Below are 65,676 nucleotides of genomic sequence, written 5' to 3'. Positions count from 1 at the left end.
TTTAGTCCTGGCGAAACCATTCCCTCCTCCTTTGCCCAAGACACATCCAAAATCCACCAAGGCCTGTCCTGACCAAGCAGCTGATGCTCCTCTGAAGAGGACATCAAACATTCACCCTGCGCTGGGCAAAGAGCAAATGACATCCCCTGAGATTGGCGTGGAACCTTTCTGCCAGTCGCCCCAGGGTGGACCTGACAAAGCCTCAACATCCTATCCTGTGAAAGCCAGTGGTCCCCCGAAAAGGACAGCCAACATGCATCTTGGATTGACCCCCCCACTCCAACTCTTTGCCCAAGTAGTCCCCAAAGACTCCTCCCAAAGGGCCCCAGGACAAGGTTCTGGGAAAGGTCGATTTTCTTTTTTTTTCCAAAAGATTCTCCTCTGGAGGAGTATAATGTCCAGGCTAACTCCCTACAGGGTCTCTGGATCAGTCAAGAGACAGGATGAGTCAAAGTGCTTGGCCTTTAGGGGGAGAAGTGAAGGAGGCAGTAAGCTGCCACGTGGCTGCTCAAAGATGGATCCTGGACTCTGGAGCCTGAAGTCTTCCCTCCCGAGAGCCCTGTGGCATAGAGACTCTGATTCTCCCCTAAGCCCTCTAATCCTTCCCTAGGATTCCCTCAGCACACCACATTCAGCAGGAGCCAGTCCTGAGGAGAGCCATCATATCACCATAAACTCTAAGTTTATAGAGCCATTCTCTCACATTGAGTAGGCATTTAGCCTTAGGTACTGTGCTGTCTTAGATTCAAGTGCACCCATTCAGAATTCCAGCCCTCTGCAATCCTTCCCGCTCTCTACAAAGGACTTGGGGCAAAACAGGATCCTTCAGAAACAACCCAAAAACATGTGAAGAAAGCCATTGGCTGAGGCTGAACCTGTCTGAAAAGGCAACGCCTCCAGTCTGAGTCCACAGAAGTAACATGTGGGGACCCCAGGCCTAGCTGGGAGGGGCTGGAGCCTCAGCAGGAGCCACAGAGATTCTCATCTCCTAGACTCTCTGTGAAGTTGAGGTCTGGGTCCTGGAGACCTGAGTAAAGCTGGGCAGATAAGGATGGCAGCCAGGTCCAGCTGTGCCTCTGAAAACCTGAGTGTGTGTGTCCCTGGAGAGAAGGAACCAGCCCCTGGTGGGTAGAGTCAGGGGGGCAGAGATGCTGCTGGCTCCTGGCACTTGCAGGATGAGGGAGCTCTTGGATCGGTGTAATGAGCCAGAACTCTGAACTTGAAATAAGGTGTGAAGTCAGTGGAATTGATAAAGACAATGGTAGTACAGTATAAGTCCTTATTATTTCATATAGTTCCACAAGACTCACACCTATGAGAAGAGAGCATATAAGCTCTGACACACTCAGCCAGAATCAGAAGTAGGGAAGACAGAGACTGTGGTGGTGATCCTCCTGCCTCCCCCACGGAAAGCAAGATACATTCAGGGGGACCTCAAGAAGCTAGCCCTGGGCCCCAGGCGAGGAGATACTAAAGGATTTGGGCTTTACCACCTGGCTACACTCGTCGGGTGATTATTGACCTGAAGTGAAGGCTGCTCCCAGAGACCCCAAGGAAACTGAAAAAGAGAACATTAGAGCTTGAGGACCCTGATCAGAGAGTTTGGGGTTCCTGGTCTGAGGGCAGAGCTGAAGGAATCCTTGAGGAACCATCTCTTACTCATAGAATTCAATTGCCTGAAAAATGTGAGCAAAAAAAGAGCCTCGATGCAATAAAAATGTCAATAACGTCGGAATATTGTCCTGGAAAGATGGAACATGAGGGAAAAAGTAGAAACACACACACACACATACACACACACAAACACAATACCACCTCGATGGAATCCTTTGTGGAGTATACATGGGAATATTAGTGCCAAATTTTGAAGCCCATAGATCAAAGAGAAAATTTTGCAAGAAAGAAAAAATACCTAATTCAGTTATGCCGGAGGTACAACTGGAATTGAACGGAGTCCCAGTAAAAGACTGGAAACACATCTTCTTAGTGCTGATTCTGAGAGAGGGCAAGCAGACAAGAGAAAAAGAGACAAACAGCATGGAGTGAGACCCCCTGAGAGAGCGAGTGAAGACAGAGAGAGGAACAAGATTTGAGATACAAAAGGAGGGATTAAAATGGCACAGAAAGGAACTGAGAGAGTTTACATTAGAAAGATTTCATGTATTTTAAAATTTATTTTTAATCTTGAAATTAATTTTCCAAATATATGAAAAGTGACTTTTCAAACTTCATTTTTTCCCACTTTGTCTTCCCAGTGTTTCCCCTTTGCTCCCTTAACTCCCATCTCCCCAAGACAGAAACCAGTCTAAGTGCAATCATTCCAGTTCTTTTCAGCAGTTAATGACATTTCTCAGGTTGCACAAGAAAAAAATCTGATTGAGGCAAAAGGCAACAAAAGGAAAAACCACGAGTTTGTGTGCCACCCCCTGACTCAAAGGGTCTACTGGGAGGAAAGTCCAGATGCAAACAGAAAGCATGGATTCTGGGCTTGCAAAGAGAAGTCCCTGCAGAGGGAGGGAGCAGCCCAGCATGGCCTGGGGCCCCAGGCTGGAAAGAGGGAATGGATCAAACAGTAAAAGACTGGAGAGTTCAATTGGATGGACTGACCAGGAAATAACCATTGACCAATGGCCAGCAATGTTTTGTATAGGTCCTTTGGGTCATGTTGTGAGGGATGGAGAAGACCCTTACCCAAAATGACTACCCAGAGATCACTCAGTAGAAGGCAGAAAAGTTGTTTATCGAAAACATCTGGAGCATGAGCTGTCCCATGAGATAAGAACGCTTGTGGTAGGAGGGCTAAAGAAGTAGTAAAGATGCATAGCTTTTATACAAGAAGTTACACCACAAGAGAATTGAGAAGGGGAGGGGGAGGCATCTGTAACGAGCTGTCGTCTCTAGAAGCTGCCGGATCACTCTCTGGGAAGAGATCTGCTGTGTCTACTCAAATCTCTCCGACAGATTCTTCTTCCTGTAACGAACCGTTGTCTCCAGGCAGTTGCTGTTAACTCTTGTCCTTAGAAGTGACTTCCCTTCCTGCAGAGAGCCCCGTCAGGCCTGATGTAATGCAGAGAGTCTTCTTCTTTCGCTGAGAGTCCTCTCTTTTATTCTCCCAGAGAATGGGTGTGGGATAATGCAAGGGCTTCTGGGAAGAACCACCCCAGCCAATGAGCTTGCCCCCTCTATCAAGTCAACCTGAGTTCTCACCTTGTAATTGTCCAGAAAACCTGAATTCTCACCTTGTCACTGTCCAGACAACCTCAGTTCTCACTTAGTAATCCTAACATCTCCCCCTTTCTTTTGATTTAGAACATAGGACAGTCATGACCTTGAAACATAAATCCATCAATATGGGAAGTATTACAGATAATTACATAAATTACATAAGCATATAGTAACATAGTAACATAACACATGCTAGAATTATATAACATAATCATAAATTGAAAATTTATAAATGTCCATAAGTCCATTGTCCATTAGTCTCATCTTGTGTGAGAAAGTCCAATGATTCCTGCTGGTTTTAAAGTTCTTTAACAGTCTTCTTATTATCCATGCTCTTTCAGTGTCAGATGTTTCTTAGATCTTCTCCTTTATTTTGAGGTCTTTCTCTTTTTCTGTCTCTCTCTGATGGACAAGGCGAATATGACTCGTTGGCACCCATCTGATTCCTTCTCCTGCTGAAGAAATACAAGCAAACCCTCTCTCCCAGGCAGTTAACCTATCTAATTACCTTCTATTTACCACTTTCTAAATATCTTCTCATCATTTGGCAATTACATTGGAATTGTTTGCACTGGACACAGCCCTGTTGGTTTAAAAGGCCTGTATTCTCCCCAAGTGTAATCCATTTTTGCAATCTGATTGCCTTTTGGCTCACTTATCAGGTAATCCCTTTCTACCATGTGATTACTTTTCTGCTGGTTGATCAAATCAGAGTCCTGACCTTCTAAAGGCTCTTTAGGTGTAACATCAGCTGCCATCATGCCCCAAGTCTTTTTTGCCTGGGGCCCTGGATCTGGGCCCCTCATCCTATTTCCCTGAATTGGTTTACACTCTGATGCCCAATGGAGTCCTCTGTTGCATTTTGGACATGGGGTTTTAGGTCTTCTCTCACCCTGTCTTCTCACTGTATCTCCATACCTACACTGAGCTCTTAGATGTCCAATTTTTCCACATTGAAAACATCGCCGAGTTTCTCTAGAAGGCCCTTGCCATGAGGGACCCTGTCTTTCCACATTCATCATTGTCCGGGTGTAAAAAGCATTTGTTCCCACTGTAGCACAGCGTCTTATGATCTCCTCTAAAGGAGCATCTTTGTCTAATCCCCATATAATTCTTTTGCAAATCTCATTGGCATTTTCCTTAGCCAGATGTCTGGTCATTATTTCTGTAGCTGAATTTTCTCCAATAGTTCTTTTGACAGCAGTTTGCAAACGTCCCACAAAATCTGCAAAAGGTTCATTGGGACCTTGCTGTATTTTAGTGAAAGCCTCTCCACGATCTTTCTGTCCAGGGAGGACACCCCAAGCTTTTATTGCAGCCTTAGCAATTTGTTCATATATTGTCATGGTATAATCAGTCTGTTCTGAATTCTCTCCATACCGACCTTCACCAGCCAAGTGCTCAAAAGTGAATTGTGTGTTAACTCCTATTTCCAAATTGCATCTGACTTGAATTTTACATAATTCATGAAATTCCGCAAGCCATAATAAATTTTCTCCAGGTTCCAGACATGTCCTTGCTATGGATTTCCAATCATTTGGGGTTAGGACTTCATAAGACAAACCATCTAGTAACATTTTGACATAAGCTGATGTAGCCCCATAAAGGGTACAACCTTTTTTCAAATCCTTAATTTTATTCAAATCTAAAGGTGCATATCTTCTCCTTTTTTTACCTACAGAGTCAGTATTTTCAATCACAGGATATGCATGTATAAAATCACTTATATCCTGTCCTTCTCTCTTAGCTTTAACCAATGCTTTTTCTAATCTTGTCATAGGCTTAGGCTTCTTCACAGGTGATTCTATTTGTGTTTCTGCCTCTTCCCCTCCTTCTTCCTCCATCTCTGAAGGTGGGGTTGATGTGGGCCTGTCAATAATCTCTTCTCTAGGCAGGGTTGAAGCTTCTTCAAGAGAATCATACCATAATTCCTCATTTAAATCCTCTTGCTCTAGGGAAAGATCTTGATCTTTCCTTTTTTCCTCACACTTCCTCCTCTGTTCATTTTTAGAACTTTTCCTTCTCCTACAACTTGCTTGATAGTTTAAGGCTAATTGAACTATGTTGTAGATATAAAATACTTCTGCAGAAATTGAACGAGGCCCATTTTTTGCTTGAAATTCTTTCATTTCATATCCCACTAACTTCCATTTATCTACATCTATCTTTTCTTCCTCTAAGAACCAAGGGGATGTGCATCTTAATGCAGCCAAGAGTTTAGCAATCTGTACCCAGGTTACAAGTAAACTCTGCTCCTCAATTATGTTGATTATACTCTCTATAGTACCACTCCTGAATGGGGGTGGAGCTGAGGTTGGGGATGAGTCGGCTGAGGTCCAGGGATTGAATATAGCTAACATCTGCCCCATTTCAGCTATAAGAGATTCCTGGTTTAGCCCTTAACAAGTTAAGTTCCTTATTTATCTATTAGCACGCTCACTTAATCTTTAACAAAGTTTCCTCGTTACTCACGGTTCTGGGTCAGAGAGACTGAGATCTAGATTGGAAGCTTTTCCACTGGAATCAGGACCGTGTCTGTCCCTGTTCGGGCGCCAAATTGCGAAGGTCTGGTCTAGCTCTTCTTGTCAGGATAAGCAAATGTCCTTGCCCCACGTTGGGCGCCAATTGTAGCGAGCTGTCGTCTCCAGAAGCTGCCGGATCACTCTCTGGGAAGAGATCTGCTGTGTCTACTCAAATCTCTCCGACAGATTCTTCTTCCTGTAACGAACCGTTGTCTCCAGGCAGTTGCTGTTAACTCTTGTCCTTAGAAGTGACTTCCCTTCCTGCAGAGAGCCCCGTCAGGCCTGATGTAATGCAGAGAGTCTTCTTCTTTCGCTGAGAGTCCTCTCTTTTATTCTCCCAGAGAATGGGCGTGGGATAATGCAAGGGCTTCTGGGAAGAACCACCCCAGCCAATGAGCTTGCCCCCTCTATCAAGTCAACCTGAGTTCTCACCTTGTAATTGTCCAGAAAACCTGAATTCTCACCTTGTCACTGTCCAGACAACCTCAGTTCTCACTTAGTAATCCTAACAGGCATCTAATTGGTTGTTGCTATCTGGACAGATTGGAATGGAAGGTTTCTGTTTGCCCAAAATCTCCTGATTTCTAGGAAACAGAAAATCAGGCCTTCAGGTTTAATCAAGCAGATTAAAGTGGTCCTGGTAGCAGACTCAATACCCATAAATGTCAAGTACTGATAAATGTCATCAGCTCAGGTTAAGTAAATGTGCTTATAGCTGGCCAAGGCTCAAGTGAATGTGGGCCTGCACGTATTATACAGGTCAGAGGAGAAACACAGAAAAAATGAAAATAAAATAAAATGCAAAAAGAATTCACATATTCTTGTAAGTTCTTCTCCTTATCTCACATTCCTCACAATTTGACTTCCTGAAACTTAGGCCTTGGGTCTCACATTTTCTACCCTACAGCCTTTTGAGTATAGAGATCACATGACATCCTGAAATGTAGAGCTAGGCACCTGTTGTGCCCTACGGTCCTCTGAGAACAGGGACAAATGATGTCCTGACACCTGGACCCCATGTCCTAACCCCTCCAAGAAGCCTTCCCCTGGTCCCATTCAGTCCCTTTATTTCATTCCTTCTCCCACCAGTGGGGACACATTTCTTCCAGTAGGACATCCCGGGTGTCCAGTCCTTCAGGCCTTCCCTCTCCTCAGGGTTAACTGTAACCCGCCATTTGCCATTCACAAAGAGCCAACAGCCTTGCATCAGAGAAAGCTCTCCAGAAGCACTGTAGCTAAGGAATCTCAGCCCATTCTAGTGCTTAAGTCCATAAGCAAGCTCGTGATAGGATGCTGTTGCTTAAAGCTATGAGACGAGCTGAGAGACCCCGCTCTCAGCAGCTCCCCCTGTCTGGCTGGGATCCCCGGTTTTTACAGAGCCGCAATTGGCATCTGGTGTAGCATGTTATCCATGGAACTCCGGCACTCTGCAGGCCCGAGGTCGCTGGGTCATTATCCTGTCCTCCCCTCCTCAAGCAGGCCAGACCCAAGGTCACAGGGCCATTATCCCATCCTTGCCACCCCAAGAAGTCCAGACCCAGATACATTTGAGACAAAGGGACAAAGGTCTCATGTTCTGGGGCTGCTTCAGGCTGTAAAGGGTAAAGCCCGGACCAGGCCTAGGGGAGTATGGACTAAGGAGGAGAAACGGGGGACTTGTAGGCCGCACCAGCAGGATGGGGTGCTGAGGGTCAGAATCGGGGATCTGGTGATTTCCGCTTGACCAAGCAGTTGGAACTTCATGGCTTACAATCTGGAAGAAACAGCTCTCACAAGAAGATGAAAGGTGCAAGGATCAAGGAGGAGAAGAATAGAATAAGCAAATTGGAGTTAGTATGGGGCTTCCTAAGGACAGTAACTAGGGACCCACCCAGAGGCAGATTGAGGGCAAAGATGAGGCTCTCATGAAGGTGCCTCATCCAGACAGCTTTTCCTAGAATAAGTACCAAAGAACATTTCCCCCCAGTTCCTCCTCTTGTGTCCTCAAAAGAAAGGGGCCAATAGGCCATTGCATTTTTTCCACACATGTATGATACCTAACTTTTCTAACATTCAGTTGACCTCATTAACTTCTTGTTTATCTCATTTGGGATTCTGAGAGAGCAAGGTTGGAATCCCCTACTAGTATAGTATAATTTTGCTGTCTATTTCTTCTTGCATTCCTCTTAACTTCTCCAGGAATTTGGATGCTATAGTACTTGGAGCATATATGTTTCGTATTGACATTGCTTCATTGTCTATGGTCCCCTTTTGCAAGATATAGTTCCCTTCCTTATCTCCTTTAAGTAGACCTCTCTTTGCTTGTACTTGATCTGAGATCAGGATGAAGGAGGTTGTGGTCCCTTTAGGAAACTATTGCTTTCAGATTGATTGATTCCTTTCTGATTCCCAAGCCCTCCTTGCTGATGCATTATCAATTCAGGAAGCTAGGACCTTTGAGTCACAAATCCTGGTCAAAAGCACCCCTTTGATTTTTCTATAGGAGATCAGGGCTTGTCCCAAGCCCCATGGGATCTGAGCCCACTTGGGCTGCCCTAGCCCCCATTCTAATGATCTGCTCCAGCTTCCCAATCCCCACCAAGACAAGCAATATACTGAGGTTCCATCAATCGAGGCTGTAAAGGGCTGGAAATCTGAGTTGCACTGAGTCCAACCAAGCACTTGAGGCTAATTACCAATTGGACAATACTCTATTGACATATGCTTGGAGGATAACCCTGCCCAATTATTCTGTGCTGGCTCAATCTCTGGGTGTAGACAAAGAAGTGTGAGGGTTGAGAGGGTGGAGTAGGACAAGAGGGATCCTTCTTTGGTGGTGGAGAGAGAGAAAGGAGGTGTGGAGATTCCTAGATCTAATCCTGTGATGGGGACCCAAAGGACCAAGAAGAAAGACCTATGTTTGTCCTGACTCCAGCTGATTCTAAGATATCCAGGGTACTAAAGGAGTCATTACAAAGGCTTTCACAAATGGACCTTGGCAGTGAGTGCCCTTCACAGCAGGAACTTTCTGCCCACTGGAATACTGTTTCCAGTGCTGTCTTCTCTTTACCCTCACCTATTTCCTTAACTAGACTTTAATTTTACCTCCAATCCCCATAATGAACCTCTTTTTATCAGTCTAGGTTTTCGGGTCTGTAAATTCCTTACATCAATTATCAAGGCTGAAATGACCCTCTTTCATAACAAGTCTACCAGTGCTTTGGCAAATTGGCTAATTCAAATTCACAAGATGATTTCAAGAGAGGCAGACTCTCTAAGTAGGGTGTGAGACTTACAAAGAAATTTGAGAACCATCAGGCTGATGTCAGAGAGGCTTGGAGACACTCACATGAACTGGTGCTAAGAGAAGTGAGCTTTAGTACAAAGCAACAAGATTACAGGAGATTAATTATGATGGATGTGGCTGACATGATTCAGGCCTGAGACAATGATCTGGGGAGGATGAGAGCTCTCTGCACTCAGACAGAGAGCTGTGAGACTGAGAATACATGACCACATGGCATTTTTACTCTTTTTGTTACGGTTTGCTTGAATTTCATTTTCTTCCTTTTTTTTTCCTTTTTTTACATTTTGGTCTCATTTTTCTTTTGCAGCAAGATAATTGTATGAATGTGTGTGCCTATTTTGGAATAAACAAATATTTTAACGATGTTTAGCATATATTGGATGGCATGCCATCCAGGTGAGGGGATGGAGGGAAGGTGGGAATATATGGAACACATGGTTTTTAAAGGGTCACTGTTGAAAAAATTATCTTTGCATATGTTTTGAAAATAAAGAAAAAACTTCACTAAAAATAAAAAGAAGTTTGTGAAAAAGGTATGAGGTCAAGAGTGTTAGGGAAGATATAGAAGAGGAGAAGGAAGATGCCCATTTTAGTGCCTTGTCAATGAAGGCAGATATCTGTACTGGACTTGAAGCAGAAAGAGAAAAGAAATGAAATCTGAATCACAGTATTTTTACGAAAAAGCTGTGTGGCTCAGAAACGGTGAGAGGTCACCACTTAAAAAGAATAAGGTGGAGAGATCTCTGGGAGTAAAACAAAAATGTTCTGTACCTTCTGGCCATCCTCATTGGTTGAGGGTCTTACAATCTAAATTCGGGAACTACCCAAGAAATTGAACTTGGCCAGTAAGAACACAGTGGCCCATATTTGATTGAAGTAGGGAGAAAATGATGTCATGGCATGTTAGGTTCTTACTAAGTGCTTTTGAGATAATAAGACATTAGGTTCTTACTACGTGCTAAGTCAGTACTTGATAATTCTCTAGTTCCGGCCTTTCCTGGGAGTTTGACTTGTGAATTCCTGGGGAAGGGCTTGTGTGCTTGGGAGGAGCAAGTTCATTGGTGGAAGTGGTTCTTCCCAGAAGCCCTTGCATTATCCCACGCCCATTCTCTGGGAGGATAAAGAGGGCAGCTCTGGAGGAAAAAAGTCAGTCTCTTCTTTAGACCAGGCTTGAGTTGGCTCTCTGCAGGAAGGGAAGTCACTTCTCTGGACGACAGTTAACGGCAACTGTCTGGAGACAACGGTTCTCTACAGGAAGCAGAATTGTCCGAGAGATTTGAGTTGACACAGCAGATCTCCTCCCAGAGAGTGATTGGCAGCTTCTGGAGACAACAGCACGTTACAAATTGGCTCCCAGTGTGGAGCAAGGACTTTTGCTTATCCTGACAAGGACTTATTCTGAGCCCTTCAGAGGAGCTAGCCCAGATCTCTCTACCTCTATCTCTCTGACCTGAGATCTCTCTGCCTCCATCTCCTTTTCTGTGACCTGAGATCTCTCAGCCTCCTGTCTCTGAGCTGAGATCTCTGTCTCCTCTCCTAATTGAGATCTCTCTGCCTACTGGCAGCTATCTCTGCATCTGCGGTCTGAGGTAGGATGGGGCCTTTGGAAATAAACCATGAGGCCCCATCTGTGGGTTCTCCTGAGGATGCTGAAGACCACCCAACATTCCTGAATGCCCCCACTGCCTACAGAGCTCCCTAGCCTAAAAGGCTAAGATTTGATAACAAAGAGCTAGAGATGGTAAGGATGCCATCAATTCAAGAATGACTAAAGAGGATTGTAATGCAACCTAAGATCAATGAATAGTAATGGTGACAGTGGGCAACCTTGTTTCACTCCTGATCTTACTGGGAAAGGTTCCAGTTTATCGCCATTACATATGATATTTACTGACAGTTTTAAATATATGCTCCTGATTATTTTAAAGAATAGTCCATTTATTCCTATACTCTCAAGTCTTTTTTAATAGGAACGGATGTTGGATTTTATCAAATGCTTTTTCTGCCTCTATTGAGATAACCATATGGTTTTTGTTCATTTGGTTATTGATAGAGTCAGTTATGCTAATAGTTTTCCTAATATTGAACCAGCCCTGCATTCCTAGTATAAATCCCCCTTGGTCATATTGTATTATCCTAGGGATGAGTTTCTGTAATCTTTTTGCTAATATTTTATTTACGATTTTAGCACCATATTCATTAGGGCAATTGGTCTATAACTTTCTTTCTCTGTTTTCAACCTTTCTGGTTTAGGTATCAGTACCATATCTGTGTCATAAAAGGAATTTGGTAGGACTCCTTCAATCCCTATTTTTTCAAATAGTTTCTATAGCATTGGAGTGAATTGTTCTTTAAATGTTTGGTAGAATTCACAAGTAAATCCATCTGGTCCTGGGGATTTTTTCTTAGGGAGTTGGCTAATAGCTTGCTCTGTTTCTTTTTCTGAAGTGGGACTATTTAGACTATTTACTTCTTCCTCTGTTAATCTGGGCAAGCTATATTTTTAAGGTATTCTTCCATTTCATTCAAGTTATCGAATTTATTGGCATAAAATTTATTGGGCAAAGTAACTCCTAATTATTTTTCTAATTTCCTCTTCATTAGTGGCGAGTTCTCCCTTTTCATTTTTGAGACTAACAATTTGCTTTTCCTCTTCCCTTCTTTTTTTTTTTTATCAGATTTACTAAGGATTTGTCTATTTTGTTGGTTTTTTCATAGAACCAACTCTCAAGTTTCTTAGTTGATTCAATAGTTATTTTTACTTTCAATTTTATTAATCTCTCCTTTTATTTTTAGAATTTCAAATTTCATGTTTGTCTGGGGGTTTTTAATTTGTTCCTTTTCTAGCATTTTTAGTTGCAAGCCCAATTCATTGACCTTCTCTTTCTCTATTTTATGCAAGTAGGCCTCTAGAGAGATAAAATTTCCCCTTATTACTGCTTTGGCTGGATCCCACACATTTTGGTCTGATGTCTCATTATTGTCATTTTCTTGGATAAAGTTATTAATTATGTCTATGATTTGCTGTTTCACCCAATCATTCTTTAGTATGAGATTATTTAATTTCCAATTCTTTTTTTGGTCTATTTTCCCCTGGCTTTTTATTGAATGCAATTTTGATTGCATTGTGGTCTGAAAAGGATGCATTTACTATTTTTGCCTTACTGCATTTGATTTTGAGGTTTTTATGTCCTAACATATGGTCAATTTTTGTATAGGTTCCATGAACTGCTGAGAAGAAAGTGTACTCCTTTCTGTCTCCATTTAGTTTTCTCCAAAGATCTATCATATCAGACTATACTAGTATTTTATTTACCTTTTTGCCTTCTTTCTTATTTATTTTGTAGTTTGATTTTTCTAATACTGAGAGTGCAAGGTAGAGATCTCCCACTATTATAGTTTTGCTGTCTATTTCTTCTTGCAGCTCTCTTAATTTCTCTTTGAAGAATTTATAGATATGGATCCACACTTAACAACATATACCAAGATAAGATCAAAATGGGTCCATGCTTTAGGCATAAAGAATGAGATCATAAATAGATTAGAGGAACAGGGAACAGTCTACCTCTCAGACCTGTGGAGAAGGAAGGAATTTATGACTAGAGAAGAACTAGAGATCATTATTGATCACAAAATAGAAGATTTTGATTACATCAAACTAAAAAGTTTCTGTTCAAACAATAATAATGCAAACAAGATTAGAAGGGAAGTAACAAATTGGGAAAATAGTTTTACAAGTAAAGGTTCTGATAAAGGTCTCATTTCCAAAATATATAGAGAATTGATCCTAATTTATAAGAAATCAAGCCATTCTCCAATTGATATATGGTCAAAGGATATGAACAGACAATTCTCAGATAATGAAATTGAAACTGTATACATACACTCATATGAAAGAGTGTTCCAAATCACTATTGATCAGAGAAATGCAAATTAAGACAACTCTGAGATGTCACTACACACCTTTCAGATTGGATAAGATGACAGGAAAAGATAATGATGAATGCTGGAGGGGATGTGGGAAAACTGGGACACTGATACACAGTTCTTCCTGGAGTTGTGAAAGAATCCCGCCCTTCTGGAGAGCAAATTGGAACTATGCCCAAAAAGTAATCAAAGGGTGCATACGCTTTGATCCAGCAGTGCTACTACTAGGCTTATATCCCAGAGAAATACGAAAGAGGGGAAAGGGACCTGTGTGTGCCAAAATGTTTGTAGCAGCTCTTTTCGTAGTGGCTAGGAATTGGAAGATGAATGGATGCCCATAAATTGGAGAATGGTTGGGTAAATTATGGTATATGAAGGTTATGGAATATTGTTGCTCTGTAAGAAATGACCAGCAGGATGAATTCAAAAAGGCTTGGAGAGATTTGCATGAACTGATGCTGAGTGAAATGAGCAGAACCAGAAGATCACTATACACTTCAACAACAACACTTTATGAGGACGAATTCTGATGGAAGTGGATATCTTCAACATAAAGAAGATCCAACTCACTTCCAGCTGATCAATGATGGATAGAAACAACTACACCAAGAAAAGGAACAGTGGGAATTGAATGTAAAATACTAGCACTACTGCCTATCTACCCAGGTTACTTATACCTCTGGAATCCAATACTTAATGTGCAACAAGAAAATTGGATTTAAACACATATATACTGTATCTAGGTCATACTGTAACACATGTAAAATGTATGGGATTGCCTGTCATCTAAGGGAGGGAGTGGAGGGAGGAAGGGGAAAATTTGGAAAAATGAATACAAGGGATAATGTTATTTAAAAAATTACTCGTGCATATATACTGTCAAAAAATATAAGTATAAAATTAATACAATTTAAAAAAAGAATTTAAAAAAAAATTTAGATGGTGAACCACTTGGTGCGTATATGTTTAATCCTGATAAAGCTTCATTATCTATGCTACACTTTAGCAAGATATAGTGCCCTTCCTTATTTCTTTTAATTAGATTAATTTTTGCTTATGCTTGATGTGAGATCAGGATGCCTACCCCTGCTTTTTTGGCTTCTCCTGAAGCATAGTAGATTCTGCTCCAACCTTTGACTTTTATTCTGTATGTGTCACCCTCTTTCAGCTGTGTTTCCTGTAAACAATATATTGTAGGATTCTGGCTTTTAATCCAGTCTGTTAACTGCTTCCTCTTTGTGAGGGAGTTTACCCCATTCACATTTATGGTTAAAATGACGAATTCTATATTGCTTGCCATCCTGTTAACCACTGCTTATGGTTTTCTCCTTTGCTTCCCCCTTCCTCCCCTCCCTAGTATTAAACTTGTGAGCACCACTTGCTTTTCACAGCACTCCCTTTTTAGTATCCCTCCCCCATTTTAAAGTTCCTCCCCTATTTTACCCCTTTTCCTCACAATTTCTGTATTCCCTTCCCCTTAGCTTACTCCTTCCCCTTTCACTTGTTCCTTCCCACTTTTCAATGAAGTGGAAGGATTTTCACCATAAATCAAATATGTCTATTGATACACACTATGTTCATCCCCCTCCTTTCTTTCTCTCAGATATAATAGGTTACCTTTGCTTCTTCTCGAGATGTAGTTTTTTTTCATCAAGAATAGATGGAATTCATTTATTTTGTTAAATGTCCATCTTCTTCCCTGGAAAAAAGATACTCATTTTTGCTGGGTAAGTTATTCTTGTCTGCATACCAAGTTCCTTAGCCTTTCGGAATATCATATTCCAGGCCCTTTGCTCCTTTAATGTGGCTGATGCTAGTTCCTGGGTTATCCTTATTGTGGCTCCTCCATATCTGAATGGATGTTTTCTAGCAGCTTCCAATATTTTTTTCCTTCATCTGATGGTTCTTGAACTTAGCCACTCTATTTCTTGGCAACTTGATTTTAGGGTCCCTTTCACTAGGTGATTGATGAATTTTTTCAATGACTCTTTTACCCTCTGTTTCTAAAACATCTGGGCAGTTCTCTTTGAGAATTTCCTGGAAAATAGTGTCCAGGCTCCTTTTTTCCTCATATTTTTTAGTGAGTCCAATTATTCTCAGATTGTCTCTCCTGGATCTATTTTCCAGGTCTGTTGTCTTCCCTGTAAGGTACTTGACATTCTTTTCCATTGTTTCGTTTTCCTGGTTTTGCTGGACTGCTTCCTGGTTTCTCCTTGAGTCATTCAATTCTACTTGTTCGATTCTGTTTTTCAATGATGTATTTTCTTCACTCACTTTTTTATATTTTTTGGTAATTGTCCAATTGAGTTTTTAAGTGAGTCTTTTTCTTCTATGGAATTTTTTTCCATTAAATCAATTTTATTTTTTAGAGTGTTATTTTCTTTGTTCCAACTCACTAATCCTGTTTTCCTTGGAGTTGCTTACCTTTTCCAATTCACTACTTTTATCTCTCAATGATTTGATCTCTTTATGCACTCTGGATGACTTCTCCGGACTCTCTTGCCAAGCTTCCCTTTCCTTTTCCAATTTCTCTTCTAGCTCTCTCGGGAAATCCTTTTGGATTTTCTCTATGAGAGTTTTGTGTATTGAAGAGCAGATCTTATCCCCCTTTTAGGATTCCTCTGGAGACAGTCTGTGTTTGTGTCCTCAGGGCTGGAAGTCTACTCTCTATCCATGTAGAAGCTGTCAGTGGTTAGAGTCCTTTCAATTTTTTTGTTCATTTTGTCAGAGCAGAATCAAAGAAAACAAACTGACAAGAAAAACAATTGGCCCGTTTTTGGCGTGGGGCTGGGGCTGGATGGTGTTACTGGGCTTCCTCTACAGATTTCGGGAGATACCACCATCAAGGCACTAAGTGGACAGTGATGGCTGTGCTGAGTCACTCCAGGTGGGGGTGGGGTAGCCAGGTCCCCAGAGATGCTAGCTCTTGGGGGGTTTATTCTTTACTGTATTTACAGCTTCTCTGCTGATCCTGACTTACTGCCAAGATGAAATATCCACCGTGGGGTGAAGGTCGTTCCACGGAAACAGCAGAGATCCCACCCCGCCCCCGTCCGCTTTGAGCAGTTTGAGCTGCCAGCCTCTCTCCAACTACTTGCCCTCAGCCTTTAACCTTTAACCTTTTACTGGCTTTCAGGGTTCCACCCTTAAGTGTGGTTCTCAGCATTCCAGGAGCCATTTTCTCTCTTTAGGGAAGTTCTCTTGAAGAGAAGTAAGAATGGCAGACAAAGTATATGGAAAGTGTTTACTGCAATATCTGGCATATTGTAGGCGCTTCATACATGATTATTCCCTTTGTTAGGAAGCCGAGATCCAGAAGGACCCGAGTCCAAATCTGACCTTCGTTATTTACTATCTGGGTAATGTTGGGCAAGCTATTTGACTCCTGTCTAGTTTTCTTAATTGTGAAATGGGAAGAATAATAGCAGTTACGTCACAGGATTATTGTGAGGTTCAAATGAGATAGCTCTAAAGTGCTTTGTATGATACCAGGTATACAGAGGATGTTTAATAATTTCTTGTTCCTCTCCATTTCCTTCTCTTCAAAGCGAGAAGCCAAAGTAAACTCAATTTCTCCTCTCCTGTTCTCGCCATCTTTGCCTCTTAGGCAAGTGCAGGGCACTGAATAATTAATTAATCTCTAACAATGAAGAAGAGACCCATGTAATTGCACTTGAGCCAAGAATTACCCTGTTAGGATTCTTACAAGGTGCTAAGTCAATGGAATGGATAGAATTATCTAATTTAGCACGGTTCAGTATGATGGATCTGACCCTACAAGGAGATGTTATGGGCCAGAACTTGAAAAAAGGTACTGAGTGGAATTGAGGAGACAGTGATTAAATCTAGTTTAGACTTGATTTAATCTACAAGAAATAACGGTTTCCTAGTGATGTAACGATTGGTCTCAGGGCCAGGGAGGACTTCCCGGGAGGACTTCAGGGGGACTTCGGGAGATTGAGTCAAGATTCATTCCAACTTCCACCCTTGTGCTGGCTGGAGACATTGGGAGGACAAGAGGTTGAAGCTGGCAGAGACAGAGGACTAGCGACAAGAGTTCTCGGGAAACCAAGGAGAGAGATAGGCCTCTAGGAAAGCCAACTGGGGCCAAGGAAGGAGATAAGACTTGGAAAGAGAAAATAAAAGAGCTGGACTTAACCTCCTGGATGCATTTGGGTTTATTGAACTGAACTGAAACTAAGGCTGCCTCCAGAAGCTCCCCAGAGATCTGCTCCTAGAGAACAATTATGTTTTTAGAGATGAGAGCACTACATTACCCAGAATATAAGGCTTGGGGAGATATAGTTTTCTCCAATTGGTGTCATACGCAAGAGGGATTAGATGGAATCTAGGTGTCTCCTAAGGGATGAATGAAGATAAGTGAATGAACAGTTTAGCTTGGTAGACCCTTCAAAGTTGCACAAAACCATGTGTCATGTGAGAAGATGCTAATGATACAAGGAGACAGAAAGGCAGTTGTATTCTCTGACTTCTTTTTTTAATGTTTAAAGCTTTTTACTTTCAAATCATATGCATGGATAATTTGAGAGTTATCCTGGTGTCAAAGGGAAGGAGAAACTTAAAAATCAGTGGTAAGGGCTGCCCCTGGAGAAACAGGAATAGCCTTAAATGAAGGTGCTCAAAGAGGGAAGGCTACTAGTTATGGGTGTTGTAAATGGTATTTCTGTTTTGATGTGCATTAGATTACATAGGTTTTAGGGCTTTGCCAATTTTTAAAATGTTTTTCTATTATACCTTTTTTTATTTACAAGCTATATACATGGGTAATTTTTCAGCATTGACAATTGCAAAACCTTTTGTTCCAACTTTCCCACTCCTTCCCCCCACCCCTTCCTCCACATGGCAGGTAGACCAATATATGTTAAATATGTTAAAGTATAAGTTAAATACAATATTTGTATACATGTCCATACAGTTATTTTGCTGTACAAATGAATCGGACGTTGAAATAGTGTAACATTAACCTGTGAAGGAAATGCAAAATGCAGGTGGAGGCTTTACCAATGTAATAATCTGGTTTTCCCAGGAGACTAGTGACAGGTGCCTTCCACTTGAATTCAAGCCCTGCCTCAATTTCTAGTGTGTTTCAGGGATCATATTTTGTCTTCTTTCTGTGAAATTGGAGCTAGTTCCACTAGCTACAGGAGGATTCTGGATCTCTTTTGACACTTCTGGATTAAGATCCTTTAGTGAGTTTTTCTCTTTGACCAAAGCCTGGGAAGAGATTAGGGACTGGATATTAATGTAGTCAGGTTCATTATGAGGACTTTTTATTCCATGGACAGCTCTGCAGTACTTCAGGATTTTTGAGTCACTGATGATCAGCACAAAGGGGCTAACCATTGGGAAAGAGGAAGCTAAGAAGGCAGAGCTATGCAGCAGCCAGGGTCTAAGTGTCCTTGGATGCATACATGCTGCCGAGATAGAATTGAGCAAGTAAAAAGTGACCAAGGTGCTCACCAGCAGGAGGATCATCTGGGTGGCTGTGGTCTCTGGGAAGGCTCTAGGGAGAAATGTGTCAGAATGAAGCTGCTGGACTCTCTTGTGGTACGTGTACAAGAGGTAAACCTTGTAGCCACTGGTAAAGCTGATGAAGGCCATACACACAGCATCAGGCAGGGAGAACACAACTGCACAGAGCGGGATACTAATAGGAGTCATAGTAACAGAACATAACCCATATTCTTTTATCTCTGAGATGGTGTTTCTTGTGCTTCTTGGTCCTTCAAGTTTCTCAAGTATAATAATATTTTGCAGCATGGGGAAAATCCAGCAAAAGAGTATCGAAGGGATTATGTATTTTAAGATTCTGGTTTTAAACTTTATGAACCTGGAGTTCTGGGGACTGATAATGATGGCCCGAAAACCACTCAGGAGGCAAGTTATGCTGAGGGAAAGCCCCCAATCTACTCTCTGGAGGGAGAATATAATTTTACAGCTAATATCATCCAAAAAAATCTTCACAGCCAAAGTTACCAATCCCTGAAGGAAGCCCTTGGAGAGAAGTACCAAGGAGTTGGCCAAAATCAGCTGGGTAATAATCAGATCTCTGGGCCTCAGCCTCTGACCAGTGAAAAACAAAAAGCCGAAGAGATAAAGCAGAAAGAGGTTTCCCTGAAGCCCGATTCCTGTCTGGGCCAAGAAGGCAACGCTCAGGAAAATATCCATAGGAATCATGTTCTTGATGTGCTGAGCAGAAGAATTTCACTCTGAGCCTGAGGTACTTGGAGAGAAACACAAGGACTTTATGCCATCTTATTCCCATCTGAGAAGAGCCCAATTCATGACTCCTTCCATGCTATAGACAAAGTCAGTGATTTCTCTGCAGGGACTCTGCTTGCGTGACTTAAGGATGCCTTGTGTCATTTACACATTATTGGACTGAAATATCATTTAGTTTTTAGCTAAAAAGAGTGGGCTCAGCTTTCATGGTCTGATTTGGACAACAAATCAAGAGAAAGTGGTTACTGTTTGGTTTTTGGCTTAGTTTTCTACTCTTCCTGACCTCACTTAAGGAAACTTACCCTGTAAATTGGTAGCTGTGCTGGCTCAAACTCCCTACCGGATGTTTTTCTCAGAACTGGTTTTGCTTGACTTAAGACCCTGCCAGTTTATTTTGAACTTACAGTCCATAATACCCCCCATGTTTTTTCTAGACACATTCCTTTCTTTCTGGACACAATTGTTTCATGCTTCCCTCCTAAATTCATGTGACATCATGCTAGGTTCCAGGTCTAAGACTTTATATTTCATTCTATGAGATGCAACCCAGTGAAGTTAGAAAGAGCTGGACAGGTTTGGATACGAGGCTGAATCAAATAAGTGAAATTTCCAGTGCAAGTGTAGGTTCTCTTTGGAGGAAAGGACATACTTTTAAAAATGATGATTAAGAGGGAGAGGACTAGCTTTTTTAAAAAATTTAATTTAATTTAATTTTTTATTTTAATAATTTTTATTTACCAGATGTATGCATGGGTAATTTTACAACACTGACAATTGCCAAACCTTTCGTTATAATTTTTCCCCTCCTTCCCCCCTCCCCCAGATGGCACATGCTTAATATGTTAAGAGAATAAATTAAATACAACATATGTATGCATGGAGGACTAGCTTTTAAGGGTATATAAAGAGGATTTCTTCCCTCAGGTGCATTCGCAAGATCAAAAATAAGATAAGAAGTCAAGATTGTGTTCCTATCACATTTTTCCCTTTTTTTATTTGTGTCTACCAGGAGGCAAGGTCTTTGCTTCTGTTTTTTTTTTTTTTGTTGTTGTTGTTGTTGTTTTTGTTTTTGTTTTTTTTTTAATTTTTTTTCTGGACAGTGCAAATCCTGTCTCCTCACTTGATAAGAGAAAAGATGTGACTGCTATAGCTACATGAGAGTTTTGTGAAAGAGATCTGAGTTTTTAATGTTCTGGCAATTCAATATGAATCATTAGTGTGTGTCAGACAAGAAAGCTAATGCAATCTTGGGCTACATTGAGATTAATAAACTCCAGACTTGTGTGGGGACAGTGATTTTTATGCTCTGGTCTCTGCAGTTTTCGAAGGAGGGTGAAAAATAGATAGAATATGGCAGTGGGAACTCTAAATGGTCTCCCATTCATGCCTTTATAAAGCGTAATTACAAGAAGTAGATGCTTCTGGAGAACACAGGCCATAAGTGAGGCAAGAATGCTGTTTTCAAAGGTTTCCTTGTTATATTTCTTTGTCTTTGACTTCTGATTGAGAAGCTGTAAGGGAGGGGATAGAAAAGTTGCCCTAAAAATGTCTGCTTATGCAACTCTAGCCTATTTACCATTACAGGTGGGGATCCCACCCTGGTGTCGAAATGCTAAAATTGTACAAAAACTTCTGCAAAGCTGATTCTGCTTATCATTGATACATGCAATATGCACACACTGAAAGCAGAATTGGATTAGCTTTTTAAAAAACCAAACTATGAGATGTGCAAAGTTAGGAAATTCACCCCAAATGAGCATAGGGATAAATACCCATCTGACCTGTGGTATACCATTCTGAGCTGGTATTGGTCTATTCAGTCATAGTATTGTAACTGCATATTGTAACTCCACTCTAACAGTCATACCATTTTGATCTTGGAGAAGTAAGGACAACAATAACCAACCCCAAAGAGATTAAAAAAGAAAAGGCCCCATTTTATAAAAACAGAATACTCTTTTTTTTTAATGGCAAAGAACTGGAAAATGAAGGGATGGCCATCATTGAAAAGGCTGATTGTTCTAGGATTAAACAACTTATCAAAATTTTGCGATGCGGTTAATTCAGCCATCAAGGAAAAAAATAATATCCTCATGATCATACATTAACCAAATAGAAAAAGAGAGGCCAATGAATATCCATTAAAATTAGAAGACCACAAATCTAAAGTAAGCAGAGGAGATATAAAAGTTTAGAAGGAAAATAAATTGGAACCCCCACCCCATAATTTGATAAATAAGACTAACATTTTTTTATTAATTTTTTTATAATATTATCCCTTGTATTCATTTTTCCAAATTATCCCCCCCCTCCACTTCCTCCCCCCAATGACAGGCAATCCAATACATTTTACATGTGTTACAGTATAACCTAGATACAATATATGTGTGTAAATACCATTTTCTTGTGGCACATTAAGTATTAGATTCCGAAGGTATAAGTACCCTGGGTAGATAGACAGTAGTGCTAACAATTTACATTCACTTCCCACTGTTACTTCTCTGGGTGTAGTTATTTCTGTCCATCACTGATCAACTGGAAGTGAGTTGGATCTTCTTTATGTTGAAGATATCCACTTCCATCAGAATACCTCTTCATACAGCATTGAATTGTACAGCGATCTTCTGGTTTTGTTCATTTCACTCAGCATCAGTTGATGTAAGTCTCTCCAAGCCTCTCTGTATTCGTCCTGCTGGTCATTTCTTACAGAGCAATAATAGTCCATAACCTTCATATTCCATAATGTAGCCAACCATTCTCCAATTGATGGACATCCATTCATCTTCCAGTTTCTAGCCACTACAAAAAGAGCGGCCACAAACATCTTGGCACCCACAGGTCCCTTTCCCCTCCTCAGTATTCCTTTGGGATATAAGCCCAGGAGTAGCACTGCTGGATCAAAGGGTATGCAAAGTTTGATCACTTTTGGGGCATAATTCCAAATTGTTCTCCAGAATGGCCGGATTCTTTCACAGTTCCACCAACAATGTATCAGTGTCCCAGTTTTCCCACATCCCCTCCAACATTCATCATTATTTGTTCCTGTCATCTTAGCCAATCTGGCAGGTGTGTAGTGGTATCTCAGAGTTGTCTTAATTTGCATTTCTCTTATCAGCAGTGATTAGGAACACTTTCATATGAGTGGATATAGTTTCAATTTCATCATCTGAGAATTGTCTGTTCATATCCTTTGACCATTTATCAATAGGAGAATGGTTTGATTTCTTATAAATTAGGGTCAGTTCTCTATATATTTTGGAAATGAGACTTTTGTCAGAACTTTTGACTTTAAAAATATTTTCCCAATTTCTTACTTCGCTTCTGATCTTGTTTGCATTAATATTATTTGTACAGAAATTTTTAGTTTGATGTAATCAAAATCTTCTTTTTTGTGATCACTAATGATCTCTAGTTCTCCTCTGGTCATAAATTCCTGGCCTCCTCCACAGGTCTGAGAGGTAGACTATTCTCTTTTTCTCTAATCTATTTATGATCTCATTCTTTATGCCTAAATCATGGACCCATTTTGATCTTATCTTGGTATATGATGTTAAGTGTGGATCTATATCTAATTTCTGCCATACTAATTTCCAGTTTTTCCAACAATTTTTTCCAAATAATGAATTTTTATCCCTAATGTTGGTATCTTTGGGTTTGTCAAAGATCAGATTGCTATAGATGTACCCTTTTTGTCCTTTGTATCCAATCTGTTCCACTGATCTACCGGTCTATTTTTTAGCCAATACCAAATGGTTTTGGTGACTGCTGCTATATAATATAACTTTAGATCAGGTACACTTAGACCACCTTCCTCTGAGTTTTTTTTTTTTCCATTAGTTCCCTTGCAATTCTCGACCTTTTATTCTTCCATATGAATTTTGTTGTTATTTTTTCTAGGTCATTGAAATAGTTTCTTGGGAGTCTGATTGGTATAGCACTAAATAAAGAGATTAGTTTGGGGAGTATTGTCATCTTTATTATATTCTCTCGGCCTATCCAAGAGCACTGAATGTCTTTACAAATATTTAAATCTGATTTTATTTTTGTGGCAAGTGTTTTGTAATTTTTCTCATATAATTCCTGACTATTCTTTGGTAGATGGATTCCCAAATACTTTATACTCTCAACCTTTGTTTGGAATGGAATTTCTCTTTGGATCTCTTGCTGTTGCATTTTGTTGGTGATATATAAAAATGCTGAGTATTTATGTGGATTTATTTTGTATCCTGCCACTTTGCTAAAATTCTGAATTATTTCTAATAGCTTTTTAGCAGAGTCTTTAGGGTTCTCTAAGTATACAATCTTGTCATCTGCAAAGAGTGATAGTTTGATTTCCTCATTTCCTACTCTAATTCCTTGAATCTCTTTCTCGGCTCTTATTGCCGAGACGAGCGTTTCTAGTACTCTATTGAATAGTAATGGTGATAGTGGGCAATGTTGTTTCACTCCTGATCTTACTGGGAAAGGTTGCAGTTTATTTCTATTGCATATTATGCTTACTGACGGTTGTAAATATATGCTCCTGATTATTCTAAGGAATAGTCCATTTATTCCTATACTCTCAAGAGTGTTTAGTAGGAATGGATGTTGGATTTTGTCAAATGCTTCTTCTGCATCTATTGAGATGATCATATGGTTCTTATTAATTTGATTATTAATATGGTCAATTATATTAATAGTTTTCCTAATATTAAACCAGCCCTGCATTCCTGGAATAAATCCTACTTGATCATAGTGTATTATCCTGGGGATGATTTTCGGAAGTCTTTTTGCTAATATCTTATTTAAGATTTTAGCATCGAGGGGGCGGAGCCAAGATGGCGGAGAAGAAACACACGTCTCTGTGAACGTCCTCACTCCCTCACAACCAATTAGATAAATTAAGTCTCAGAATTAGCTCAGGACTGATAGATACCACAAGGACTGGAAGCACGACTTACCAGCTGAAGAGAATCTGGAGTTTCAACAGGAAAGGTCAGTTCCCAGGGGAGGAAGAAGAGAGTCCAGCACAGACGGCTGGGTGCTCGCATACTGCGCCCATTGCGCTGGGAAAGGCTCTGGGATCAGAGAAGCCACTGAGGTAAAGGAATCTGGCACAGGCTGTTAGCTCTTCTCTGCTAATTATTTAGCAGTTCAGAAGAGAAAGCCAAAATATTTTAAAACTCAGATTAGATTTTCCCCGGACCCTAGAGGTGACTCAGCAGATCTCGGCACCAGGGGGTGTGGCCTCAGCTACCTCCTGAGAATAGTTAAGAGACTGACAAGTGAGTGGATACGGCCCAAGGCAACACACACTGCCTAGCTTAGCTGGAGGGAGTGGAACTCAGCTCCAGGAAGTCCCAGAGAAGCGGAACCTTTGAACTAGGGACTGCAGTTTCTGGCAGACAGTTCCAGTTTGAGCACAGGGGCTTTTCACGTCACCTGCTGCAGACATCCACTCCCCACCCGGACACATAGGCTGGGCTTTGTGCTGTCTTTACTATTCAACGCCCTCGAAGCACAGTAGTGCTAATCACCTCTGAGGCACTTCCAGGGAGGGGGTGGGGAACTCTCTCCCAGAGCTCTATCTTAGCTCAGGCGCAGGAGCCGCTGCATCCATCCAGTCTGGGAGGAAGCTGGTAAAGAAGTAAATAATTTCCTACCCCAGGGACAGACCCCAAAAGATTTTTTAAGTATGAGCAAAAAGCCAAGAAAAACCATAGATTCCTTCTATACAGAGAAAGAGCGGGTATCCAACCCCGAGGAAGTTAACAGCAGAGAGTCAGCAGATAACAACCTAAAGGGGAACGATTCCTGCCCCCCATCACATAACTCTCTCCTTGAAGAAACTCTTAAAAAATTAAGGGAGATTGAAGAAAAATGGGGAAAGGAAAGGGAAGCTATGATAGAGAATAACAACGTCCTGAAATTGGAGTTGGAAAAAATAAAGAATTAACAGGAGATGCAGGGAAACAAAATTTATGAATTAGAAAAGGTTAAAAAAACACAGGAAAGTAGGATTTATGAATTGGAAAAGATAAAAAAGTCTCAAGAAAATAGAATTTCTGAATTGGAAAAAGAAAATAATTCTCAAAAAAAAATTAGGGAAATGGAAAAAAATTCAATAGAGAAAAATAATTCATTTAAAAACGAAATTGGGCATTTACAAAAAGAACTAAAAACTGTGAAAGAAGAAAATAACTCCTTAAAAGTCAGGATGGAACAAATAGAAATGAATGATTCACAGAGAACCCAAGAATCAGTCAAACAAAACAAAAAAAAAATGAGAAGCTGGAGAACAATGTCAAATACTTACTGGGAAAATCTATAGACCTGGAAAATAGATCTAGGAGAGATAATCTGCGGATTATTGGACTTACAGAAAACTATGACCAAAAAAAGACCTAGATTCTATTTTACAGGAAATTATCAAAGAGAACTGTCCAGAGATAATAGAAACAGAAGGGAAAGTAGATGTGGAAAGAATTCATCGTACTCCTTCTGAAATAGATCCTAAAAAAAGAACACCACGGAATATAGTGGCTAAGCTGCAGAATTACCACACAAAGGAGAAAATCCTGCAAGCAGCTAGAAAGAAACAATTTAAATACCAAGGTGCCACAATAAGGGTCACCCAAGATCTGGCTGCCTCCACATTAAAAGGTAGAAGGGCCTGGAACCTGATATTCCGTAAGGCAAAAGATCAAGGACTGCAACTAAGAATGAACTACCCAGCTAAGTTTAGCATCTTTTTCCATGGAAGAAGATGGTCATTCAATGAAACAGAGGAATTCTATATGTTTCTAAAAAAAACAGACTTAAACAAAAAATTTGATCTACATCCACAAGACTGAAGAGAAACAGAAAAAGGTACACAGAACCCTTGAGAACTGTAACTCTGTTGTGGGTATATAAAAAATACTCAAGGATAATTTGATTTTACTGATATAAAAGAAAAAAAGGGGGGTGTAGTAAAGGGAAGGAGGTCGGTTCAGAAAAAGGGGAAGGAGTGATAAAAAGAGGGAAACTACATCCCAGGAAGAGGCATAGAAAATACACCATATCTGAGGGAACTTAGTGAGGGGGAGAATCATTGTGTGAATTTTACTCTCATCAGGAGAGGCTCAAAGAGTAAATAATTAACATATTTGTTTTTCAGAGAATTTTCTCTCACCTCATTAAAAGGGGGGAGAGGAAAAGGGAAAAGGAAAAAAAGAATAAGTGAAGGGATTTGGAGGGAAGGGGGAGGGATCCAAAAAAAAAAAAAAAAAAAAAAAGACGGAGGGTTGCGCATCACAAGGGGGGTCTGTAAATTAATATCGGGGAGGGGAATCAGGGGGGTCAAGGGAAAAAAGCATAATCTGGGGATAATACGATGGCAGGAAATACAGAATTAGTAATTTTAACTGTAAATGTAAATGGGATGAACGATCCCATCAAACGGAGACGGATAGCAGATTGGATCAAAAAGCAGAACCCTACAATATGTTGTCTACAGGAAACACACTTAAAGCAGGGAGATACATACAGAGTAAAGGTAAAAGGTTGGAACAGAGCTTATTATGCTTCAGGTAAAGCCAAAAAAGCAGGGGTAGCTATCCTTATCTCAGATCAAGCAAAAGCAGAAGTAGATCTCGTTAAAAAAGATAAGGAAGGAAACTATATCCTGCTGAAAGGTAGCATAAATAATGAAGCCATATCAATACTAAACATATATGCACCAAGTGGTATAGCATCTAACTTTCTAAAGGAAAAGTTAAGAGAACTGCAAGAAGGAATAGACAGTAAAACTATAATAGTGGGAGATCTCAACCTTGCACTCTCAGATTTAGACAAATCAAACCACAAAACAAACAAGAAAGAAATTAAAAAAGTAAATAGAACATTAGAAAAACTAGGTATGATAGACCTTTGGAGAAAACTGAATGGCAATAGGAAGGAATATACTTTCTTCTCAGCAGTTCATGGATCCTATACAAAAATTGACCATATATTAGGACATAAAGATCTCAAAATTAAATGTAGGAAGGCAGAAATAATAAATGCCTTCTTCTCAGATCACAATGCAATAAAAGCTACATTCAGTAAAAAGTTAGGGGTAAATAGACCAAAAAGTAATTGGAAACTGAATAATCTCATCTTAAAGAATGACTGGGTGAAAGAGCAAATTATAGAAACAATTAACAATTTCACCCAAGATAATGATAATGATGGAGACATCATACCAAAATCTGTAGGATACAGCTAAAGTGGTAATAAGGGGGAATTTTATATCTTTAGAGGCTTCTTTGAAGAAAATAGAGAATGAGAAGATTAACGAATTGGGCCTGCAACTTAAAAAGCTAGAAAAAGACCAAATTAAAAACCCCCAACCAAAAATTAAACTTGAAATACAAAAATTAAAAGGAGAAATCAATAAAATTGAAAGTAAAAAAACTATTGAATTAATAAATAAATCCAAGAGTTGGTTTTAGGAAAAAGCCAATAAAATAGATAAATCTTTGGTAAATTTGATCCAAAAAAAGAAAGAGGAAAATCAAATTGTTAGTCTTACAAATGAAAAGGGGGATCTTTCCACCAATGAAGAGGAAATTAGAGAAATAATAAGGAGTTACTTTGCCCAACTTTATGCCAATAAATTTGATAACTTAAGTGAAATGGATAACTTCCTCCAAAAATATAGGCTCCCTAGATTAACAGAGGAGGAGATAAATTGCTTAAATAGTCCCATTTCAGAAAAAGAAATAGAACAAGCTATTAATCAACTCCCCAGGAAAAAATCCCCAGGGCCAGATGGATTCACATGTGAATTCTACCAAACATTTAAAGAATAATTAGCCCCAATGTTATATAAATTATTTGAAAAAATAGGTGATGAAGGAGTCCTACCAAACTCCTTTTATGACACAGACATGGTACTGATACCTAAACCAGGTAGATCGAAAACTGAGAAAGAAAATTATAGACCAATCTCCTTAATGAATATTGATGCTAAAATCTTAAATAAGATATTAGCAAAAAGACTACAGAAAATCATCCCCAGGATAATACACTATGATCAAGTAGGATTTATTCCAAGAATGCAGGGCTGGTTTAATATTAGGAAAACTATTAATATAATTGACCATATTAATAATCAAATTAATAAGAACCATATGATCATCTCAATAGATGCAGAAAAAGCATTTGACAAAATCCAACATCCATTCCTACTAAAAACTCTTGAGAGTATAGGAATAAATGGACTATTCCTTAGAATAATCAGAAGCATATACTTAAGACCTTCAGTAAGCATAATATGCAATAGAAATAAACTGCAACCTTTCCCAGTAAGATCTTGAGTGAAACAAGGTTTCCCACTATCACCATTACTATTCAATATAGTACTAGAAACTCTAGCCTCGGCAATAAGAGCCGAGAAAGAGATTCAAGGAATTAGAGTAGGAAATGAGGAAATTAAACTATCACTTTTTGCAGATGACATGATGGTATACTTAAAGAACCCCAAAGACTCTGCTAAAAAGCTACTAGAAATAATTCAAAATTTCAGCAAAGTGGCAGGATACAAAATAAATCCACATAAATCCTCGGCATTTTTATATATCACTAACAAAATGCAACAGCAATAGATCCAAAGAGAAATTCCATTCCAAACAAAGGTTGAGAGTATAAAGTATTTGGGAATCCATCTACCAAAGAAAAGTCAGGAATTATATGAGAAAAATTAAAAAACACTTGCCACAAAAATAAAATCAGATTTAAATAATTGGAAAGACATTCAGTGCTCTTGGATAGGCCGAGCGAATATAACAAAGTTGACAATACTCCCCAAACTAATCTATTTATTTAGTGCTATACCAATCAGACTCCCAAGAAACTATTTCAATGACCTAGAAAAAATAACAACAAAATTCATATGGAAGAATAAAAGGTCGAGAATTGCAAGGGAACTAATGAAAAAAAAAAAAAAAAAACTCAGAGGAAGGTGGTCTAAGTGTACCTGATCTAAAGCTATACTATATAGCAGCAGTCACCAAAACCATTTGGTATTGGCTAAGAAATAGACCGGTAGATCAGTGGAACAGATTAGATACAAAGGACAAAAAAGGGTACATATATAGCAACCTAATCTTTGACAAACCCAAAGGTACCAACATTAGGGACAAAAATTCATTATTCGGAAAAAACTGTTGGGAAAACTGGAAATTAGTATGGCAGAAATTAGATATGGATCCACACTTAACACCATATACCAAGATAAGATCAAAATGGGTCCATGATTTAGGCATAAAGAGGGAGATAATAAATAGATTAGAGGAACAAAGGATAATCTACCTCTCAGACTTGTGGAGGAGGAAGGAATTTATGACCAGAGGAGAACTGGAGATCGTTATTGATCACAAAATAGAAGATTTGGATTACACCAAACTAAAAAGTTCCTGTACAAACAAAATTAATGCAAACAAGATCAGAAGGGAAGTAACAAATTGGGAAAATATTTTTAAAAACAAAGGTTCTGACAAAGGTCTCATTTCCAAAATATATAGAGAACTGACCCTAATTTATTAGAAACCGAACCATTCTCCAATTGATAAATGGTCAAAGGATATGAACAGACAATTCTCAGAGGAAGAAATTGAAACTATATCCACTCACATGAAAGAGTGTTCCAAATCACTACTGATCAGAGAAATGCAAATTAAGACCACTCTGAGATACCACTACACACCTGTCAGATTGGCTAAGATGACAGGAACAAATAATGATAAATGTTGGAGGGGATGTGGGGAAATTGGTACACTAATGGTACACATTGCTGGTGGAGTTGCGAAAGAATCCAGCCATTCTAGAGAGCAATCTGGATTTATGCCCAACAAGTTATCAAACTGTGCATACCCTTTGACCCAGCAGCGCTACTACTGGGCTTATATCCCAAAGAAATACGAAAGAGCGGAAAGAGACATATATGTGCCAAAATGTTTGTGGCAGCTCTTTTTGTAGTAGCTAGTAATTGGAAGATGAATGAATGTCCATCAGTTGGAGAATGGTTGGGTAAATTGTGGTATATGAAGGTTATGGAATATTATTGCTCTGTAAGAAATGACCAGCAGGAGGAATACAGAGAGGCCTGGAGAGACTTAAATCAACTGATGCTGAGTGAAATGAGCAGAACCAGAAGATCACTGTACACTTCAACAACAATACTGTATGAGGATGTATTCTGATGGAAGTGGAAATCTTCAACATAAAGAAGATCCAACTCACTTCCAGTTGATCAATGATGGACAGAGGTAGCTACACCCAGAGAAGAAACACTGGGAAGTCAATGTAAATTGTTAGCACTAATATCTGTCTGCCCAGGTTGCATGTACCTTCGGATTCTAATGTTTATTGTGCAACAAGAAAATGATATTCACACACATGTATTGTACCTAGACTATATTGTAAGACATGTAAAATGTATGGGATTGCCTGTCATCGGGGGGAGGGAATAGAGGGAGGGGGGTAATTTGGAAAAATGAATACAAGGGATAATATTATAAAAAAAATATATATATATATATATATATATATATATATATATAATAAAAAAATTTAAAAAAAGATTTTAGCATCAATATTCATTAAGGAGATTGGTCTATAATTTTCTTTCTCAGTTTTTGATCTACCTGGTTTAGGTATTAGTACCATGTCTGTGTCATAAAAGGAGTTTGGTAGGACTCCTTCATCCCCTATTTTTTCAAATAGTTTCTCTAGCATTGGGGCTAATTGCTCTTTAAATGTTTGGTAGAATTCACATGTGAATCCATCTGGCCCTGGGGATTTTTTCCTGGGGAGTTGAGTAATAGTTTGTTCTATTTCTTTTTCTGAAATGGGACTATTAAAGCAATTTATCTCCTCCTCTGTTAATCTAAGAAGCCTATATTTTTGGAGGAAGTCATCCATTTCACTTAAGTTATCAAATTTATTGGCATAAAGTTGGGCAAAGTAATTCCTTATTATTTCTCTAATTTCCTTTTCATTGGTGGAAAGATCCCCCTTTTCATTTGTAAGACAATTTAACTTTCCTCTTTCTTTTTTTCTGATCAGATTTACCAAAGGTTTATCTATTTTATTGGCATTTTCATAAAACCAACTCTTGGTTTTATTTATAAATTCAATAGTTTTTTTACTTTCAATATTATTGATTTCTCCTTTTAATTTTTGTATTTCAAGTTTAATTTTTGGTTGGGGGTTTTTAATTTGGTCTTTTTCTAGCTTTTTAAGTTGCAGGCCCAATTCGTTAATCTTCTCATTCTCTATTTTCTTCAAATAAGCCTCTAAAGATATAAAATTCCCCCTTATTACCACTTTAGCTGTATCCTACAGATTTTGGTATGATGTCTCCATCATTGCCATTATTTTGGGTGAAATTATTAATTGGTTCTGTAATTTGCAATTTCACCCAGTCATTCTTTAAGATGAGATTATTCAGTTTCCAATTACTTTTTGGTCTATTTACCCCTAACGTCTTACTGAATGTAGCTTTTATTGCATTGTGATCTGAGAAGAAGGCATTTATTATTTCTGCCTTCCTACATTTAATTTTGAGATCTTTATGCCCTACTATACGGTCAATTTTTGTATAGGATCCATGAACTGCTGAGAAGAAAGTATTCCTTTCTATTGCCATTCAGTTTTCTCCAAAGGTCTATCATACCTAGTTTTTCTACTGTTCTATTTACTTTTTAAGTTTCTTTCTTATTTGTTTTGTGGTTTGATTTGTCTAAATCTGAGAGTGAAAGATTGAGATCTCCCACTATTATAGTTTTACTGTCTATTTCTTCTTGAAATTCTCTTAACTTTTCCTTTAGAAAGTTAGATGCTCTACCACGTCGTGCATATATGTTTAGTATTGATTTGGCTTCATTATTTATGCTACCTTTCAGCAGGATATAGTTTCCTTCCTTATCTCTTTTAACTAGATCAACTTCTGCTTTTGCTTGATCTGAGATAAGGATAGCTACCCCTGCTTTTTTGGCTTTGCCTGAAGCATCATAGATTCTGCTCCAACCTTTTACCTTTACTCTGTATGTATCTCCCTGCTTTAAGTGTGTTTCCTGTAAACAACATATTGTAGGGTTCTGATTTTTGATGCAGTCTGCTATCTGTCTCCATTTGATGGGAGCGTTCATCCCATTCACATTTACAGTTAAAATTACTAATTCTGTATTTCCTGCCATCATATTATCCCCAGATTATGCTTTTTCCCTTGACCCCCCTGAACCCCTTCCCCAATATTCAATTTATAGACCCCCCCTTGTGACGCGCAGCCCTCCCTTTTTTTTTTTGTATCCCTCCCCCTTCCCTCCACGTCCCTTCCCTTATTTTCCTTTTCCTTTTCCCTTTTCCTCTCCCCCCTTTTAATGAGGTGAGAGAGAATTCTCTGAAAAACTAATATGTCAATTATTTACTCTTTGAGCCTCTTCTGATGAGAGTAAGATTCACACATTATTTCTCCCCCTTATTGTGGCACCTTGGTATTTAAATTGTTTTTTTTTCTAGCTGCTTGCAAGATTTTCTCCTTTGTGTGGTAATTCTGCATCTTAGCCACAATATTCTGTAGTGTTATTATTTTCAGGATCTATTTCAGAAGGAATTCGATGAATTCTTTCTACGTCTATTTTCCCTTCTGTTTCTATTATCTCTGGACAGTTCTCTTTGATGATTTCCTGTAAAATAGAATCTAAGCTCTTTTTTTGGTCATAGTTTTCTGGAAGTCCAATGATCCGCAGATTATCTCTCCTAGATCTATTTTCCAGGTCTATAGATTTTCCCAGTAAGTATTTGAAGTTATTCTCCAGCTTTTCATTTTTTGTTTGTTTTGTTTGACTGATTCTTGGGTTCTCAATGAATCATTCATTTCTATTTGTTCCATCCTGAATTTTAAGGAGTTATTTTCTTCATTCACAGTTTTTAGTTGTTTTTGTAAATGCCCAATTTCGTTTTTAAATAATTATTTTGCTCTATTGAATTTTTTTCCATTTCCCTAATTTTTTTTAGAGAATTATTTTCTTTTTCCAATTCAGAAATCCTATTTTCTTGAGACTTTGTTACCTTTTCCAATTCAGAAATCCTACTTTCCTGTGATTTTTTTGACGTTTTCTAATTCACAAATTTTGTTTCCCTGCATCTGCTGTGAATTCTTTATTTTTTCCAACTCCAATTTCATAGCTTCTCTTTCCTTTCCCCATTTTTCTTCAAACTCTCTTAATTTTTTAAGAGTTTCTTCTAGGAGAGAGTTATGTGATGGGGGGCAGGCATCATTCCCCTCTAGGCTGTTGTCTGCTGACTCTCTGCTGTTAACTTCCTTGGGGATGGATACCCTCTCTTTCTCTGTGTAGAATGAGTCAATGGTTCTTTTTGGCTTCTTACTTATGATTAAAAAATCTTTTGGGGTCTGTCCGTGGGGTAGGAAATTATTTATTTATTTCTTTACCAGATTCCTCCCAGACTGGATGGATGCAGCGGCCCCTGCACCTGAACTAAGAGAGAGCTCTGGGAGAGAGTTCCCCACCCCCTCCCTGGAAGTGCCTCAGAGGTGATTAGCATGGCAGTGCTGTGAGGGCACTGTGTGTCCTAGCGACTTCCCTGAGGTTTAAGAGTGAACAGTAAAGTGTGACACAAAGCCAGGGCTATGCATCCTGTGGGGCGTGGATGTCAGCAGCAGGTGACTTTGTGAAAAGCCCCTGCACTCAAACTGGAAGTGTCTGCCCTGAAACCCCAGTCCCTAGTTCAAAGGTTCCGCTTCCCTGGGACTTCTGGGGCTGAGCTCCACAGCCTCCAGCCGAGCCAGGCACTGTGTGTTACCTTGGGCCGTGTCCGCCCGCTTTTCAATCTCTTAACTACCCCCAGGTGAAAGACCGGACAGCCGAAGTCGGCTACACCCACAGAGCCCAGATCTATTGAGTCACTTTCAGATTGGGGTGGTTCTAGTATCTGGCTTCATATTTTAAAGTGGCTTGATTTCTCTTCTGAGCTGCTGTTTTATAAGCAGAGAAGAGCTAACAGCCTGTGCCAGATTCTTCTATCTCAGTGGCTTCTCTGATCCCAGAGCTCTCCCCAGCGCTATCGCCAGCACCCAACCGTCTGTGCTGACCATTCTTCTTCCTCCCCTGGGAACCGACCTTTTCTGTTGGAACTCCAGATTCTCTTTAGCTGGTAAGTCGAGCTTCCAGTCCTTGTGGTTTCTATCAGTCCAGCGCTATTTTTGAGGCTGATTTAACTAATTGGTAATGAGGGAAGAAGGGAGCTCACAGAATCGTGTGTATCTTCTCCACCATCTTGGCTTTGCCACCCCCCCCCCCCCGCCAAGACTAACATTTTTTTAAAAACACTAGTGACATTGGGGAACACTTAGCTAATCTGATTAAAAAGAAGAACAGAAATTGATAAGAAATCAAACCATTCTCCAATTGAGAAATGGTCAAAGGATATGAACAGACAATTCTCAGATGATGAAATTGAAACTATATCCACTCATATGAAAGGGTGATCACTACTGATCAGAGAAATGCAAATTAACACAACTCTGAGATACCACTATACCCCTGTCAGATTGGCTAAGATGACAGGAAAAGATAATGATGAATGTTGGAGGGGATGTGGGAAAACTGGGACACTGATGCATTGTTGGTGCAGTTGTGAAAGAATCCAGCCATAGTGGAGAGCAATCTGGAACTGTGTCCCCAAAGTCATCAAACTGGGCATACCCTTTGATCCAGAAGTGCTACTACTGGGCTGATTTCCCAAAGGAATACTGAAGAGGGGAAAGGGGCCTGTGGGTGCCAAAATGTTTGTGGCAGCCCTTTTTGGAGTGGCTAGAAACTGCAAAATGAATGGATGCCCATCGTTTGGAGAATGGTTGGCTAAATTGTGGTGTATGAAAGTTATGGAATATTATTGCTCTGTAAGAAATGACCAGCAGCATGATTTCAGAAAGGCCTGGAGACACTTCCCTCAACTGATGCTGAGTGAAATGAGTAGGACCAGGAGATCGTTGTGTACTTCAACAACAATACTGGATGATGATCAATTCTGATGGATGTGGCCATTTTCAACAATGAAATGAACCAAATCAGTTGCAGTAGATTAGTAATGAACTGAACCAGCCACACCCAGGCAAAGAACTCTGGGAGATGACTATGAACCAGTACAAAGAATTTCCAATCCCTCTATTTTTGTCCGCCTGCATTTTGGATTTCCTTCACAAGCCAAATGTACACTATTTCAAAGTCTGATTCTTTTTGTACAGCAAAACAACTGTTTGGACATGTATACATATATTGTATTTAATTTGTACTTTAATATGTTGGACATTGATTGGTCAACCTGCCATCTGGGGGGATGGAAGGAGAGGAAAAATTAGAACAAAAGGTTTGGCAATTGTCAATGTTGTAAAATTAGCCATGCATATATCTGGTAAATTAAATCTATTAATAATTTTTTTAAAAAGAATTTAATGAATAAAATTAAAGAAAACATTTTACCAATTAAAAAAAAATATTTGCTTGCCAAGAGATCATTAGTATACTACTTAGATTTCGTGATGGCATGCTTGCCCGGGTACTGGGTAATGGACACAGCTCCCAAGCTTTCCCAGTCACCAATCGAGGGAAAGACCATGTCCATGCTCCCATGTCTTTTAGCCAGATTTTAGCCATGTTGTCAAATAGCCTGTATGATGACAAACATTAAAATCAGCTTCCACACTGATGGCAAATTCTTCACCTTGAAAAGGCTACCAGCCAAAACTAAAGTGGAGGGAGTATTGGTGTCATATTCTTCTCTAAAATACAATTTTCTCTGGGAGCAGGTTTCCTGGGGGGGCTTCTGGGAGAAGCCTTAGTTTCAGTGGAGTATAATCCCCCCAAGTTCAGCCAGGGATTAATGTCCAAATCCTTTGTTTCCGTCAAAATCTTATTTCCTTCACTTGGGGCTTGGCTAGTTTTCTGGAGGCCTTCTGGATCTTGCATCTAGTCCTTTGCCTCTGCCAGCTTCTGCCTCTAGCTCCCTCCAACTGTCTCCGCATCCAAAGGTTTGTACCTCAGCTTCCAGCCAGCACAAAGGTGGAAAATGGAATAACTCTGTCTCTGCCTCCAAGAGTGGGCTTGTCCTTTACTGGGCTTGTCCTTCTGGTGCTGAAAGCTTCTGGCTTATATGCCCTACACTGAGTACAAACCCATCATTATATCACTAGGAAACCATTATTCGTTGTAGGATTAAATCAATGTTCAACTAGATTTAACCACAATCTCCTCAATTCCACTTAGCACCTTGTCTCTAGTTCTGGCCCATAACATCTCCTTGTAGGATCAGATCAATCATACTGAACCATGCTAAATTAGATCATTATAGTCTCTATCAATTGCACTGTCTTAGTACCTTGTAAGAATCCTAACATATTGATACAGGACTTTTTGTTTGCAGGCGATTGGGCGAAATGCAGTTTTGGAGCTGAGATGCAACAAAGTACGGATCGATTGTACTGATTTTGGCCTGACAATTAAGAAAACCAAGAAAACAGGTTCTCCATCACCAAGCACCATAAGTGGATTCCATCAGTTCCAGTGAATGGTGAGTTGTGAATGCTGTGGACAATTTCTCTTAGTTTGGCAGTCTCCTTTCCAGGGATGTCCACATTAATAATGAGTTTGACACACACATTGCCAAAGCTAGCTCAATGTTTGGGCGACGCTGAAGGGACGTATGGGAGAATGAGAGGTATCAGACTGACCACACACTGAACCTAAGGTTGTGTTGACCTTGTTGTTGTAGGCCTTTGAAACATGGATAGGCTTTCAGTTCCATGCCAGGAAACTGAAGACCTGGCAGAAGAAGATAGATAACCAGAAGCTGGGGTCCTTTCTTGAATTAACCTTCCCATCATTCCCCGTTGGGCTGTCCACATTGTTCAACTGCCGAATGTCCACTTACCAAAAAAGTTATCTTATGGAGAAATCACATAGGACAAGAGCCCACAATGTGGTCATAAAAAGCAATACAAGGACGTTCTCAAGTTAGTAGAACTGATTATATGACAGGAGAGAGCCTGTCTCAGGACCACCCAGCATGGTGTGCCCTCATCAGAGAAAGTGTTTTATGAAAAAAGCAGAATTGAATTAACCTAAAAGGAACTGAAGTTGTCCAAAATTTGAGTGGCCATTCCAAATGTATATAGGGGCTATTTGTGTCTGACCTATGGCAGAGCGATCTGAGCTCATATTGGTCTGATCAGCCACAGTCCCACACCTTGGAACTCCACTCTAACATAGTAATGTCATTTTGTTGCTCTTCAACAGGGAAGGACAATCACCAAGTAGCCAAGCTCCCACTCTCTGGGGATTCTCTTTAGTCAACTTTAATGTTTGTCTTGAATGAAAAGATCACTAAAAAGATACTGGTCCTGGAGAATGGGAGAGCCAGTAAAAATCCTAGGGAAGAGATATTGAAATAAAGCTCCTTTCTTCGAGCAAAGGAGTGGTGGGATCCAACATGGAATATTATGTCTATTTGGATGTGATGTTTTGGGAGTTAAAGTCAGGGTTCAATATAGGTAATGCTGAGAAACCTTTTGACAAAAGGCATCCTTAAAACATTTTTTTAACATTACATGATGTTTGGGTTTGTTTTAGAATACATTTTATCTGAACAAAAGATATTGGAGATCGAGTGAACTATACTCAATGAGTCAGCACTATAAGGTGATCATCAAAAAATCTAAACTGAACTCTGAACTGAAACAAGGTACTAAGAGGAACTGAGGAGACAATGGTTAAATCTAGTTTAGCACTGATTTAATACTACAACAAATAATGGTTTCCTAGTGATATAATGATTGGAATATACTCAGTGTGGGGCATATAAGGAGAAGCTCTCAGGGCTAGATAGGAGAGACGCACTAGAAGCTCTTGGAGGCTGAGACAGATTCATTCCATCTTCCAAACCTTTGTGGTGGCTGGAGGTTGGAGGTTGGAGCATAAGCCCTTGGGCTCAGACAGATTCATCCCATCTCACACCACACTGGTGGCAGGCTCTCGTCCTTCACTTCTCCACTGAAACCAAGGCTGCAGAAGGCTATCCGGAAAGATGCCCAGCACTAGGAGGGAGAGCATAAAGGATCTCGACTATAACAAAGCTAACTGGGCCACAGGAAAGGAGACAAGACTTTGAAAGAGATAACAGAGGATTTGGACTTTAACTCCTGGCTACTCGTGTGGTGATTACTGAACTGAAGGAAGGCTGCTGCCAGAGACCCCAAGAAAACCTCAACAGAGAACATTACCTTTTAGAGAGAATATTACACTTCTGTATTAAAATTGGATTAGCTTCTCAGAATAAGGAGATTTTTCTGTCCTGGGACTTGATCAGACTGTGTCTATACAGTTATTTAGTTCTTAGTGCCACCATGGAGGAGGTTACTGAGCAGCTTGAGAATTTCCAGAAGAAAGCCCTCAGGATGGAGAAGCCTGAAGGAACTGCCAATATTTGACCTGGAAAAGACCAGGCTGTTGACATGTGTATCAAAATAACTGCTCAATATTTCAAATGCTGTTAAAAGGAAAATGGATTCGACTTCTTCTGTTTGGCCTGAGAAGGCAGGATCATAAACAATGGATAGAAGCTATAAGGGACAAGTTGATATGAGGACAAATTTTGTAATCTGTACGGTTAGCTGAAGTGCAATCATTTTTCTTGAGAAATGGTGGGTTCCTTTGTTATGTCCTGCTTTCTAGAGACCCCATACCAGGGTGATTAAAACATCCTTTCCTGGTGGAGAAGTGATGAGGCGGGACTCCTGAGGATGGTGGAAAAATGGAGTCCAATTATTTCAAAGACTTCCCCCTTTTTAAACCCTTATACCCTTATGTGAAAACACTGGACATGAGCTAAGTATATACTGCGCACGTGGGACCACCTACACAACTTGCTATTGCATGTTATTGCATATTAAGGGCTCTTGGATAGGCCGAACGATTATAATAAAGGTGACAAGAGTCCCCAAACTAATCTATTTATTTAGTGCTATACCAATCAGACTCCCAAGAAACTATTTTAATGATCTAGAAAAAATAACAAAATTCATATGGAAGAATACATTTTGGTCGACAATTTCAAGGGAATTAAAGAAAAAAAAAAAAAAGGCAGATGAAGTTGGCCTAGGTGTACCTGACCTCAAGCTATATTATATAGCAGCAGTCACCAAAACCATTTGGTATTGGCTCAGAAATAGACCAGTCGATCAGTGGAACAGATAAGCTACAAAGGACAAAAAAGGGAACAACTATAGCAATCTACTGTTTGACAACCTCAAAGACCCCAACATTTGGGATAAAAATTCATTATTTGAAAAAAACTGTTGGGAAAACTGGAAATTGGTATGGCAGAAATTAGATATGGATCCACACTTAACACCCTATACCAAGATGAGATCAAAATGGGTCCATGCTTTAGGCATAAAGAATGAGATCATAAATAGATTAGAAGAACAGAGAATAGTCTACCTCTCAGACCTGTGGAGGAGGAAGGAATTTATGACCAGAGGAGAACTGGAGATCGTTATTGATCACAAAATAGAAGATTTGGATTACACCAAACTAAAAAGTTCCTGTACAAACAAAACTAATGCAAACAAGATCAGAAGGGAAGTAACAAATTGGGAAAATATTTTTACAGTTAAAGGTTCTGACAAAGGCCTCATTTCCAAATTATATAGAGAACTGACGCTAATTTATAAGAAATCAAACCATTCTCCAATGGATAAATGGTTAAAGGATATGAACAGACAATTCTCAGATGATGAAATTGAAACTATATCCACTCATATGAAAGAGTATTCCAAATCACTACTGATCAGAGAAATGCAAATTAAGACAACTCTGAGATACCACTACACCCCTGCCAGGTTGGCTGAGATGACAGGAACAAACAATGAGGAATGCTGGAGGGGATGTGGGAAAACTGAGACACTGATGCATTGTTGGTGGAGCTGTGAAAGAATCCGGCCATTCTGGAGAGCAATCTGGAACTATTCCCCATAAGTCATCAAACTGTGCATACCCTTTGATCCAGCAGTGCTACTCCTGGGCTTACATCCCAAAGGAATACTGAGGAGGGGAAAGGGACCTGTAAGTACCAAAATGTTTGTAGCATTTCTTTTTGTAGTGGCTAGAAACTAGAAGATGAATGGATGTCCATCAATTGGAGAATGGTTGGGGAAATTATGGTATATGAAGCTTATGGAAAATTATTGCTCTGTAAGAAATGACCAGCAGGATGACCAGAGAGGCTTGGAGAGACTTACATCAAGTGATGCTGAGTGAAATGCGCAGAACCAGAAGATCGCTGTACACTTCAACAACAATGCTGTATGAAGAGGTATTCTCATGGAAGTGGAGATCTTCAACATAAAGAAGATCCAACTCACTTTCAGCTGATCAATGATGGACAGAAACAAGTACACCCACAGAAAGAACAGTGGGAAGTGAATCTAAATTGTTAGCACTACTGTCTATCTACCCAGGGTACTTATACCTTCGGAATCCAATTCTTTCCGTGTAACAAAAAAAGTGGATTTACACACTTTCAAACGTTTTCCTTTGGCAGAAAGTAGGTTTTCTCCATTAAATGGCTAAGTATCAGCATGGATAATAACTTGTTAAGAATGTATTATATGTCCCTTGTTCAGTATAAACGAACTAGATAATTTATCCACATTTTTCTCTTAAAAAGAAATGGATATATTTTATATTTACATTCCTAATTTTCTCAGTTTGGTTCACCTTCCCATACACTTAAACATATTTTTCCTTTATTTGTCACTCCTACTACATCAGAAACCAACAAGCAATTTTTAAAATGCTGGAAAAATAATGCCCTCATTACATACGTGTTTGTATCGATCATCAAAATTTATTCTTAATTGGCACATCTAAAAATGTATGTCTCTTACTGCATTCTGAGTTCATCATCTCTTGGGAAGCAGGTGTGTAGAATACCTTATCCTCAGTTCTTTGCCATTATATTTCTTGTCATTATATTGAACAGATTTCTAAAGTCAACTAATTTTCTCAGCAATGTTGTTAATTATAATTAAAGTTGCATTTCTTCTAAATGAATAATTGAATGTAACTGTAATGATTAATATATTAATGATACAAATTATTTTCTAATTATGCTCTATAACTAGATGCCCTCTATATCCATACATAGAAATGTCCCCCCAGGTACTTTGAAATTGTTAATTTCAAAGTTTCTTACACAATATTTCTTTTTTAGTTTAATTTATTTTTGTCACATTTTAAATTCTAAGCTGTTTTTTTTTATTTGACCAACATTTGACAAAGATTTTTTTTAATTTTTTTAATTCACAAAGAAAACAGGCATTTCCATAAAAGTACAATAAATCTATTATATACAACTTCTTATTTCCTCCAAATACAAAATTATCATGTGAATTTCTTTTCTTTTTCTTTCTCCTCCTCCCAAAGGTGACTATTAAATATATGTGTGTGTATATATATGTGAGTATAAAATTATTCTATACATTCTATTTCATCTGTTCTTCATATGCTGTTAGTACCTTTCATATGCCTTGCTTTTAATTTGCATGTTTATGAAATTATTTGTTGCTTCGTCTTTCTCAAAACCATATTGCTGTTACTGTGTAAAATGTTCTCTTGGTTCTGCTTACTTTGCTTTCCACTACTTCATGCAAGTCTTAACATGCCTTTTGAAGATCATTGAGCTCATCCTTTCTTATAGCATAGTAACTCTATACCCCAAATGATGGGGGTTCCTGCAGTTTCTAGCTCTTTTGTACCACAGAATAGTTATCAACATCCCAATCTTACTGACAGTTATGACTATTTGTTCATTTCCATCCATCTTATTTTTACTCATTATTTTCATCCTCCTCAACCTCTCTTTTTGCCCTATTTCTGCTAACTTCTCTTCTCTCTCCACCCTTCAAGATCCGGAGAACAGATGGAGCAGATTTATAAATATTTGTAAAAACCATACGAGCTCTGTGTTTCTTATACTACAGTAGTATTCCTGCAGAAACCTAAACTACAATTTGTTTAGTCATTCGCTATTTGAAGGGCAGCCTCTTAGTTTCCAGTTCTTTGTCATCAAAAGTTCCTATATATATTTTAGAATTTGTAGGGTTTTTTTTCCTTTTTCCCTAATCACCTTGAGAAACAGACTTACTGGTGGATTTTCTGGTATAAAGGGTATACACAAAAACAATGGTCTCTTTTAATTAAAAATTCTCCTCCTATCCATAAGGCTGATAGACAATGTGTATTTTCTTTTACTTTTCTTATAATGTCTCCCTTAATATCTAGGTCATGAATCTATTCTGATAAACAGCCTCAGGTCAAGGGTTGCCCCCTCGGGTCACAGGATGCCACCTTGGGTCACGGGATGCCACCTTGGGTCACGGGATGCCCGCTCGGCTCACGGGATGCCACTTTGGGTCACAGAATGGTGGTAACAGGATGGCAGCTTGGGTCTCAGGATGCCACATCTGGTCACGGGATGCCACCTCGGGTCACTGGATGGCACTGAGGATTACAGGAAAGCCACTAAGGGTCACAGGATGTCAGTAACAGGATGCCCCCTTGGGTCACGGGATGCCCGCTCGGGTCACAGGATGCCACCTTGGGTCACAGGATGGCGGTAACGGATGCAGTCTCAGGATGCCACGTCTGGTCATGGGATGCGCATGACTGGATGCCACTGAGGATTACAGGAAAGCCACTAAGGGTCACAGGAGCATCACCGAGGGTGCAAAGGAATCTGGGACTTGGGCTGGACAGGGTGGGGAGGGGAAAAGGGAAGGGGGCAGCGGGGAGCCCGCCCTCCCCGTGGCAGAGGTGGGGCAGTGGCTGAGGGACTCTGCAGTGGTACCAGTAATGAGAATGGGTGCACCTCGTGGGAATCAGGCTTTCACAGCGGGTGGGATAGCCGGTGCTAGCACTGGGCTCTGGTTGTTGGATGCGGTGCCCTTTATTCTAAGGATAAGGTTAGGCCCCTGGGTGACCTCCTGGGGCTCACTAAGACACGGGCCAGTGAGTCTGGCACCGAGCGGGCACGTCATCCCTCGGGGTTTGACATGAAATAGTCCGGGCCCTCCACGCTGCCCACCCTTCTCCAGAGCTCCTGGGGCCCAGGGCAAGCAGAGGGACCCCCTGGGGAGAGGACTGGGAGCTTCCTCCTCCGAAAGCGCCCCAGGGTCTTTCCGAACAGGATCAGGTGGTGAATGTTGAGGCAGGGCCTTCCTGTTTGTGCTGATGTCCGGCAGAGGCCCAATTGATGCGGTCCCCAAAACTAGAGGCACTCTTGAAGTGACAGGTGGAGTCACAAACCGCTTCCTCAGAGCTCTGAGTGCCTCAAAGTAATTTTTCCTTGTCCGGTAATGGCTTTTTCCCTGGTCTCCATTTAGATGGCTGACATTACTGGGAGTTACAAGGGGGGCAATTTGCACAGCGTGACCCTGGACCATTAGTCTCTCCTCATTGCGAATGTCTGTGAAGGAAGACATGACCATATGACCAAAGGGGTACACATGCTGGGTGGGAAAGATACAGCAGCCCAGGGTTTATGATCTACCAAGAGTGATACCTGGCCTTCGGAGCACAAGCGAACCCTTGACAGCATGCTTTTGCCTACATTCTCTCTCGGTACTCACTTGGAGCAAGAGCAAGAGAAAATATCATTACTCCTCATTTTTCTAATAAATCACTTATTTGTGCGGGATTGTCTGCATGGAGTCAGCCCCTTAGACCGGGAGCTCCTTCAGGCCATGGACAGCACTGGCCCATTCTTGGTATCCCCTCCCATTGCTGGGCCCAAAGTAGATGATTAATCAATGTTTACCAACTCTGACCCCCACTCATTCTTCCCCCTTTCTCACCATTTAAATTCTGCACTCTGGTTTCCCACATTCTCATTCAGTTGAGTTTTACTAATTGGAATGAAAAATTATTCCTATCACCCCCAAAGAAAAAAAGGGATTTTTAACTTTTTAATTTATTTATTTAATATTTTTCCCAGCTTTCTTTTTTTTTAATTTATAATTTTTTATTTTATTTATATTTTTTATAATATTATCCCTTGTATTCATTTTTCCAAATTATCCCCCCCTCCCTCTATTCCCTCCCCCTGATGACAGGCAATCCCATACATTTTATATGTGTTACAATATAGTCTAGATACAATACATGTGTGTGAATATCATTTTCTTGTTGCACAATAAACTTTAGATTCCGAAGGTATATGTAACCTTGGCAGACAGATATTAGTGCTAACAATTTACATTCACTTCCCAGTGTTTCTTCTCTGGGTGTAGCTACCTCTGTCCATCATTGATCAACTGGAAGTGAGTTGGTTTTTCTTTATGTTGAAGATTTCCACTTCCATCAGAATACATCCTCATACAGTATTGTTGTTGAAGTGTACAGTGATCTTCTGGTTCTGCTCATTTCACTCAGCATCAGTTGATTTAAGTCTCTCCAAGCCTCTCTGTATTCCTCCTGCTGGTCATTTCTTACAAAGCAATAATATTCCATAACCTTCATATACCACAATTTACCCAACCATTCTCCAACTGATGGACATCCATTCATCTTCCAATTACTAGCTACTACAAAAAGAGCTGCCACAAACATTTTGGCACATATATGTCTCTTTCCGCTCTTTCGTATTTCTTTGGGATATAAGCCCAGTAGTAGCGCTGCTGGGTCAAAGGGTATGCACAGTTTGATAACTTGTTGGGCATAAATCCAGATTGCTCTCTAGAATGGCTGGATTCTTTCGCAACTCCACCAGCAATGTGTACCATTAGTGTACCAATTTCCCCACATCCCCTCCAACATTTATCATTATTTGTTCCTGTCATCTTAGCCAATCTGACAGGTGTGTAGTGGTATCTCAGAGTTGTCTTAATTTGCATTTCTCTGATCAATAGTGATTTGGAACACTCTTTCATGTGAGTGGATATAGTTTCAATTTCTTCCTCTGAGAATTGTCTGTTCATATCCTTTGACCATTTATCAATTGGAGAATGGTTCGGTTTCTTATAAATTAGGGTCAGTTCTCTATATATTTTGGAAATGAGACCTTTGTCAGAACCTTTGTTTTTAAAAATATTTTCCCAATTTGTTACTTCCCTTCTAATCTTGTTTGCATTAGTATTATTTGTACAGAAACTTTTTAGTTTGATGTAATCAAAATCTTCTATTTTGTGATCAATAATGATCTCTAGTTCTCCTCTGGTCATAAATTCCTTCCTCCTCCACAAGTCTGAGAGGCAGATTATCCTCTGTTCCTCTAATCTATTTATTATCTCCCTCTTTATGCCTAAATCATGGACCCATTTTGATCTTATCTTGGTATATGGTGTTAAGTGTGGATCCATATCTAATTTCTGCCATACTAATTTCCAGTTTTCCCAACAGTTTTTTCCGAATAATGAATTTTTGTCCCTAATGTTGGTACCTTTGGGTTTGTCAAAGATTAGGTTGCTATATATGTACCCTTTTTTGTCCTTTGTATCTAATCTGTTCCACTGATCTACCGGTCTATTTCTTAGCCAATACCAAATGGTTTTGGTGACTGCTGCTATATAGTATAGCTTTAGATCAGGTACACTTAGACCACCTTCCTCTGAGTTTTTTTTTTTTTTTCATTAGTTCCCTTGCAATTCTCGACCTTTTATTCTTCCATGTGAATTTTGTTGTTATTTTTTCTAGGTCATTGAAATAGTTTCTTGGGAGTCTGATTGGTATAGCACTAAATAAATAGATTAGTTTGGGGAGTATTGTCAACTTTGTTATATTCGCTCGGCCTATCCAAGAGCACTGAATGTCTTTCCAATTATTTAAATCTGATTTTATTTTTGTGTCAAGTGTTTTTTAATTTTTCTCATATAATTCCTGACTTTTCTTTGGTAGATGGATTCCCAAATACTTTATACTCTCAACCTTTGTTTGGAATGGAATTTCTCTTTGTATCTCTTGCTGTTGCATTTTGTTAGTGATATATAAAAATGCCAAGGATTTATGTGGATTTATTTTGTATCCTGCCACTTTGCTGAAATTTTGAATTATTTCTAGTAGCTTTTTAGCAGAGTCTTTGGGGTTCTCTAAGTATACAATCTTGTCATCTGCAAAGAGTGATAGTTTGATTTCCTCATTTCCTACTCTAATTCCTTGAATCTCTTTCTCGGCTCTTATTGCCGAGGCTAGCGTTTCTAGTACTATATTGAATAGTAATGGTGATAGTGGGAAACCTTGTTTCACTCCTGATCTTACTGGGAAAGGTTACAGTTTATTTCTATTGCATATTATGCTTACTGAAGGTCTTAAATATATGCTCCTGATTATTGTAAGGAATAGTCCCTTTATTCCTATACTCTCAAGAGTTTTTAGTAGGAATGGATGTTGGATTTTGTCAAATGCTTCTTCTGCATCTATTGAGATGATCATATGGTTCTTATTAATTTGATTATTAATATGGTCAATTATATTAATAGTTTTCCTAATATTAAACCAGCCCTGCATTCTTGGAATAAATCCTACTTGATCATAGTGTATTATCCTGGGGATGATTTTCGGAAGTCTTTTTGCTAATATCTTATTTAAGATTTTAGCATCAATATTCATTAAGGAGATTGGTCTATAATTTTCTTTCTCAGTTTTCGATCTACCTGGTTTAGGTATCAGTACCATGTCTGTGTCATAAAAGGAGTTTGGTAGGACTCCTTCATCCCCTATTTTTTCAAATAGTTTATATAGCATTGGGGCTAATTGTTCTTTAAATGTTTGGTAGAATTCACATGTGAATCCATCTGGCCCTGGGGATTTTTTCCTGGGGAGTTGATTAATAGTTTGTTCTATTTCTTTTTCTGAAATGGGACTATTTAAGCAATTTATCTCCTCCTCTGTTAATCTACGGAGCCTATATTTTTGGAGGAAGTCATCCATTTCACTTAAGTTATCAAATTTATTGGCATAAAGTTGGGCAAAGTAACTCCTTATTATTTCGCTAATTTCCTCTTCATTGGTGGAAAGATCCACCTTTTCATTTGTAAGACTATCAATTTGATTTTCCTCTTTCTTTTTTTTTTGATCAAATTTACCAAATGTTTATCTATTTTATTGGCTTTTTCATAAAACCAACTCTTGGTTTTATTTATTAATTCAATAGTTTTTTTTTTTACTTTCAATATTATTGATTTCTCCTTTTAATTTTTGTATTTCAAGTTTAATTTTTGGTTGGGGGTTTATAATTTGGTCTTTTTCTAGCCTTTTAAGTTGCAAGCCCAATTCGTTAATCTTCTCTTTCTCTATTTTCTTCAAATAAGCCTCTAAAGATATAAAATTACCCCTTATTACTGCTTTAGCTGCATCCCAAAGATTTTGATATGATGTCTCATCATTGTCATTATCTTGGGTGAAATTGTTAATTGTTTCTATAATTTGCTCTTTCACCCAGTCATTCTTTAAGATGAGATTATTCAGTTTCCAATTACTTTTTGGTCTATTTACCCCTAACTTTTTACTGAATGTAGCTTTTATTGCATTGTGATCTGAGAAGAAGGCATTTATTATTTCTGCCTTCCTACATATAATTTTGAGATCTTTATGTCCTAATATATGGTCTATTTTTCTATAGGATCCATGAACTGCTGAGAAGAAAGTATATTCCTTTCTATTGCCATTCAGTTTTCTCCAAAGGTCTATCATACCTAGTTTTTCTAATGTTCTATTTACTTTTTTAATTTCTTTCTTTTTTGTTTTTTGGTTTGATTTGTCTAAATCTGAGAGTGCAAGGTTGAGATCTCCCACTATTATAGTTTTACTGTCTATTTCTTCTTGCAATTCTCTTAACTTTTCCTTTAGAAAGGTAGATGCTATACCACTTGGTGCATATATGTTTAGACATATGTTTAGATGTTATGACAGAGATATTGGGGTGGTTTGCCATTTCCTTCTCCAGCTGGATTTGAACTCAGGAACATGAGTCATTCTGACTCTGGGCCTGGGGCTCTATCGACCCTACTTCCCCCTTCAAGGAAACTAGGGCCTCTGAAAAATGGATGTGAGGAGGGAGTTGATCAGGGGTGGGGGAAAGGGAAGATAATCAATGCAAAGCAATTTAAATGGGGAATATTCATCTTTAGAACAGTAGAAAGTATGGTCAGTTTTTATGGATTGGGGTATTAGGTCATTTAAAACAGAAAGACTAAAAATCAACCAAATTAATATAAATAGGTTAATAATTTCTTCAAATCGATGCCTTTCAATTAAAATAGAAGCTCTTTAAGAACAGACTCTTCCTTTCTTTTTTTCTCTGTTTTCTCCCTATCCATCTATCTCCCTCTCTTTGTGTCTCCCTCCTTTCCTCCCTTCTTCTTTCTCTCCCTCCTTTCCCCCAATCCCCTTCTCTGTCTTTGTCTGCTCTTTCTGTGTCTCTCTGTGTGTCTCTCTGAGTCTGTCCCTCTCTGTGTATGTTTCTTTTTCTGGCTCTCTCTCCCTCTGTCTCTGTCTCTGTCTCTCTTTCTCTTTCTCCCTCTCCCTCCTTTCTTTCTTTCCTTTCTTCCTTCCCACTTACCAGTTCCTGATACATAGTAATAGTTGCTTAAAATTTTTTGTTGATTAAAAAAAACACTAGAGAAAGAAAAGGCTGTCAGCTTGTGATGGGCTTCCAAATCTAGGAGATAGTAGGTAGCCCTTGAAGTTTATTGAGCAGGAGAATGCCATAGTCAGATCTCTGCTTAAAGAAAATTACTTTGTAAACTAAGTGGAGCATGGATAATATACAGGAGCAACTTAAGAGGGGTCAATAGCCAATTAAGAAGCTATTATAACAGTCCAGGGGTGAGGTGATGAAATGCTAAGCTAGGGTGAAAGACAAGAGAACAGTCTGGATGCAGGAGATGTTATAGAGTCTGAGATTGTTTTTAAATGGCAGCTCATTGGATAAATAGATTAAATGAGAGCAATTGATGTCAACGCCAGAGCACTAAGGTGGGAGATGGGAAAGATGATAGTGTCTTCTACAATAATGTGGGTGTGCACAAGATGGCTCCGCTTGTGAGGGAGAGAAAGCGGTAAGATCCATTATGGATATGTTGGGTTTGAGATGCCTTTGGAAATGTCCATTCGGCAGCAGACAATGAGGAACTGGAGCTGAGAAGAGAGACTAGTGGTACACGGGGAGTTTGATTCATTATCTACGTTGATATAATAATTAAATCTGTGGGATCTGAGGAAATCACCAGGAGAGAAAACTCCAAGTAGTCTGGAAGAACACCCATGTTTGGTAGAGGATGGATGGAGGACAACATCCCAAAGGGGGAAGCCTCCGGATGTTTGTCTTGAAAGGGTCTCTGTTATAGCTTGGATTATGTACTCGGTGAAAACCACTGACCTTTCTATTGAGGTTACCTGATGGACAAACAGCCACTCCACTGCTCCCCAGGGCTCTGGGTCTTCCTCTTGCCCTTTCTAAGTGAGCTCCCACTGACAAATATCCATGAGTTCTTGACCAGCAAACTGCCTCTTGCTCGCTAGAGCCCAGAAGAAACCACAAATGTGTCTTATCACTCAGGGGAATCTTCTTCAGCCCTCCAACCGCCTAGCACAGGGCCGTCATCCCCATCCTTCCTCTTAGGGCATTTCACACGGAAAGAGTCCCTCGCTGTCCCCCTGAATGTCTGGAGTACAGAGAGTTCCCCTTCTCTTCCAGGAGGGGAGTCATTCGCCCTTGGTGAATGACATAGCAATTACTCGCTCGGCCATGGCAGACATCACACCCTCAGATAGACACAAAATTCCCTTTGCCTTTCCTTGCCCTGCTGCTCCCTCTCTCTTTATTTCCTGGACAGGCTGTGGAGCCAGAGCCACTCCTTCTGGGCAGAACAGCTCCCTCCTGGGGGACCCAGACAGCTCGCCCAAACAGGCCCAGAGAAGGACCAGAATATTTATGTAACCCTGATGAGCAGTCTGAGGCTGAGGGAGGGGTGGCTGGGGATGCTGGGAGTCCTGGGACTGTGTAGTAATGACATTTCCTTAGGTGGAAAGGAAGAAAGTAGGGAAGGAGAAATAGAATGTACTGGAATAGACCTACATATAGGGAGAAACTGGAGTAATTGTTTACTATTTTTTTTAATGTCACCAGTGCAAAAGTGTCAAATGCAATATAAAATATGACATTTTTCTAGGAATGTTTTAAACTCATTATGTTTCTTCTTGACTTTAACTCCATGATCATCTCTTCTTAAGACAATTAAATGTCGCTTCCAAGCAGGTGTGGTGTGAAGCTCAAATAAGACAATAGATGTCTAGCATTTTGCAAATCTTCCAGCTCTATATAAATGTCAGTTATGGTCACATCATGGCCATCATGAGCTTCTAATCCCATCAGGCCACTAATGTGGTCTAGCCTTCACTCCCTGAGGCCTGAGCTCCTGCTGAGCTCAAGCAGTGTTTACAGAGCAGTGTAGGGCCACTGATCAGTGTTTAACAACTGGGCTCTCTGGGATTAAATTTTAAAAGTATGCACATACATGTTTAGATTTAATCTTCATTATTTACACCTTCTTAAACCTAGACAATTAACAAGAAGTTAAATCGCTCTACCAAAGGGCACAAAGACAATAAAAACTTCAGTTCAGAGAATCTCCAATGATATCAGACTGTAATATTGAATCAGTAAGCATGAAATTATTAATTTTGTCAAGAAACTATAGAGAAGGAAAGATTTGAACTTTAATCCAGGGTTCATATGGAATCATCCAGTCAAAGTGATATTTCTACATCCCTTGGTCTTCTCTAGGCAAGACACATTGGCCATAAAGCTATCCAGAAGAAAGCTAGGGCCGTCTTATGTCAAGATGAAATACTGATGCCATTCTGAGGGCAGAGTTGGAGGAAAAGTCTACTTTGAGTGATGAACACCTTCACAATTTCAGTATTAATGTGCATTTTAGAAAGAGTAAAAAATGGATGGCAACAGTTCTAGAAGGAATCCAAGGAGCTGTACAATATAAATGAAACATGTGCCCCATATGCCCCAAGGGAACTAGAGAAAGATTAAATACTCTGCATTAAAAAAGCAGAAGATTACTACTTTCAGAAGACATGACAAGCAGATTAAAATGTTCAGAAATCATACTGGACTAGAGACATATCCCTTCATAGCACAAGAGTACAAGCTAAAAATAGGGACGTTTAACAGGATTTATTGATTATAATCATTATGGGTTATATATTGATTTCCTGATATAACCTATGAAATGGCTAAGATCTTAGAGTGGAATCAAAAAATCCTACATGGATGACATCACATAAATTCAATCAATAAATATGGAAACAAATGGGTGCTTAAAACTTTTCCAAGTCATGTGAATTAATTTATAAAAATAGGATTTATGATAGCAATTCATGACCAAATAATGGACAGTATAAATTATTTCAAGACCCTAAACTTATCATCAGTGAAGATTATACAATGAATTGTTTTGAATTGTGTAACACATCAGAGGACATTCTAAAATTTCAACACCTACTCAGTCTTTAGGACAATGAAATCAAATAGTCAGAATGAATGTCTGAAGCTCCAGAGGTTATGAATCATTATACAACAAATATAAATCTGCCAATATCCTAAAGGAGCCAATAAATAAAATGAGCTAAAACTAGAACCTCATCGCATATAAAATCATTATTCCCAATGGCCTAGACATAAGACCAACCCACAGACCTTTAAGAGTAACTTTGAATGGATGTCACATCCAGAAGTCTCCCACATTCACAGACAGAGCTCCAAAGCACACGCAAAGTACAAATATCGATAACTAGCCCCCGAAAATCTGAAACATGTAGGGAAAGGGTGAGTGTATTTCACCCCCATGGTTGTGGTTGGTCCTGGGCTAGGGGTTCTCAAGTTGTTTCAGTGAATCTGATGAGAGTACACCCCAAATTGTCAACCAGTTACAAGACTGATTCACCCAAGCAACAGTCCAGCTAACATCAAGCCCAAAAGGGCAATGATAAAATTATCTCTGGCCGCAGGGTTCTTTCTATTTGAATTCCTTTGAATGTAACATGAGGAGAATGATAACAATGATATATATTGCTTTAAAGCTTGGGAAGTGGTCTACATCTCCTGTATCATTTGAGGAGAAATGTCCCCCCAAAGCTCATTAGCCAAAGCCAAAGCATGACTGACCAGCTTCTAGCTCCAGCCATCCCCTTTAAGGAGCAGCATGGAGTATGGATAAAGTACTAGACTTAGATCCAGAAAGACCTAGATTCAAATACTCCATTTGCTACTGACTCTGACTAAATCATATCTTTACCTATGACCTAATCTCCCTCAACTCCCCCAACTTTGCCCTAAGGACAGTTCTTCTATCTACCTCATGACCATCCAATTTGTTTCTAAAGACTTTAGAGGGACAGATTATGTCTTTTTAAGGGACAGAAATATCCTTTAGGGATGGGGAAAATACAATAGCTGCAGGCCTCTGGAACTCCTTCTAAACAGACCTACTCCCTGCAGGTCTATAATGTGGAAGTCACTTTGCTGGGCAAAGAGCCAAAGGAGGTGTTTTTGTTTTATTTTGTTTTTAATGACAGCGCCTTGCAAATGAACTGATGATTCCCTGGAGGGGAGGGAGACTTGTACATAGACAAGTCTGATACAAGAGAGAGTGGGACTGGATAAGAAAAAGGAATTTTAATGTGAAAAATTTAAAAAGTTTATGTGGAAGAGAATGAAAAGGTTTTGGTGGATAATGATTTGCTTCAAGGAAGAGAATAGCAACATTAAGGAAGTCATAAGGGCAGCTAGATTGTGCAGTGGATAGAGCACCAGCCCTGAAGGCAGGAGGACCTGAGCTCAAATCTGCTTAAACACTTAACACTTTCTAGTTGTGTGACTTAACCCCAATTGCCTCGGGGGAAAAGGAAGTCATAGAGCTGTGGAAGTATGAAAGCCAGAATCACTTGTAGAGTCCCAAAATGATTTTGGGAAAGGGTGTTCTCCCCAGGTTGCTCTAAACCTCTGGGGAGCAGACTCAATAGGGAAAGAATCTATATAGAGTGAGGGGAGGAAAAATCTATAATCACCCAGGATAAACTGGAGATTTAGAAACCTTGAGGAATAGGGGGAATGTCCCCCAAAGTTAGAGAACCCAGCTCTTCATTTTGAAACACTGTGAACCTTTAATTTAGGGGAAAGCACTGATACTTGGAAGCTTTTCCATCAAACAGCTTAGGTTCTTCAGGCTCTTGTTTTCTTCAAATGGGGGAGCAGGCTGAAAATCTTAAGGGGGAAATATCTCCTTGTACACTGCAGGACACATTCTTCCCTGCATCATTTTCTGGGCTGCTTCGAAGGCCATTTTTTTGCTCCCACTCAGATGTGAAATGACTTCTCAGAATCCACGTCTTGTGCTGCTCTGGAATTTCAGTCACTTAATCAACTTCACTCCAGAAATGCTCAGGGTTTTCCTCAAAGCAAATGTGTTGCACCGCTTAAAAAGGTTTCACAAACCAAATTTCTGGGTAATTGAATCATTTTGTTAATAATTCCAGCATGTTTGTTAACGAATGGCTGGTCTTTTGGCTTTGGCTTTGGCTCTGGCTCTCCCTCTCTCCCTCTCTTCCTCTTTCCCTCTCTCTCTCTCCCCCTCCCCTTCCCCCTCCCCGTTCCCTTCCCCCTCCCCCTCCTCCTTCCCCTCCCCTTTCACTCTCCTTTTCCCTCTCCCTCTCCCTCTCCTTCTCCCTCTCCCTCTCTCTCCAATCATAGTGACAGATTCAAGGCTTATATGCTCATTAGAAGAGAGGTGTTCCCAAGGGTAGCAATCAGCTCTAACTGGTTAACAATTAATGAAAGGATGAATATTGCAATGAGGGACTGAACCTGAACTTTAATCCAGAGTAGAATACAATGGCTTCCCCATCTTAATCTAATTTCAAGATCTTCATTGTCCTTCAGGAGATTACATTTTTAAAATCAGGACTTTAAAAAAGAGAAAAGCTCGGGATCTCCCCAAGCCATTGGCTATTAATAACCATTTTTCTCACAAAAGATTCCTAGGAATCCTGTGGTACCCCCTGGCCATGTTAGCTATATACTCTGGGGGATCCTTTGCCCAATCCTTACTTGTATTTGTGAGAGGGCTCACTAGTATAAATCTTCTATCTTTCCCCCTCTTGGGAATCTAGGGGTAACTTGTGTTATTTCCTCTCTTCTTAACTTCCTCTCTTTCTTAACTGCCTGCATTTGAGTTAGGATGGAAGGACTGATAGGAGCCTCTAGGTGGGTAGAAAGATCAAGCACCAGCAGGTTAAAATGGAGCCGTGAGTACTTGACCTTGGTGCTTTTGTCCCTCTTGTTTCTCTTTGTTGCCTTAACAGAAAGAACACCAGCTCCAAGACGGATCAGACTTCAGTTACACGCTCGGAAGTGGGAAGAGTGGAACCATTCAAGCCCTAGTGATGGCGGTCCATTCATGCTTGAGTTTGTGGACAGACAAGTGGGGTCTGCTAGCAACTTTCGAGAACCAGTGAAGCAATGGATCAAAGGCAACCAAGAAGTAATGGCTGCTCCACTGGCTATGCCAGCAGGGAATGTGAACTTATCTGGGGGCAGAATGACAGTGCATGGTGGTTTTAATTTCCTATCAATTGCTCTGCTTGATTTTGACTCCAGGTGCAGCCTGCCCCAGCAGGTCCTTCTGTACAAGGAGGTAGTATGAGATTTGAAGGACCATAAGGCCAAGGTGGTCCAAGATTTGAGGGGTGTCATGTTTCAAGATTTGATGGCTTGCACGGTCAACCTGGTCCTGGTTTTGAAAGAACTCCTGGTCAACAGGGCCCACAAAGGTTTGATGGGCCACCTGGTCAGCAAGTAAAACCAAGACTGGGGCCTCAGAGATTTGATGGTCCACAACACCTGCAAGCATCAAGATTTGATATTCCTCTTGGTCTTCAAGGTGCAAGGTTTGACAATCCTCCTTCACAGAGACTTGCTGCAGTCTCTTTTAGTCACACTGGCCCATATAATGACCCTCCTAACAATGCGTTTAATGCACCATTGCAAGGAAGACAGGACCAAAGACATGAGCAAATGTTTGATACAGCTCAGGAACCAAATTTTGATGGACCACATGGCCCTGGGGCGCAAAAGTTCTCAAATCCACTTAACAGAGCATCTGGACATTATTTTGAGGAAAAGAATCCTCAGGGTCCTCAGTATGGAAACTTTAGTAATCTGCCCACACCAATTGCACTTGGGAATATTCAGCCATCTCAGCAGCTTGTCTCTGGAGTTACTCAGCCTGTATCTTTGGGACAAGGGCAGCAGTTTTTACCAGTTCATCCACAAAATCCTGGTACTTTTGTTCAGAACACAGCAGGTGCTCTTCCAAGAGCATATCCTGATAACCATCTCAGCCAGGTTGATGTGAATGAACTCTTCTCAAAACTGCTAAAAACAGGAATACTTAAATTGTCCCAACCTGATTCAGCAACACCTCAAGGAAATGACGTTGCTACACAGCCTCCTCCTGAGGAAGAAGAAGAAACTCGAAGTGAAGATCAAGATGTTCCTGACCTCACTAATTTCACAGTTGAAGAATTGAAACAGCGTTATGCTAGTGTCATAAACCGCCTGTATACTGGTATCCAGTGTTCTTCTTGTGGACTGAGGTTTACACCATCACAGGCTGACGATTATGCACACCACTTGGACTGGCATTACCGACAAAATAGAGCTGAAAAGGATGTTAGCAGAAAAGTTACACATAGGAGGTGGTACTGTAGTCTAACGGACTGGATAGAATTTGAGGAAATAGCTGATTTGAAGGAACATGCAAAGAGCCAGTTTTTTGAAAAATTACATGAAGAGGTTGTGTTGAAAACCCAAGAAGCTGCTAAAGACCAGCTGGGGCAGGTGAGAGCTGTGAAATATGTCAGGAACAATTTGATCAATACTGGGATGAAGAGGAAGAAGAATGGCATCTTAAAAATGCTATCCGAGTAGATGGGAAGATTTACCATCCATCATGTTATGAAGATTATTAAAATAAATCTACATTTGATTGTACACCATCTCCCAGCAAATATTCTTTTTTTGACAAGGTTCAAGGGATTTTGTTGAAAATCCCTTGAACCTTGTCAAAAAAAAAGAATTGCAGGAACCTTGTGACAGTTCCAAAGTTAAAGAAGAACCAGCTGATATCACACCAGCTTGTACAGATGATAGCATAGATAGATCTACTGAAATTAAAACAGAATCTGATACAGTTGAGTCAGTTTCAATAAAATGAGAGGCATGGTTTTCTTAAAAAACAAAACAAAACAAAAAACAAAAAGGAGCTGCTGTGTTATAGTTTAATCTAGGAGGGGGAGGATTTGTATATATGTGTATGGATATCTCTATATATCTACATCTATATCTATCTATCTATATATGTGGATATATGTAAATTACTTAGCTGAGGCAGGGTGCTTAGCTATCATTTGTTTAATAAATACATTTTAGTATTTGTATTTCCTACTGCCTGCACAGTTTCAGGTGCTCGTTGTGTGAAAGTTCTGCAGATGCGTGCAAATTTAACAAAATGAAATTGTATGTGCAAAATATGTATATTTTCACCTTGTGGAACTGTAAATTATAAATAAAATATTTTTGCTATCCATGGAGTGGGAACTTTTATGCACACCAACAAATAAAGATCGTGTTTCTGTACTTAGCATTGAGTGGAATTAAATAGCAACCTCAGCATAGATTTTTTTTAACTAGAAGCCTCCCATGACTAAAAAAGAAAAGAACCATAACCAAATAACCTGGAGTTAATTTTCATCCTTCAAAAGGGGATAATCAACACTGCAGGGCCTTTCTCAAAAAGTACAGTCTATATTTAAAAAAAAAAAGAAATGAAAAGAAAAAGAAAGTTTTAAACTTAACAAGACAAACTTGCATACATATCCAGATTAAAAAACAAAACAAAAACAAAACCAAACCAAACAAAACCAAATGTTATTTTGACAGAAACAAATGAAGCAACTTTTATCCTTAAAAGTGGACACCTGTGCCATCAAACATTAGATTAACAAACAAGCATACTTAGTACCTGAAGGTGATTTTAAATGACTTTTTTTTTCTGAGGCTGGGGTTTAGTGACTTGCCCAGGGTCACACAGGTAGGAAGTGTTAAGTGTCTGAGCCCAGATTTGAACTCGGGTCCTCCTGAATTTAAGGCTGGTGCTCTATCCACTGGGCCACCTAGCTGCCCCCCTAAATTACGTTTTTTTCAATCTGTCAGCAATTCAAAGCAGATGAACATAACATTTTTTATTTTAAGTCAAAGGGGGGAAATATAAGAAAGGTGCTAACCCAGTGGAATTGATAAGACAAGACTGCCCCAAAACCAGCAAGAACATTACATTAGATAATTTTTTGTGTGTTTTTTTTTCACTTTTTGCCAAACTAATATTTTGCAGGGGACAAAGTGGATATAAAATGGCACAAAAAATAACAATATTGTTCCAATATTATTTAATGTTACCTATGTAGTATTTGAAGATGGGAAAAAAATTGCACTGCCATAAGGAAAAGTTTGAACAGGAATGCCCTAGTTTTACTGAACAGCATTTAGTGGTTTTTAAAAGGTATATAATCAGAAAATAAACTTAAGGAGAAAAAAAAAATTATCATTCCAGATGTGGGAAAACATACCTTTAATATTGTAAATTGCATCCTCAAGCCTGGTCACTGATTCTTCTTATTATTTTTGTTCTTCTTTACATCAAAGAGCAAGTAATGTAGAGTTAACAAGTACAACAAATGCAATTGGTCACAGCTAGTCACAGATGCAAAATGATATCTAATCACCAAGGCTTTATTAACAATCATTATGATCAAAGGGAGATACTAATTCAAAAATAGTATGTTCAAATTAGATAAGCTGTCCAAATATTATCTCATTACCACCCTACATTTGGTAATCCAAAAAATTACACTAATCTTTCTTCTTCCTTAATAAATTTGGAACAAGTCAATACAGAAAGAAATGCATATACACCTATGTGTATATTCATGTGTGTGCATCCAAGATTAATTGTTTTATGAAGGTGAGTTGTGTTGATGTTTTATAAACAGAATTTAGAGATCTTGATTGCAAAATATTTGAAGTGCTGTCTACAATAATTGAGGGAGACTTTCAGTCCACCTTTTCTAGCAGGATGGTTCACAAGGCAAACTTCAGCACATACTGATTACTCCTATGTCTTTATGTTTCAGACATAGAGCTAGATAGTAGTGAAACGATTAATTGGTAAAATTATGTTTAAGATTTAATTAAATGAGGGTTCTGTGAGGGTGCCAAACAACTTTTAATGAGCCTTGATAAAGTTGAGGCTCTTAGGAGTTTTTGTAAATATCCTGCCAATTGGCCAAGTAACAAACATTAATTGGTCTCTTGGGTGACTGAAAGATACTTTTTCTTCTTTGAGCACTTGGAGAGTGGTTGAGTCTCAGAGAGCTCATGATGCTGTGATTAGCAATTGCATCTGGTTCCTTGGGGTCTGAGCCAGCGAACAGAGTCTCAGAGTCCTGAACTTTTTTTTTTTAAACAAATACAATTATAATTACAGCACTGATCTCTCTTCTTAGCAAGATGCAACCTTTTCCAGTCAGGCTATCTTCTTGTTATCAATGTAAAGGAATACTATTGTGTTATGAGAAATCAGAGGCAAGTGGACATCAAGAAAAAAAACCACCAAAAAAAATCCTGGAAAGACACAAACTGATTCAAAGCAAAATGAGATGAATCAGGAGAACACTGTAGTACAATTTTGTGTGATGATCAATTAGGATTGATTGAGCTTTTCTCAGCAATACAGTGATCCCAGACACTCGTGGTTAAATACAAAATCCACACTCAGAGTAAGAACTAATGGACTCTGAATGAAGGTAAACAATATTTTAATTTTTTTGTGTGTGTTTTTTCACCTTTTCTTCTGTTTCTTGCTCAATGTGACTGATATGGAAAAAAGCAGTACATGACTGCACATCTACAACCTACATCAAAATGCTTCCTGCCTCAAAGGAACAAATATGGGACTCAAAATTTTATTTTAAAACACTAATGTTAAAATTGTCTGTAGACGGCCAGGAGGTAAGAATCCATTCCAGGCTTTGAGTCTTACAATAACTTGGCTCACCAAAACTCCCTTATTGAAGTAACAGAGACTGCTTGTCAATATAATAAATTAATAATCTAGACACTGAAGCAAAATGCAAAAACTACTCTTTGGATTAAAAGGTAAACCTTTGAATGTAGGACAGGAAAGACTATTCACAAGAAACTAAAGATATTTGGGAGAAAGATATCTGACATAATGGTATAATAAACTTTATTCTGATGCCTATCTCAACTATTTACATCCATATACATCCATATATATATATATATATATGTCTCAGATCAATACTAAGCTATTTATGGGCTAATGTATTGAAGGCCTGAGAGGACTTGAAATAAATGGACTCCATGTTTGACCATCCTTATGGGTCTCTTGCCTTCTCTACTTCTCCACTAAGACCAAGGACTCTGGCTGGTCCTGAGATGCTCTAGCTAGCTAGTTCAGATGGTATATTTTGGCACTCTGTGTGGGGGCTCTAGAAAGCATAGTATGTTTTGGCGCCCAATGTGGGGCAGTGGCTGTGAGGCTCTGGATGAGAGGCTCTACATTCACCAGCTCAACTCATAGGATCAGTTCAGTGGAGAAATGCCAGTGACCCGGAATGGGGTAAGTGTAAAAATAGGCAAGTGAGAAGATTTAGTAAGGGCTAAACTAGTCACTTTGCTCTTTTAGCCAAAATGAGGCAGATAGTAAGAAATGGGTCGACCTCTTGAGGGAAGTATGAAACAGACTGTCACACTTCTGGATGAGACTGGATCAGACTGGCAGTCTCAACCAGTCTCCCCTCTGAATCTGACTTTGTCCCCAGTTGAAATACCCTATTACAATTACATCATTACAGTATACTGACTATGTGTGAACTAGAGAATTACTAAATACTAAGTATAACTGTGAACTAGAGAATAATCCTCTACATCAATTCCACTGAGTTAACACCTTGTTTCAAGTCTAATTGTCAAGAGTTCTGGCCCTCTACAACTATGTGTCAAATGTTTGTGGCTGTTGCTCTTGCTTCAACAAGAAAAGCATTTTCAAAAGTTATTTTATTACATTTCATGGATGATATCTTGGGGTGTGCAAATGAGTTGCAAATGTTAAAAGCATGTGCACAAAAGACCATAGAAATATAAAAGAACAACTAATTGTATATAGCCCCAGGGAAAATTCAAAGACAATATTTTCAATATTGAGGATATGAAGTATACCCTAAGGTACTTACAGTACCAAAACTTTCTTTAAGAACAGAGAAGTTAAAGGGACCTGTATGTGCCAAAATGTTTGTGGCCGCTCTTTTGGTAGTGGCTAGAAATTGGAAGATAAATGGATGTCCATCAATTGGAAAATGGTTGGGTAAATTATGGTATATGAAGGTTATGGAATATTATTGCTCTGTATTAAATGACTAGCAGGACGAATACAGACAGGTTTGGAGAGACTTACATCAACTGCTGCTGAGTGAAATGTGCAGAACCAGAAGATCGCTGTACACTTCAACAACAATGCTGTATGAGGATGTATTCTGATGGAAGTGGATATCTTCAACATAAAGAAGATCCAACTCACTTCCAGTTGATCAATGATGGACAGAATCAGCTATACCCAGAGAAGGAACAGTGGGAAGCGAATCTAAATTGTTAGCACTACTGTCTATCTACCCAGGGTATTTATATCTTCGGAATCTAATACTTAACGTGCAACAAGAAAATTGGATTTACACTCATATATTGTATCTAGGTTATACTGTAACACATGTAAAATGTATGGGATTGCCTGTCATCTAGGGGAGGGAGTAGAGGGAGGAAGGAGAAAGTTTGGAAAAATGAATACAAGGGATAATGTTATAAAAAAATTACTCATACATATATACCGTCAAAAAAAATTATAATTATAAAAAAAAAAGAACAGAGAAGTTGAACAACTTAAATGACTTTCTGAAAGTGATAGGAGATGTCCAATGGATGTGTCTGGAGTTAGGCTTAACTACCTATCAATTACAACCATTATCTGGCATTTTAAGAGGACACACTGCTTTAGACTCACCATGCCAGCTTATAAAAGAAGGTCAAGAGGCTTCATTATTATTAATTGGGACACTGTCTCCCAGAAATCTAATGCTGTGCTTGTACTCCCCTGGTAGGTCTCAGCCAGATGGTCAGAGAAGTCAGGTGGTGGTCCCCAGGCTTCAAGGAACAAGAAGTGGCCCTTGATGTCACATTCTTGCCCTGATTCCTATTTCGCTCAGTTCTCTAGAGCCCATTCAGAGGTCATGCTATCCTGGCTGGGGAGATATTTGAATCTGCCCAATCCTTATTCTGTGACTGCTTCTCAGTCATTATTGAAAAGAAGAATTAATCAAAAAAAACAAAAACAAAAACAAAAAAATTTTGAAAAGCTAACTGAATGTGTGACCCTGGGCAGATCACTTAACTCCAATTGCCTCAGGGGAAAAAAAGCTGATTGAAGAAAATCATGCATTAAAAACTACAATGAGGCAAACAAAAGCTAATAACAATATGAGAAATCAACAATTGGTTAAAAAAACACCTAAAAAGCATGAAAAATTTAAATAGAATATAAAGTATCACTGAGTTATTATTATTATTTTACATTTTATTAAAGCTTTTTATTTACATAACATGCCTGGGTTATTTTTCAACCTTGACCCTTGCAAACCTTTCTGTTCCAAATGTTTCCCTTCTTGCCCCGATCCTCTCCCCTTGAAGCCAAGTAGTCCAATACATGTTAAACATGTTAAAATTTATGTTAAATCCTATACACACACACACACACACACACACACACACACACACACACACACACACATTTATACAGTTACATTGCTCCATAAGAAAAAATGGGTAAAGGAGGAAAAAAAAATCTCTGAGAAAGAAAACAAAATGCAAGCGAATATCAAGATAAAATTAAGAATGCTATATTGTGGTCCATACTCAGTTTCTACATGCCCTCTCTGGATGTTTTAGGCCCTCCTCATCACTAAACAATTGGAACTAGTTTGAATCATGATCAATCAGGATTCATCATCATACTGTTTTGTTGTTTCCGTGTAAAATGATCTCCTGGTTCTCCTCATTTTACTCAGCATCAATCAATTCATGTCAGTCTTTCCAGGCCTTTCTAAAATCATCCCGATGGTTGATTCTTACATAACAAACATTCATGCATCATAATTTATTCAGCTATTCTCCAACTAAAGAGCATCCATTCAGTTTCCAGGTTCTTGTCACAACACAAAAGGCTGCCACAAACATTTTTGTACATGTGGTCTCTTTCCCTTCTTTAAGATCTCTTTGGGGGGGGGGGCGGAGCCAAGATGGCGGAGAAGAAACACACGACTCTGTGGACGTCCTCACTCCCTCACAACCAATTAGATGAATTAAATCTCAGAATTAGCCCAGGACTGACAGATACCACAAGGACTGGAAGCACGACTTACCAGCTGAAGAGAATCTGGAGTTTCAACAGACAAGGTCAGTCCCCAGGGGAGGAAGAAGAGAGGCCAGCACAGACGGCTGGGTGCTCGCATACTGCGCCCATTGCGCTGGGAAGGGCTCTGGGATCAGAGAAGCCACTGAGGTAAAGGAATCTGGCACAGGCTGTTGGCTCTTCTCTGCTAATTATTTAGCAGTTCAGAAGAGAAGGCAAAAATATTTTATTTTTATTTTTTTTATTTTTTTTTATTTTATATATATATATATATATATATTTTATAATATTATCCCTTGTATTCATTTTTCCAAATTACCCCACCTCCCTCTATTCCCTCCCCCCGACGACAGGCAATACCATACATTTTACATGTGTTACAATATAATCTAGGTACAATACATGTGTGCGAATATCATTTTCTTGTTGCACAATAAACATTAGAATCCGAAGGTACATGCAACCTGGGCAGACAGATATTAGTGCTAACAATTTTCATTCCCCTCCCAGTGTTTCTTCTCTGGGTGTAGCTACCTCTGTCCATCATTGATCAACTGGAAGTGAGTTGGATCTTCTTTATGTTGAAGATTTCCACTTCCATCAGAATACATCCTCATACAGTATTGTTGTTGAAGTGTACAGTGATCTTCTGGTTCTGCTCATTTCACTCAGCATCAGTTGATTTAAGTCTCTCCAGGCCTCTCTATATTCCTCCTGCTGGTCATTTCTTACCGAGCAATAATATTCCATAACCTTCATATACCACAATTTACCCAACCATTCTCCAACTGATGGACATCCATTCATCTTCCAGTTTCTAGCTACAACAAAAAGAGCTGTCACAAACATTTTGGCACATATATGTCTCTTTCCGCTCTTTAGTATTTCTTTGGGATATAAGCCCAGTAGTAGCGCTGCTGGGTCAAAGGGTATGCACAGTTTGATAACTTGTTGGGCATAATTCCAGATTGCTCTCCAGAATGGCTGGATTCTTTCACAACTCCACCAGCAATGTATTAGTGTCCCAATTTCCCCACATCCCATCCAACATTTGTCATTATTTGTTCCTGTCATCTTAGCCAATCTGACAGGTGTGTAGTGGTATCTCAGAGTGGTCTTAATTTGCATTTCTCTGATCAGTAGTGATTTGGAACACTCTTTCATGTGAGTGGATATAGTTTCAATTTCTTCCTCTGAGAATTGTCTGTTCATATCCTTTGACCATTTATCAATTGGAGAATGGTTCGGTTTCTTATAAATTAGGGTCAGTTCTCTATATATTTTGGAAATGAGACCTTTGTCAGAACCTTTGTTTTTAAAAATATTTTCCCAATTTGTTACTTCCCTTCTAATCTTGTTTGCATTAGTATTATTTGTACAGAAACTTTTTAGTTTGATGTAATCAAAATCTTCTATTTTGTGATCAATAATGATCTCTAGTTCTCCTCTGGTCATAAATTCCTTCCTCCTCCACAAGTCTGAGAGGTAGATTATCCTCTGTTCCTCTAATCTATTTATTATCTCCCGCTTTATGCCTAAATCATGGACCCATTTAGATCTTATCTTGGTATATGGTGTTAAGTGTGGATCCATATCTAATTTCTGCCATACTAATTTCCAGTTTTCCCAACAGTTTTTTCCGAATAATGAATTTTTATCCCTAATGTTGGAATCTTTGGGTTTGTCAAAGATTAGATTGCTATAGATGTACCCTTTTTTGTCCTTTGTATCTAATCTGTTCCACTGATCTACTGGTCTATTTCTTAGCCAATACCAAATGGTTTTGGTGACTGCTGCTATATAATATAGCTTTAGATCAGGTACACTTAGACCACCTTCCTCTGAGTTTTTTTTTTTTCATTAGTTCCCTTGCAATTCTTGACCTTTTATTCTTCCATATGAATTTTGTTGTTATTTTTTCTAGGTCATTAAAATAGTTTCTTGGGAGTCTGATTGGTATAGCACTAAATAAATAGATTAGTTTGGGGAGTATTGTCATCTTTATTATATTCGCTCGGCCTATCCAAGAGCACTGAATGTCTTTCCAATTATTTAAATCTGATTTTATTTTTGTGGCAAGTGTTTTGTAATTTTTCTCATATAATTCCTGACTTTTCTTTGGTAGATGGATTCCCAAATATTTTATACTCTCAACATTTGTTTGGAATGGAATTTCTCTTTGTATCTCTTGCTGTTGCATTTTGTTAGTGATATATAAAAATGCCGAGGATTTATGTGGATTTATTTTGTATCCTGCCACTTTGCTGAAATTTTGAATTATTTCTAGTAGCTTTTTAGCAGAGTCTTTGGGGTTCTCTAAGTATACCATCATGTCATCTGCAAAAAGTGATAGTTTAATTTCCTCATTTCCTACTCTAATTCCTTGAATCTCTTTCTCGGCTCTTATTGCCGAGGCTAGCGTTTCTAGTACTATATTGAATAGTAATGGTGATAGTGGGCAACCTTGTTTCACTCCTGATCTTACTGGGAAAGGTTGCAGTTTATTTCTATTGCATATTATGCTTACTGACGGTCTTAAATATATACTCCTGATTATTCTAAGGAATAATCCATTTATTCCTATACTCTCAAGAGTTTTTAGTAGGAATGGATGTTGGATTTTGTCAAATGCTTTTTCTGCATCTATTGAGATGATCATATGGTTCTTATTAATTTGATTATTAATATGGTCAATTATATTAATAGTTTTCCTAATATTAAACCAGCCCTGCATTCCTGGAATAAATCCTACTTGATCATAGTGTATTATCTTGGAGATGATT

General features: G+C 39.2%; 1 pseudogene; it reads left to right on the top strand.

Annotated features, from left to right (window-relative positions):
* Window positions 1–16,143: 16,143 nt before the first annotated feature.
* On the top strand, window positions 16,144–56,900 carry LOC141551065 (pre-mRNA cleavage complex 2 protein Pcf11 pseudogene; annotated as a pseudogene).
* The last annotated feature ends 8,776 nt before the right edge of the window (window positions 56,901–65,676 follow it).

The sequence above is a fragment of the Sminthopsis crassicaudata genome, chromosome 1 (assembly GCF_048593235.1).
Source record: "Sminthopsis crassicaudata isolate SCR6 chromosome 1, ASM4859323v1, whole genome shotgun sequence".
NCBI lineage: Eukaryota > Metazoa > Chordata > Mammalia > Dasyuromorphia > Dasyuridae > Sminthopsis > Sminthopsis crassicaudata.
This window is presented reverse-complemented; position numbering and strand designations above follow the sequence as displayed.